The sequence below is a fragment of the Periophthalmus magnuspinnatus genome, chromosome 10, assembly GCF_009829125.3.
Source record: "Periophthalmus magnuspinnatus isolate fPerMag1 chromosome 10, fPerMag1.2.pri, whole genome shotgun sequence".
Taxonomy (NCBI): domain Eukaryota; kingdom Metazoa; phylum Chordata; class Actinopteri; order Gobiiformes; family Gobiidae; genus Periophthalmus; species Periophthalmus magnuspinnatus.
The window spans coordinates 27,731,585-27,803,673 of NC_047135.1; the positions used below are offsets into that span (position 1 = coordinate 27,731,585).

Below are 72,089 nucleotides of genomic sequence, written 5' to 3' on the forward strand. Positions count from 1 at the left end.
AAATAAATAAATCTGTAATTGAATACATGCAATATACATGGCATTAATGTCATACTGTGGAACATGCCCTTCAGGGAAGAGCAACAACTCCATAGTGGTGGACCCCAACAGAGAAGTAGTGCATTTTTAAATGTCTTGAATATTGATAAGGCTAGAATTGTTATCATAAGCTACTAATGACCAGTGTCCAAGAATTATGAAGCACACATGCACAGGCCAAAAACATGGAGGGGAGCATGTGCAAAGTGTATGCCTTTTCTCTACTATAACCTTAATTACCATGACAACCAAGAGCGTCAGAGGACGCTACATCAGCTGACTTCCGGCTAAGATGCAGTCAAGAGGACAGTCAATCTGATAGCCTTTTCCAGACATTTCATTGTGTTAGCTCGTGTTTTATCATTGTTTTCTTAAACGTAAAACATCCGAAATCATCGCAACATAGCTCGCATGTGGTTGCGCGTGCGCCGTGCGTAAACTGTGCCAAGCCAAGGGGATGTGTTTCAAAATGGCGACTGTTGCTCCGCTCAGCACATATTTAATCCATTGATAATTAGCCAGATATGTGCCAGTCTGTCAAAAATCTTTAAGGTACGGGTTATTCTTATACTTTTCACAAGAAGCGCATCGTCATGTCAGACTCTGAGGAGGAAAGTCAAGACCGACAGCTAAAAATCGTGGTGATAGGAGACGGAGCCTGTGGAAAGGTACGTAAGCCCTTTTTTTTTTTTTTAGCTACCTTTAACTGTTTTATCCTAGAACACGTAAGAAAAGACCGAGGGCACGCTGCATTTAGTTTCTGTTGCTGTTGTTGTCGTACGTCCTGGTTTCTCGCACTCTCCACGCTGTTTAGCTACGCGTTCTTATCCAGCGTCACCATAGCGACCACGCTAATGTGCAGCCGCTTACAGCTTCACAAACGTGTTACCCGTGCACACTCCTGCACACTGTTGTCATTAGAAAAGAGCACATGGGATTTCAAATCGTCTAGAAAAAAAGAAACGTCTTAGCCTAATAATTTTATCTTTATGTTGTGTTTATAACGATTTCATCTCGCTCTTTTGTTCTGCTGCCTACTTCGTCCCTTATGAATAAAGGTGTTAGCAGCATGGGGAATAATGTCAACAGGGAGATGAAAGGACACAAACCTCAAGTTTCCTAATTAATTTCCTGGTGAGAAGGAAGTAGTGGCCTACTCAGTTACATTTAGATTATTGGTACTTTTCAGACACTACTACTTTTAGACCATACTCGTGTAATATAAAGTCTAACAGTAGATCTACTTCTATAAAAAGTTTTGGCTACTTCTGCTGTAAGTCTACAAGTGACAGCTCAGTGTTGTTGAGGTAAGATCACTCTTGCTTGTGTACAATTTTAGTTACCCTATGTACTCCAGCCCTAGTCTTCAAGTGAGAGTTAAACATCTGTAGGCTCCATACAGTTGAATAATACAAAGGGGGAAAAATAGTGACCTTATTCTAGGAAAATTAGATTTGTGGGTTAACAAGTGTGTTCTCATATTCTGCTGCATTAATAAGCCTTCCCCCACAGTGCTGCCAGGTGTGCGCTGTGTGAATGACTGCCCTAGCTGTTTATGTTTGGGGGGTCAGAACAGCAGCACGGCCCCCCTTTGGAACAGCCATTTGTGACTGACGGCTTGAATGCTGTTTCCCTCTTATTAATGTCAATTTGTTGGGCAAATTGACACAGGATCAGTTTTTCTTGGATTGCTATTTTCAGTGGTTTTTGTGCTTGTGCCCGTTCAGAAATGTAGGGAATAGTCCACCTGAACTAGATGTTTGAACAGGGAAGCCACAGTATAAGCCTGCACTGGAGTGGTAAAAGTTGGACCTTCATACAACCTCTGGTGCAGACAACAAAAAACATCCTTCTCAAATAGGAAGGGGTGATATATTAATATCAAAATGGGAATAGGTGATTTTGAACATCTAGCTGATATTTGGCACCAATATTTTATCTAAGTTGCCCTTATCTCTCTGTGTAATGTAATGTATTATTCCCTCAGTTTGACCTCAGTGCATCACATTTGTCTTTTTGACCAAACTAATAAGTAAAAATGGAAATTGGGAAGCAGTTTGGCAAAAATATGGCTATGAATGTTAATCATACAAATATTATTGTAAAATATCGGTTATCGGCCACAGTAGCAAGTCAAATGTCAGATATCGGCTAAAAAAAATCCATATCGAACTATCACCATTCTCTGTGTCCAACAGTTTGGACATATTGCGTAGAACAAAGAGAGGAGCCATACAATACTGTATCTTATTTGGGTTGCATCACTTGAGCGCTGATGGCTCAGCTGTGTTCCCCTCCCAGCCTCTTGTTTTAGAAGTTCCCCTATTTCCCGGCATGGCTATCATCGGTGACCCAGTCAGGAGGATTACGCCAGCTTTTACATTCGTCGGTTAGTTTCAATTGTATGGTGGAAAAAAAGGAGTACATTTAGGGAGGAAAGCCAAGGCACTGGAATGCCAAGACAAATGTCCGACTAGGCCAAAGTGAGCATGTGGAATAGATTTTTGCTGTCTGAACCTGTTATTTTTGTGTTGTCTATGATTGTTTAGCCTACTTAAATGCCTGATTTTCTTCAGTCACATTCAGTCAATGTTCAGTCTCTCATTTACTGGAGTATTCTTTAAAATGTGGTGTAAATATGCACTGGATTATTTGTAAATAATAATGTAAAATTCAAAACATCTAAAAGGCCAAAATGAACCAAACACTTTTACAACATTGCATATTTACTATATTATATAATTTATCCAGACCTACAGTTTATCATTGTCATGAAGTGAGCAAAGCATCCTTTAAAAAATGACCAAATTATAAATAATAAGTCATTTCCCACTAGTATAGAAACATATATTTTGACGTCATGCAGATACCTAGGCAAAACTGCTTAATTTTGTTTGTATTGTTTGTGTGGATAGGCCTCTAAAGATAGCTAATAGACATTCAGCACTTTTTCCAGTCCTCATCCATCACACAGAATTGTGCTTGGCACATTGGGTCCGTGCTCAGAATTCCCATGGATTTAAGAACCTTTAACATGAGGATCGCTCCCCCCTTCAGCACAACAGTGACAGTGATGGGAGCGTTATAATTTGTGGCAATTATTAGTCTGGAGTCTGGAGACATGACACATAGTGACACCTGTTTTTGTAATCCACATTTTCACATGTTACTTCCACAGCTGAGTGCTGGGGCTGACATCAGCCTACTGTCCAGTCAATCATGCAGACTTTACAGGGGCTTGACATGGATTGGTAATGATGAGATTAATAGCCTGTTACTCATTGGCGTGAATTATAGCTGTGTGCAGCTGGAGAAATGAAAGTGGAGTTAACAGAGAGCAAAATAGTCTAAAAAGCTTAGCTTGGCCTGGGGACAGGGTGAATATTTAGTTCTATGCACTGGTATGCATCTCGTAGTTCTGCAAACCATCAAAATAAAGGATTCAGGAAACGCTTTAATGTGCATATTTACTCTGGAAAAAGTTCTGCAACATCTTACATTTCCTCCATAGTGAGTGTACTGATCAGAGCTGCTGTGTGTTCACTATCATCATCTTATATCCCAGTGTTTCTAACACTTGCCTGTTTCTTCAGGTGAGACACTCTACGCTCAAACCCTCAGACCCAGCTTATGTCTTTGTCTTCTTTTGTCTCTGTTTTAGACATCACTCACCACCAGGTTTGCACAGGAGGCCTTTGGGAAACAGTACAAACAGACTATTGGTCTGGATTTCTTTCTGAAGAGAATAAGCCTTCCAGGTGAGACACCTTCACACTACTACAATACAAGCGCTGTTTGTTCAGCAATTTGTTATGTATCATAGTCCCACATACTATGCGTTTGTGCTACCATTTTGAATGGTTTTACTCTGGTTCATTAGGGAATAGCTGTTTACATTAGTCAGTATGCTTCTAATATTTCTAAAGTAATTTTATGTCCTCCATTTTTCACAAATATTAATGTTGTCCTTATTGTTGGGTGTCCCACTTCTCTGCCTTTTGAAATCTCCTCTCCAGAGAAAACACCACACTCTTTCTGCTCCTCAAGGCCAGTTTGACAACTTCAGGCCAATTGAGCTAGCCATGCTCGTAACTCTGTGGGCTCAGGCAGAGTAAATATATAAAGATTTTATATTCATATCACAGATCCCCCAGTTCAACTCATCTCTGTGGTGTAGCGCATAAAACAGTCATGTTAATATTTGTTTATAGAAGTCACAGAGAATTCTATGTTCCCTTCAGATTTGTAAAATACATGTTTATTGACTAGTGCCATAATTAGATCAAACCTCCCTGATTCACCATACAAAATGTGAATTTCCACCATTTCATTAACGTGACTTACAACTCTTTTATAAAACCACAATTATTTTATTTCAAATACATCAAGTGTAGACAAGGGCAAATAAAGTGTTAAATGTAGTGGGTGACTGTGAGTTGGCTGGAGAATTGTATTTAGATTCTGTGTCCTTTTCAGCTTAAAAACTTAGCAGAACTTAACCCCAAAAATGTTGCGGTGAAGCTGGAATGAAAAGCAAACCTGTGTGGATCCCGTTCCCAATAAGAGCCGCCTAATCATCCGACTGACGCCTCGCAGTTTATTTCCAGCGGTCACACTTATCTGACTGTAACCTTTATTTGACTATGTCCATCCTTCCCATTGGAGCACCAGCAACACTGGCCCGACACAGGGGTTGTTAAATGGGCCATTTTCTGGGGAATTGAGTGTTGATGAGCTGATGAAGAGGAGGGTGGCTGAGCGAGCAGGGTGGTCCCAAACGTGGTTAGGACCACCACCCTGCGTTGTATTGGCCCGGACGCGCGACTCTGTGGGTCTCGCTGGGGCAGTAAGGATCTCTTTGCAGTGGGAAGAGGTTGGGGGGAGTAAGAGTAGCCTATAGCGTCTTACTATGAAAGCTCAGCTTGTCAAACTTAATGAACATTTTAGTGATTCTAGTAATAGTTTGTAATTGTTAAGCAGTTCAAATTTCAGTCCTCTCAAACATTAATGCTCCTGTTTAATGTGCACAGACAGCAGACAGAATCCTAATTTCAAAATATAAATCACAAATGTAATTGTTATCTCAGTGTACAAAAAATAAAATAAAAAGATGAACAAACTATTCACTAACCAGCAGCGGTGGTGGATTGAGGAAGAGTAGCCTATAGCGTCTTACCATGAAGGCCCCGCTTGTCAAACTTAATGTACATTTTCCAGTGCGGTGAGAGGTGAGGTGAGGCGAGCGGGTGGACAAACAAACTGCTCTGTGTGCGTAGCTCTAAAACAATACTTCTCCCAGATGTCCCAGCCAAACCAGAGAGGTACAAGTGCTAAAGGAGGCCCACAAGAGCGCCAAATGAGTGGACAGATTTCTGAAGTAGCGCTGTCTCTGCCAGGTGTCGTTCTGTGAAGTTATGCAACGTCCTGTCAAGTAAGGCTGCAGTTTCAATGGTCGCAATTAGCAAAAATGGCAAAGACAGAAATTCTTTCAAGTAACATTAAAGGCCCTGTACCCAATTTTTTCCATGTATTTGACTAAAAATTGTCTTTCCCCAGTACAGATATATTGTATTGCTCTTAATGTGTGAGCTGCATGCTTAATTGTCCAGTAATCAATAATTGTTAGCATTATCACTATTGCAAAACTTTGGCCTCTGAAAGTTGTGACAAGTGTTTATAAACTCATCAGCATGCTAGCATGCTAACAGCACTCTTTTTGATCATCAGACTATAAAACAATGTATAATTAGAAGTAGATAGTACACCGCTGACTTATTTTCACTTCAAGAGCTGCTTAAACAAGATATATACACTGGGGAAAGACAAATTTTGCTTAAATACCTGCAAAAAAATCAGGCACAGGACCTATTTAAGACTTTTTTTGTATTGGACACTGGACTAGTGATGTTCAACAGGGAGGAGAGACAAACTGTTTAGACTGCCCTGCATTACATTAAATAACTATTGACTGCCACTCTGTCAATGCAATGAACACACCTCTGAGCTCTGCAGAATGGTTTTATTGATGTAATATATTTATTTGGCTCTAATAAACAAATATAGGAATTGGGATTTTGAAAAGTTTATCCATCGGGCTGCTCGTTCTCCTAAACTCCTGAATCAGCGTAGACCCGTTAAACATAAATAAAGAGGTGTGGATCCATGGGCTGGGATAGCTTTTTATATAACACCAAGGGAGCGTTGTCCATGGTGCCCCTCTCTGTAGCTTTACATTGACACTGTATAGTCTGGATGTAGTGACTGTGAACCTCGGTGCTTCCTCCCATGCTTTAAAAAAGGGGACTTATGGAGGGTTGGATCATCCAGCCGTGTCGACACTGTTTTCATTTTCATTCATTTTCCAAAAGTTTGAAAATATTTGTTTGGATTTGGGTTTTTGTGCCATCTCTCTTTCCGCCACTCTTGCGTTAACTCCCCTTTTCCGTAGAAATGACAACTTGTGATTGTTTTTTTTCCAGTTTTGTGTTTAATTGTTGCTATTTTTTGTAACTGTGAAGTTCTTTCTTTCCGTCCCGGATAGGGCATGGCACAATGCAAACAGATATTCCCAGGCTTGTAACTTATTTTCACCCCAGTGTTGGAAATAGGAATGGGCGACAGATCGGCTCCATTATTGGTATTGGGGATATCTGAGGTTTTTTCCCAGATGTTGGTATTGGTCTGATATAGAAATTTTAGCAGATTTTTTTTCTAAGCTGCCCCAGTCTCTGTGTGCCCATGTGTCATTCCCATTTGGTCCTCTGTGCATCAGATTTGTCTTTTCGAACACACTAATTAGTTAAATGGAAATGGTAAGGGAAAAAAACTAAAAATATCGCTGTATATTAACGCAAATATGCAACAAATGATTTTATATCTTAGATAAATATACTGTGAAAAATTAATTTGTGAACTTTACTGTTTATAAAATTTGCTATATACATTAAAAAAAAAATCTTAATACCGGTATTGCCCATAGCAGCACCGCAAATATCAAATGTCAGAATCTGCTCAAAAAATCCATATCAACCCATCTGACACTATGGACTATCCATAGTTGAGAAAGTGTTAAATATTGTTGAGCATACTATATTCAACTGGCCCTCTCTGGATGGATATTCTTGGATTTGAAGTGCGGGTGAACTGCCAGATAAAGCGTGAGGCTTGAAAGATTTATCGCTGATTTATAGATTTCATTATGTAGATCAACAAGCACCACTTTTATTATAGAAGTCGCTCAAGGCTTAAGTTACAGCTGACTTTTTATTTACCTCAACTTCTGTGCTTTGTCAAAACAATCGAGGTATTAATTTAAGAAAAGAAAAATATATAGATGATGTTATAGATTTGTTTTTTGTTTTTTTTGTCTTTTGCTGTAGGTAATCTGAACGTGACTCTACAGGTGTGGGATATCGGAGGGCAAACGTTGGGAGGAAAAATGCTGGATAAATATGTCTACGGGGCTCATGTAAGGTGACACACAGTTAAACTTGCACTCACTGCACTTTGAGGCATGCCTTAAAATGATTTGCTGGTGACGCAGGCCCAATAACACAAGAAATCACTATATGTCCTTTTATCCGTGTGGTTTATATTGTTACAATCATTGTGACTTCATCCAGGCCTTGCTTTGCAATAAATGCTTTTAAATTTCTTATTGCGCAGCTTAGCCACTTTGAACTTACTTTGAACTAAAAATGTTATTTATAATTGTATAATTGAACTGAATATGAGGCAGTGCATTGTCCAATATAACTTGACATGACCCATGTAAATGAGATGCTACAAAGTTTCCATGTTTTAATCACTATGTCACATTTTACTTGTGATGTGGCACTGTGGAAATTTGAACAATATGCTAAAACAGTCAAGAGGAACAAGATCTTGCGTGGCAAAATTGTTACAAGATTTTGCACAGATGAGAAAACGTATTTTGTGAGATTTTTTTCCCATGTGTTTACATTTGTCTTAGACAAAAAGGGTTATGTGGTGGTGAGTTATACCACTTTAGAAGCTGCAGTTCCAAAAATCTGTACCACAAAGACAATACAAATATTGGCTATTACACCCAAATAAGCTTTAATAAAATATTAACAAAGACTTAATTCATAATGAGCAAATAGTGGATTAAGAATGATTCAGGTTTAGTAACTACTTCATACCCGAACTAACTTCTAACCCTAACTCCTTAATTAAGCAGTGTCTATGCTTTGCTTGGGCTAATCAAGATATAGTTATCATAACATTTAATCAAAATATTAAAGAAAATAAAGCTAAAATTGCTATTCCAAAATTGTGAACTTGATCACAGTTTCAGTTGTGTTAAAATCTCTTCTGGTCCCAACCTCGTTTCTTGATTTGTGGGAACTGTGTCTCCTCCCAACCCTATCGAGCAGTCCTACATGCGGTTGCCATAGTATCATCTGTCACCTCCAGAATGTCTAGAGTGCCCCTCTTCAGAGTACTTGCGATCCTGATCACATAAAACTAGAAGAGTTATTTTCACCATAAAATTAACCACAAAAGTGCATAAATATCAGTTTATACACTAGATACTGGTAGATTACACCAGACTTTTCTGTTTCTTTTTAAGTTAATTTTTAATAGTTTTTATTACACACAATATACTGGGTAGGCCTATTCTAATTTTGTATACCTCTAAAATATCTATTGCAATATTATACAGTTTTCAATATATGTCCTACCTCTAGTCCAATTTAGTCTTATTTTCACCGATGGAAAGCTCTCATACATTGCTGGTCAGTTACAACACTTGGCTGAGGGAGTTTCTATGTTTTCACTGTATGGTACCTCGGCACCTATTGTTGGGCCTGCGCCTCTGGTAATCAATCATACTTGTTTGGAGAAACCTGCAGTAATTGTGCGAGGTGTAAGCTGTCGTCGCTGAGCTCTGTGTTGTGACAGTGGAACAAAAAGGGACAGACAAGCAGCCCCGACGTGTTGCATCACCAGCACAAGGAGAGCAGACAATGCGCATTTCCAATCCCTCTCCAAAGGCATTAGCTCAAGAGGTGAACACCAAGCCGCAATATAATTGCTTTTCCGACACTAAGGCCTATATAATTAATGTGTGTTTTTCCCCTTTAATCTTCAGCTTTAATCATTTTTAGTATCAATTTAGGGAACAAAAGTGAGTCTAGGTAAAAAATTTAAATTAAATGAATCCAATATTTTTAAGCACATTATTTAAAAATATATTCTTAAAATCAAGGAATTTAAAAGTTGGCAGTTTCATGGCCACAACACTGTTTTTTTCCCCTTTCTATATTTTTTACACAAGTAAAGATGATAATTTCCCTGCTTAGAGTGCTGAAAGCTATGTGTGTTAAAGTTTGGTAAAGTGTATGTAGTTGTCCTTATCAAATAACCATAACAAAACATGACATATCTTTTTTTCTTGGACTACAATTTTTGAATCATATTTTAGTTGAAATTTGATTGGTTTCAAATGTTCAAACAGCATTTGAGCAAAGACGAAGATAATCTGCCCTAGTTCCAGCATGAACCTCTGCATCACATTTGTCGCTAACATCATGCAGCTTGCACAGTCCCATAAAATATAGATGTCCCATATTATGTCCCTTGCCCTAAAAAGAGAAGCAGTGCCACCTACTGTTCCCATTTCTTACTGACTCACACCTGGCAATGTTTTCATCAATCTATGATCTGAATATTCAAGTCATGGTTAGGTCTGTCACAATAACACATTCTTAAGCATGTTATACTGTTTTTGAGAAATATTGCAATCAATCTTAATATTGAAACTACATATGCCAGTGATAGAATAACGTGAAAGCCAGAGAATCACAGCAAATGTTTTTACAATAATGTTACAAGGCATGAGCTGCAACAATTAAATAGCAAAATAATGCAATAATTAGCCATAAAAATTTCCTTTTTGACCCTATATAGGTCAAGTCATATCAAAATACTAAATAATGAATAAATAAATAAATCCTTCCCACTTGTGCAATGAAAATGTACACACAATAAATATTGAGCCCCAAAATATATTGTTCCAGGTATCATTTATAATTATTGTGACAGCCAATTTCTTCACTGTGTGTTGTAGTATGTTTGTCCTCTTAAGTGAATCAAAAATGTTCAGTTTTTCTAACATTACATTATTATTAATATTATTTTCGATAGGGGGTCCTCCTCGTCTACGATATCACCAACTACCAAAGCTTTGAGAACCTGGAGGACTGGTACACAATGGTGAAGAAGGCCAATGAAGAATCCGAAGTTCAGCCGGTCATCTCGCTTGTAGGAAACAAAAGTGAGTATCGCATTGGACAACCTAAGCTCTTATCTTTTCATTTAAACAACATCAGTTACAGAGTTAGGTTATCTTCTATTTACACCACTGCTGAGTATTTCCCTATACATTTGGGACATTATTCATTCCGCGTGTCTGCTTGTGTGCGTGTAGGAGTGAGCGGTCATTGATCAGCGTGATAAGGCAGTGGATAAGCGCGTGAGGTTCTGCAGCGAAGGGAATGTCAATGTTTGTGAAGTTTGGGGAGGGGGAGACAGTGATTAAATGTAGAGCGTCAGACATTCAGGGGTGCTCCTTATCGCGACCCCTCCCATACTCACCGTTGTCCTGCGTCCCTCGTGAGAACAGGAGATGCTAACCAGACCGTGACAATTTATGAAAAAACAAGAGACTTTGCAAAAGTGGGTAGAGTAGCTAAAAATGTACTCAAGGAAAGATGCCATGCAGTAGTACTAGTGGTCAAAAACATTACTCAGGTCAGAGTAAAATTTATTTGGGGAAACCACTACTCAGGTAAGAGTAATTTTGTAAAAAAAAAAAGAAAAAGAAAAGTAGGTCAAGAGAGTAATTTACAGGTGCTCTGCTAGGATGTGGCCAAAAGGTATTTAAAAACAGATTATGGCTGACTTGACAAGGTTACCAAAAAGATTTGATTACAGCAGTTCCCTGTACTGTGCTGTTGTACTCGCATCTGTTTGGTAGCACTGGCAAGTCAGTCGTAATCTGTTTTTAAGAGTAATTGTGTGTTAGGATGTATGTGGTGTATGCTTTGAGGTGAATGTAATTGGAAGAATGAAACTTGTGCAAAAACAAGGGCCACAAGTTATTTTCAAAATATCAAAAAAATTGTAAAATGAGACAAAATTATACCTTTAGAGGAAAGAAACTCAATAGTTCAAATACTTTAATATTGTCAGTAAGCTTTTGTAGCCTCATTCATGACTTGCTTTTCCAGACAAATCTGTACACAAGGCCTTCTTTTGGTATTCACAAAATGCGTTCTTAACTGAAAAAGTTCTAACTAGAAGAACAAATACAAAACAGACATTCTGCAGTTTTAGTATATTATTGTGCAACCAAAAACTTAAATTCCTGCATGATTATAAGTTAGATATTTTTACAAATAATTGTATATAAAGATAATATTTCATACAAAAAGGCTGATCAGCCCCCTCCTCCCCAGCATTGGGATTAGGTTTGCAATTTGTACCATAATATTAGAATAATTTTAGTACATTTTAAACTCATCCAGGAGCATTAACAATTTAGAGAAAACTGAAATATGAATTGCTAAATAAATGGAAGAATCACAGGCATATTGGAAAATATTTGTTGAGAAATGAATTAAGTTTCAAATTTAAAATGTTGCCATAGCGAAACACAACTTTTTTTTCTTTTTCTTTTAATAACTGGAACCCCTGAATAGGATTACCAGATTTTCAATTTTCTAGTTGCAGCTATTTAAATTGTTAATCCTTTTTAATCCTGGCGCTCTGGTGTGTACATCCAGCTTTACTCATGATAGACATTCAGCATAGCGATGTACACAGGAAGCTCTTGGGAAAGTTACTCAACGGGGTTCATAGGTCACACTTAAATGTGTCTGTCTCGACCGCATTCTCCTGTCTATGGCCAAGCATCTCTTAATGCCTGAGGGCGCCTCTGTATTTAGGCTACGTTTAGGTTCTGTGTACATTCTAATATCTAAGTAGTGTATATAGCACTGTCAGGGCCTATATGCAGCTCTCACACACTCACTCTCCTCCTCTAATAGCTCTATCGCTCACAAAGCTCCACGTGTCGTCTTCATTTCTTTTTCTTTTTTTGTTATTGCAAACTGAAATCCGTCGCGATTGGCCAGCAAGTAGCAATCACTTACATTTTGAGAATTTAAGAATCCATTAACCATCTCATACGCCACTATACTTTCAAAATTGTCTACATGTATGACTTGTGAATGTAAGGGTAGTACTGTTATTATTTAAATTTGAACACATTAAAGTATCTGGTAACACTTTATATTAACTACAGGTTTTATCCTCCAAAAATGAGGAAGTGTGCTGTTAGTGTGCTAGTTGCTGTTAGCATTATTGCCACAACAAAGGACCGCCCTGACCTCTGAATGTTGTGAAAGGCACTTACAAACTCACTACAAACTGGGATACTAACAAGGAATGTGTTAGGAGATAAGTTTGGACCACTGCAACCTGTTTAAAATGATCTAGGTCTGTTTTTCACATTTTAAAGAGAGTTGAAACAAGTACAGTGCCTTAATTAATACCCTTATTCCTTATTTAAGTAGTTACTAGGCCTGAATCCTTCTTAACAAACTATTTGTTCATTATGAATACAATCTTTCTTCATATTGCTATGAAGTTGTACTAAATTTCTAATATTCTTCCAAGTTTATAATTGTTTTCAAATAGTTCCCATGACATTTGGTTGTGTGTTTGTCACAACTAAAATAGAAGTACAGACATAACAAGAGCCTTAAGAAAACAGCATGGATTTATGTCTCTGAGAGGTTTGTATTGCCTGTTCTAAGATAAACTTAAGGTTAACAGTGGTCATAGATGTCATGCTCTGTAGCCCATAAAACAGCAGCACCTATTCTGGCCCTTGGTTACAAAGTGGTATTTAAGCTTTTGTCACTTCGCACCAAAATGTTCTTCAGTTGCAATATATGTTCAGAAGCAACTGTAAAACAACAACGTCTTCAAAACTACTTTTTTGGACAGGAAGGCCATGGCTGGGAAAGTATACTTAAGAATAGTAGTGGACTCCTTGCCCCTTCTTAAATCATGCTCACATTCTAACATTTTAACACAATGGTATCATATGGAGTCGCCTTAAATTAAGCGAACATTGCAATGCTGTGTAATGCAACTATTTTAATACAGTATTTTGTAGACTGATAAACATTAGGGAGATATTGATACTCAGGACATTGGCTATCGGCTCAAAGCCGCAGCATTGGCCAATATTTTGTTTTGGCCAATCACCTGACTAAAAGAAATATACGTTTCTTACGTATAGCAGTTCACTGTATAGACTCCAACCATCTTTTATAGTAATTTCACATTGAAACCCTTGGGAAATTGACCAAAATTAGCTTCAAACTATTGGTAGAGCTCATTGCTCATTGGTTGCTCTGACTTCCAAAATATTAGTCTCAGTAATAAGCCATAAAAAAACAAATCAGCCAATTCTTGACTTTGAATATCCCATTGCAATTGTATTTTAAAATAAGACTACCCCTTAGTGTCTAAATACTGTAGCTTTTGCCATTCATGCTTCAAAATATACCATATTATTCATTATATACTTTGAAACAGCAATAATATGAATGCTATTGCCTTTGTAAATATTCCAGTCTAACATGACAATACATCAGCCTGTCTTGTTTATGATATGGGGATTTGGGCCTTTGCTTGCTCCCGTCACTGCTGTTCTCATTGCTAGTGCTCTTGGGAGCTCAGAGCATCCATCATGGTCTTGTACAGCCCTTATTTGGGTGACTTAAATGGGTTCATTTCTCTTAACCCCTCCTCATCACTCATGGCTTTTGCTCTGAGCTCTAACACTGTTCACTGGCCACTCACTTGGGCCTGCTTGAGAAACCTTTCCGGCACTGTGCAGATCAGCTAGCCACATGTCCACTGTTTGTGCAGTTGTGTCCTACCTGGTTTTCTATTTGTCGTCTTTGACACACTTTGTGTCTCTATCGTGCTCCATCTTCAGACACACTCACATCTAGTTTCAGCACTGGGCAAACAGAGGTGCTTTCAGTCACATACTTAGGCAGGCTCTGAATGCTTATCTCTCACACGTGTAGACTAACACTTGAGCTGGAGCTGCCTTACATACAGTAATGTCTTTTCATTGGCGGAGCCTCTGTTGTCTTAAACAACATGCTTGTGTTTGCCTGTACTGCATGTCATAGCACATCAAACCACATATCGCTGCACACCATACGTTTTTATACACATTTGAGATGTGAAGCACAACATGGATCACCTCTTACTCTGATTTTCTAACGTACGTCCTTGCCACCAACATTGTTGGTCTTGAGTTGTTTGCCCTCTTGGCACGCTCCAGGTGGGGCTGCCTCCCTCACCCCGGTCACCTCCATGCCCCTGTAAAGCTGCCACAGTTCCTGTCTGTTCAGTGTAGGCTTGCACATTTCTTAATAGAGAGATGTTCAGAAGTCCAGGAGTGCAGAGGAGCTCAATGCGCTTCTGTTTTTGGTTTAGCTCAAAAATGTTTTTCCTGGCTCAACCCACTCGTACTTAGGTCCTCTTACAACAAACTAAAAGGTCCTAATTGCCCCCAGGGGAAAGCTTTAGCCACAATAGACATGTGGTGGGACAAAAGCCCAGTACTCTTACGGTGCACCTCAGCCCTCCCCACATTGGAGGGATGAACACGTCAGCACTGTCTGTGTAGCACCGTGAGCAGCCCAACCACAAGTTAGACATTGTAAAACATTATATATACAGTATTGAGCTGCAGTAAGACTCTGCGTACGCCTCGCAAAAGACCCGGAATGTTTACAGTTTACAGCAAATCCAGTGTTTCCTGTTTCCCCACATGGTTTGTTATAGGTAGGAGGTCAGAATAGATACATGTATCAAATTGTCTCTGTGACCGCAATGACTGTGCTCGCTGGAAAATGATAGGAAGTGGAGAATTAGGTTGCATTAAGCCAATAGAGGGATGAGTGAAGACTTACAGTTGTAACTGCTTGAAATTACACAGTTCTCTAGTGGAAGTGCTAAATATATCTGTAGTTTTTACATTGAAAACACAAATTCCTTGAGATGATTTGTTTGTTAATACATTATTACATGTTAAGTACACCTTAGTATAATTAACCCATTGTCTTCTATCTTTAGCGTATCTCCCATAAAAGACATGACTCAACAATTCACTGCACCCATTATAGACAAGAAAAAGAAACAATAGCTCTAAAACTTTACAATATTAATAAAAAGTCCCACTATGCTGAAAGATATGCAGTTATATTTTTATTCAGATAAACTGGAACCTGCCAAAATTTCATACACCACTGCATTGAATTAACAAACAAAATGATTTATTTACATGAGATTAACTATCAGTTTCATCGCATCTCATCCCCTTTGACTCTCCAGCCTGCTGAAACATGGAAAGTCCTCATTCATTCTAGCCATCCATAAAGCAAATATTGTTGCACATGCAGTAGATGATCAGTCTGGAATACCTTCTTGTGTGGTAAGTCACGGGCCATTTGAATTGCACAACACAGCTTAGCCACCTGACCTGAGCGTAGCCTGGAACCCTCATCAGCTCGGCAACCCTCACTTTATTTCTGCGCTGCTCCACAACATTGATCTGGAGGAATTCCTGGAAGGGGCTGTGCTGACACAGGACTGGGTAAATAATCGATTGATCCGCAGCCACAACCATATATTTTCAATGTTAGCGAACTATCAGCATGACTTTTTCCGTCATTTCTTTGGTCAAATCTCTTTTTTCGCGGTGAGGAATATTACATCATTGGCCCGCGCTACTGATTTAAGAGTTGGACGCTGTTTACCCAAGCAGTCTTGCACAGAACTCACTTTCCACGTTCCAGTTCATTGCTGTGGCTGCGACTTTGAATATATACCCAAGAAACCAACGAGTCATTGCTTCTAGAGACATTGTAATTATGAAAAGATTTAAATTCATGTGACGCTTACAATTAAGAGAGCTCCCCTATGGTCCTATCGTTATTATAGCTCATAGAAAACCACTGGTGATTCACAGAGGCATGTATTACAGCTCGTCCATAAAAGTCCACTTAGTTTAACGGCGATGGGAGAGCTGGGAGGACACGGGCAGTGGTAGGCAGGCAGCGTCTTGTGCGGTCGACTCAGAGCAGGGCCAATTGTTCACTTTTCATGAGTCCTCGCGGCCCCATAACGCAGCCTGCCCGGCCCTCGCCCTGTGTTTTACCATTTCACTGACTGTAACCCTCTACCTCTTTAGCTACTGCCGTGTCACCTTTTTAAGCCCAGGCCAAACAACAGTGTTTTCTCTTTCTTACATGTGTGGTTTAACATCAGATGCTCTTCCTGCCTGACGCGCCACTTTCCAATTTCTAGCTGTGGGCTGGCACAGAGTAGGTTTTTATTTCCTTCTCAAAAACGACTATTAATTATATATTTTTAATATAATATCACTTTATTAATCCCTAAGGACATTTTTGTGCTAGAGAAGTCATTAAAAGACATAAATAACAGTCAAGAAATCCCATAAATGTTTTTAAATAAAGTGCTACTGCATATAAATAAGTACTATGTCAATATCAGATAACATCAGCTTAACTGAGTTAAACAACTAAAAACACCCCCACCTCCCAAAAATAAAATAATAAAATGGAACTTAAAGACCTAAATGGCGACTCAGATAAGGGATAAAAAACCTTTGACATGGTTCCTATGTTGATATCTTGAAATCACTTTCGTGGCATATTAACTGGCCCTAATGACTTTCCATTGGATTCAGTACATAGTACACGAATCTGTGCACACTGCTCTGCACGTGTGTATGTGTCTGCAGAGCTTTCACGGACAACGATCAAATGACAAGATGAGCTGTGATCAATGAACTGTCGACAGAACACTTCTGACCTAGTGGAAAGGCAGTCCCCTGACGGAGCCGGCCCGTTTCAGGCCACCAGGGCAGGGGCGCCTCCGCACAAAGAGTGCTCTGTCTCTGTCAGGATTCCCTAGAGGAGCGCTGCACGGCTCTCCTAGCTTCTGCAGTACAGCGCTAACACGCTAACAGCACTGCATCTGTGTCCGCACACTTTCCATAAGCGTGATCATCTTGTTAGCGCGCAGGCAGGCCTTAGCACTGTGTTTATCAAGACACATCCATAATGTCTATATAGCAGCAGTACTTAAGTAACACTATTATTGTGTATTGGTTAAATAATGGCCTACATCAATTTCATATAGGGCAATATGTATGGACTTAAATTGGCTGTGTTCCCAATTTTTTATGTAAGAAAGCAAAGTGTTTCTATTATAAAAGTAGTTCTTAGAATCAGACTGAGACTGATAGCGGAAAAACAGGACGTAATGCTGGGGACTTCTTAGCATGCTAGTTGCTTTTAGCAGTGGCTAAGAACATTTCAAAAATGCATTCTGGTCTCTGAAAGTTGTTAAAAATTCTTATAAACTCATTGCGGTGAATAATTAGGATGCTAGTAATGAGTTTGGAAAGTGGAGAAGACGTAAAGTAACTAAAAGCAGCAGCAGCACCTTTCAGAATAAAATGATGATGATAGACTAAAACTATGCACTAAAAGTAACAGATTCAGTCATTTAAATGGCTGCTTGAGTTTTATTAAATATAGATCGGTGTTGACCACAATTAAATATCAAATAGAGCACTATACTGTAGGTTATTTTTAAAGATTGTAAAGGTTTTCTGTTCCTAGCTTGGGAAAAGCTTGCTGTCACTGTCAAATGGATGATTGGCCTTAGGAATAATTTATTCAAGGTGAATTATTAAATAACTGTTACCAAATGTACCCACTATTCCAAGGCTTAGCTGAGTATAGCCTCAACAGTTCCTAAAAAGTACCTTGCATATTGTCATATGCCTAAATTAAACCCCAAGCGACATTTGAATGGAACAGTAATTTCACGTGACCTTCATTTGTGGTTATACCTATCATCACACATTCAAATTATGTTTTTAATAAATGCTAGAATTGCATAACGCGTCAGTGTAATTGAGATGTAGTGCTGTGTAGGGAGCTGCTTAGTAGGAAACATATTAATAAGAGCTGCAATGATAATCCTCTTATTACAGTTTGTATTGGTTTGTGGTTGTCATCTGGGAGAAGTCAAACTCTCTTAAAGCTATGGTGTGATGTAATGTTGGAAGTGATAGGTTGTCCCCAGGGGTTGATTAAGTTCAATCCTGTAACTTTCACTTAATGGGATATGACCCCTCCGAGCCCTGAGTCACTGCCCCACACGCAACCATGTTAGCACCACACACACCACTCCTTTTTAAATTGATGTTGCTGGCAATTAAGTATGCCATGTCAACCGTATTCTCCGGGCATAGAGCACAACTGTTGCAATAGGACTGAATAGGTGTCTCTGTGGTTTTAAATAGGCCACTGAGGAGTGTAAGGTTTCAGGCTGGTGAGCAAAAGTATAGGGTAATGGCCATTGTTTCGGTAGTGGCAAGACTTTTTTTAATAAACATTTTTGCAGTTTTAAATATATAGCAAACTTTCCAAACTATTATTATTACTAAGTCGAAGAAAAATGTCTCATCCCTGCACTACACACAGTCCTCAATATTTTTCATTGATTAATAGTCCAGTAATGTATAACACTTTGGACAAAATACTTTTGAATTTATGTTGTAATTCGAGATGTCACAATATACAGTTTGAGTGTTATGATTGAAAATAAACATCATGATTTATTTTTACAATTCTCAGCACCATGACCAAACAGTGAAACCTTTCACCCTTCTGAATGATGAAGTTACTATGACATAAACAGCCAGATAAAACAGCACTTTGATATTCAGGCCGACATTTTTTTGTAGTGTAGATTATTAAACGACTGTGACCTATTTTTTTTTTGTTTCTATTGTATTGTATTGTGACCTGAATAGTCATTACTGATTAATCTTGACAGCCCTAGTTGTAATGCAAGACAGAGGTGCAGTACATCTTAAAAGTTTATCCTTTTCACTTTACTAAATATGCAATACTTATCGATAAAACAGTATATCTTTATTGTTAAGACATAATGCAAAACACAATTTTATTGTCATTTGAAAATGTACTACTGTTGGAAGATTCTACTGTGGCTGTTACTCTACACACCATATATGGTTACTGTTACTATTTCTATCTTTACTGCCTAAGTCAATATTACAATTACAGCTTTACCCCCCTCAGTAAAATTCTGCTTTTCCAAAATCCTAAATTTGGCATAAGTAATGAAGACTTAATTTAAATTATGAGAAAACATCTACACCGATCTGATTTCAGTTTTTGTGCATTTGTGTGCAAGTTTTGATCATCAAGTAGCCTATTTTGTCTTCATTCGGTCATGTTCCTATTTATGCAGCATGTCACAACAATTCAATATTTTCTGCTAAAAGCCTGATTTGTCCAGGCGATCCTCCTCGGAGTGTTGTGTTGTGATTGCAGTGACAGGCCGTGCTCTTAAATAAACACTGGTGTGACAGGAGAGAGGGGGGCCGTGACACTGAGGATCTCACCACTATCTCTACACCAGCTCAGGCCTAAACAGTTTATTTCGTGTTTGCAGTCACTTCCTCACGGTTGTTAAGCTGATGTACAGTTTGACAGAAATGGAAGGAAACCAGATCATCGGAGCGAGATTGTTTTAACCTGATAAGTAGAGACGGGTACATTAGTGAGAAAAATGGACAAAACACTAATAGAGTGGGATTAGTCTGGGCTTGGTCGGCACAGATAGCTGCCACATGCTGCAGTCTTCTGTGAGAACATGGGTCCTACTAGTATGCTCATATCTAATAGTAGAAAAGACCTATGTCATTTGGACTGCTGTGGGCAATGGTATGCACTTAGATCTAATTTGCAATACCTTTTAATATTTGTATAAGCATATTTTAATACAAATGTATTACTGCATAACTTGCAATAATAGCATCAACTGGGGAATTATAGAAATACAATAGTCTAAACATGTATATCCTTTCAAAGATCTTTTCCTATATATGATAAGGCAAATGCGATGCTCCAAATTTCAGGTATTTCTTTATCTATTTTGATTCAAGGAAAAAAAAGTATTATGTATTGAATTTACTACTGTATGTGTTCATTGTTTTGCTATCAAGACGTTTTTCCCTTGAAACAAACTAAACACTTTAATATGTGAATGTGAGCATGGTTAAAACAGTTTATTCCCCCATAAGTCCTGAGGCTTCTCATACCATTCTAATAGTAAATGTTGGCTAATCTGATGATGACACATGATTGACGACCTTTCCCAAGTGTGCAGGATCCAACGGCTTAGCTGTGTTTACATCTAGTAGCATTCATGGTACCTCTGCTGTTAATGACTGGAATTAATAATGCACTGACGCCTATGAGACAGCTCTGTTTATGCACAGGCACAGGACAGTCTGCAAGGCCACGGGGCCCATGTAAAAGTGTCAGCCCCTACCCCACGATGCTTTATGTTGAAATGGCGCATGTGAGGATGGTCATAGTAAGTTTTAGTCTGACATCATTTTTTCCAACTGTGTGTTTTTTCATTATGGTTTGCCCTTTGCTTAGTCGGGTCATGTGGCTTACTGAGATATGAATTATTATGAATTAGCTCAATGTTTGCATTTCGTCCTTTTTCTTTGTCTTCTCATGATTTGGGCCTATCCTCCCTCAGACACACACACATACAAGGAGCATGAGAACAGACTAAATCCCTGACAACCTCAATGAAAGCTCACACAAAGAGTAAAACTCGGTGGGACTAGAGAAACGCTACACCGTACAGTAGCCTGACCTCCTCCAGCTAACACAGACTCATGCACCAGATACAGGGCGTTGCCACATTTGCACACAAAGACAGAAATAAAGGCTGCGGCTATTGCTTTCAGCCGTCAGACCCCCGGGTGACCTTGCTGACTGACCCCTGCATGACCCTGCAGTGAGGAAGGTGAGAAGCAGCATGCTGGGTATCTGTGACAACAGGGACACTTTGACAATAGTGAAAAAGGAACTTTAGCTCTAAATCAGCAGAGGTGACAAGCCTGGTCCTTAGGTATGAATGAAAGCCTTAAAATTCAAAACTCATAAGTCAGAATCTTTTTTTCATCTTCGCTCTGAACTAGGACTCTAGCCCCAAGACTTTCACATTCACATATTATCCCATACCTTGCTCTTTAGGTTTGTTAATCAAGGTAGGCCTACATGGCTTCAGGGTGCAATTGTATAGCCTATAAGCTTACATTGTGGAATGTGTGGTGTGTATCATTTGAGCTGACGGGGACATCTTTGGGTCATCTAAAGGATAAATTAATTTGGCAGATGTAGAATATATAACTGCAAATAACTTTGAGTTATGGTTTGTTTTAAGATTTACCATCTTTTTTACATTAGACAGACCATCTGACAGAGCTGCCATCTTAGCTCAAGAGTAAACGGTTACCTCCTTTGTTTACTTTGAGATGTGTGGTAGTTAACCCTGCTAGAGTTTTAGAATAACAGTTGTATAAATCTACCTAATTATCTTTGTCACGTGATGCTGTTTCTTCCACAGTCGACCTGGAGCACATGCGGACAGTGAAGGCTGACAAACACCAGCGCTTCTGCCAAGAGAACGGTCTCCTCAGCCAGTTTGTCTCAGCCAAGACAGGCGACTCTGTGAGTTCACCAGTGGAGGAACTATTAAACCTAGGAATACTTCAGTCATTGTAAAGTATGTTTTTGTCTTTGGCAGGTGCATCTTGTTTTCCAAAAACTGGCTGCTGAGATCATTGGTATAAAACTCAACAAAGCTGAGATTGAGCAGTCTCAGGTCAGACATGTTCTTGTGATCCAATGTCTATTCAATATGTGTAATCACTGGTTTAAGACATATTATATTGGTAAAATTAAAGGCTACCCATGATGAACATGTAAATCCCAAAATCCAAATCACCAACATTCAAGATTTCATAATATCTTGAATTAAATGACCTAATAAGGTATTAAGCAGTCTTCTGTACAAATGGTGATAAATAATGTGCTAAATTAAAACACTGATCATGTTTCCTTGTATGTAGAAAATATTACTTTAGTTGGAGTTTACAAAAAGTTAATCTGACCTATGGTCTTATGAAGCCGTCCCACGACCACACTCTGTAAATAACATTTTCTTGTGTAAACAGGAGTTTGTTGCATTTCCTCCTGTTGTGAGGCTGACCATCTGTAAATAGGCTCACATTGAGCACATTAACGCGTGAAGAGAGGTCAAAGGTAACGGGCTGGTTTAGGGGTGACGAGGTTACCGCTTCCTCCTGCCAGCAGACCACAGTGCCCAGTATTGGCAGCTGTAGGATTTACATGCTCACCTCCCCCAGAGCATCAATCCTGGCTCCGATATGGGCGCTTGGAGCCATGCTGGCTGGGCAGGGGAAGAGGAGCGTGGAGGCTCAGCAGAGGTCAGGACTCTCGAGGAAGGGAAAAGCATGTATGGAAAAGACCAGGCGAATTCTCAAGGCCCTCTCCCATCAGCGACACGACTCCTGACTGACCGAGAATGCCCACGGCTAATGGAGCTGTCCGTCTCACAGCCTCTTCCGCTCCTCCCTAAACCCAGTGTCAGTGAGGTAAAGCATTATAATCCAGAGAAGACCAATCAAGACAGATGAATCCAGGCAACTACTGTGGTCTACGCGCATAAGGAGAGAACTCTGATGTGCTTAACATGTGTCATTCTATACAATTTGACTCAAGTTACCAAAATTTAAGATATAGACTAGGAGAATCTAGAAGAGGAGGAGCTTGGGCTGCTCACAAGGACTGCAATGATTCATTGGAATAATTCTGACTATTCAACTATGAAAATAGCTGCAATTGTATTATAACAGTGCTAATCGTTAACTGAGCTTTACAGAACATGTGTCAAAAGACCTTTTTAACATAAACCAGCAGCCAAAACAATTAAACAATTTCTGATTTTCAGCAATATTACACTTTATTCATTAATTTATTACTTTTTATTCATTAATATTCTACACAGGGAAGCTTTTAGTCACCACATTTTACAAACTTAATTTAGTTGAAATGCAATTTAAAAATACATTTAAAAAAAAATTGCTGATGGGATCTCAAGTATGTATCATGCATGCACCATGTTCTCTTAAAAAATGAGAAAGGGGAAAAAAAGAAGTGGGACTTGAAGAATAATACAATAAAATGGACATAATAACCCTATTATAGTTCATTCTTGCACATGTTGAAATGTCCCACTGACTAGAACTGATGTATGAGTCGTAGATCAGAGCAGGCCATGGCTTTAGGTTTAGCCTTTGGCCAGTGAAGCCTCATTATCAGTTGTCAGCATTGAGAGGGGAACACAGAGGTCATGACCCCTGACAGTATTCTATCTGCCTGGCAGTCTGCTCCGTCATGGTTGTGTGTCGCCCAGATCAGATAGCGAGGCGCGCATCACTCACTGGCTTCATAAGCAACTTCCACACCTCGTCTGTCACATAGCCAACCAGGGCCTACATTAGGGTCATGAGGTCCAAAAACTAGACAATAACTTAAGAGTATGTAAAAAAATCAAATTGCTCTGTCTGCATCTAATTATCAAACCTGCTATCAAATGTGAATGGTTTATGACACTTCCATCTGAAAAAAGTACTTCAAAATCTGTACAAATGCAGGAAAAAGTCACATATGAGAATTCTAGCTACGTGCTAAAGGACTAGGAGAAATATTTACTTACTAACTATAAAGTCAATGTAATCATTTAAATGTTTATTCATTGATATGTTTTCTTAGCAGTTATTGGTGGTTATCACTTGGTATTACTATGCCATGGTTTCTTTTTCAATTAGAATCTTCAGGCAGTGACTGTAGCCTCGCATGATGTCATAACACTAGTCTGGCGGTGGGCCTCCTTACACCATTACATCATTCTTCACTGTGTATGTCTGCTCCTTGCACCTTGTCTTTAACCTGTTGTTCTTTTGTTCTCTTTCCAGTTATTACATGTAATTGTTTATGTCTTCCTTATCCATATCTTCTTTCTTGTCTTTATATCTTGCTTGCACTCTTCAGAGGATTGTGAAGGCTAGCTTGGTGGACTATCCACAAGATGAAGGCCTAACTAGAGAAGAAATGATTCCTCAGAAAAGCAAAATATGTTCTGTCCAATAGTCCAAAGAAGTATGTCGCAACAAGTAGTTTTTCCCCCAAACCCAAATCCAGAAGTTGAAATTTTGTGTAAAATGTAAAGCAAACATGAATGTATTATGCACAATAGACTGTGGCCAACAAACAGTAATTATATATACTAATTCAACTGTGGACTGCAAAATGTAGTAGTGTATTTGTTACATTTTATTTACCTTATTGTTATTATGTTGGTTGCTGACATAATTTATTTGATATACAGATCAACTGTAACATTTGTCATACAAATGTATTGATTTCACAGAACATAAATTGTCATGGCATGGTCTTTTGCATGCATAACAATGATGATTTACCAACCATATTATTCAGTTTTCTTCACATTTTACACACTGTAAGAACTTTTTGTGTTTGTAGATTTCCAGCACTAGTCTAATCCGTTATTCTCGGCTAATGTTGAATCCAGATTGTGCGTTTTGCTGACTAAGTGGAGTGACACAGTTAGAAAAACCTCCAAGCTGTTAATGCATTTCGGCTCCGTTCTCCTGACCTCCCCCGGCCTCTTGTCTGGTGTAGGGCAGGAGTCCACAAACACTATGACCGCTAGCTCCTAAATCACTGCATGGTTCTCCACTTAAATGCCAAAACCTCCTTGTAGATCACATTTCAGTAAGATTTACAGTCTGTAAAGTAGTCCAAATGTAGTTGTCACCTATGTTGACATCCCTGCACTGCAAAAAAGATTTAGATTAGGTAAATTTGTTGAGTTGAGAAAAATAATCTTATTTGAGTAGTTTGATAGAACGCTTCAGTGCATTGCTTTATATGTTATGCTAACTTATTTGCCAATTGGCTAAGAAAAATATGTATTTATTTTTCAAATAATGGTAATTACTTAAAATTAACAAAAGAAAACTATTGTGATAGTCTTTAACATAAACCCTTGAAGACTATCTAAAAGAGCTTGGTATCAAATGTCTAATAGTGATCGTTACTGACAAAATCTGCCATTTTTGTAGCAGCGGGTCAAAACGTCTATAAATGCATAGTCAAAATGATACATAGTAAACAAAAGAACTGTGCAACAATCATTTGCACTATAGTGTCAGCATACTATTGAATGCCAAGTTTAGAAAGTAGCATCTTAAAATCTCCTTTGGTTTAACATTAGTCCTTACATTAATCCCAAACTATTTTTTTTCTTATTCCAAGATAAAATAATCACACATAAAAACTAACCTAGTGGACAAAATGACTCAAATCAGTCAAATCAAAGTTCACTTTCACTCATGCTAGATATTCACATTTCTTGTTTGTTGCACTGTTTGGTTTGTGTGTTGCATCCATGCTAACAATGTTTATTTTATATTTTTTCATATCTCCTAGCGTGTGGTGAAAGCTGACATTGTGAACTACAGCCAGGATTCGGTGACCCGGACAGTCAACCCCCCGCGCAGCTCCATGTGTGTGCTGCAGTGACTTCCCAAAACATCAAACACCAATTGTGACCCAAAGGTGTAACATGGTGCATCAGTATTGCTACTCTCATAGTGACTGGTAGATGAGCGCTGCCAGTTGATGAGATGAAAAACAGACTGTGTGGTTTTCAAGGGCCTGGTCTGTAGTTCGGATATTTACCAGGAATGATTTCTTGGGTGGTTCAGCGAAAAGTAAACGGAACCTCACTTTTAAAAGTTTACACGCAGCTATGAATTTCTTCGACTATTAATATCTAGGCGAGTGGTAAATACTTGATTTGTGTGTTGGTATTACGCTGGCTTTTCAGGAAATACTGCTGCTGATTATTATTTTAGAATGACTGAAAAATGCCAATATACATTCCTAATAGACATCCACAGGACTGCAGAGTGAGCAGATAGAAACATGTAAATGTGATATTTATTATTGCCAATTAGAAGCTTACATAAATATCTGTAGTTTTATAAATCACTGCTCATAAAAGTGTATATTTTAATTGGTCTTGGTCCCATTATTATATTCCTTTAATTAAGGAATTATTCAGACAATTATTCAGTGTTGACAGTTATCATAAACTTACTTCCCAAAATGGTTGGAAACTATGGAAAAAGGGGAAAAAAAGTGGAAAGCACTTAACCGTACTTCAAATATATTTTGTGCTACACTTTATTCAACCTATGCTATCCAATTTTGTATTTATTATTTTATTTTATTTTTTACAAATAAAACAAAAAAATTGTATTATCTTTTATAAGATTTCAAAATCATCCACACATTTCATCCACTATTCACATTTGACAGTCTTTCAACTTTCTGTTCACTGTTTACTTCTTCATTAGTGGATTATAGGATTATAGCAAATGGCATGATTAATCTGTGTATTCCTTACCATCTTACAAAAAGACATCTGACCTAATGAAGTACTGTATATTTGCCATATATGTGTACAATATGTATTTGTATAGTAAAATAAGCTAAGCCCAGTAGAAGACATTCAGTTGTATGGTTTTATTTGATTTAATGACTTTGCATGTGTTCATTGTTTCTGATTGTGTAGAAAAGAGATGTATAAACTTGGATATATTTGTATAGTTACAGAATCACAAACACATGCTTCAAAATAAAGCGCTCTATAGTCAACATTCTGGCACACTTTTTTTCTGATTTTCTGACTTGGAAAACCTGGAGCACTTGCATCTAAATCAAAGCTTTGTAAAGGCTCCCATTACGTAAGCATTGTTCGCTGAAAAGAAGTACATTGCCTTCTGGCCTCAGTTTCATTGCAATTTTTCATCCTGTGACAATAACAAGAAGCTTAAAAGAAACAGGCCCTGGAGCGGCTCATCTTGTGGGAACTGCACTATGGCTGATGAGGGCACTACAGATTAAGCATCCACGTGTTGAAATTCTACCAATAGGCTGAAACTTGACCACCTCTGAGATCCCCCTCTATACAGGCTCATCTAAGTCTAAGCTAACTAATGAGCCACCTGGTCTTTGTTCACTAAATCTGCACTAAAACAGCCCCTAAATCCACTCAGGACAAATGATACATATGCCTTCATAAATGCTTGTAAGCGGTATTAATTAATCACTTAGCTAGTCCAGTCTTTTGTTGCCTCCGCATGACTGTAAGAGGCTAATGCTTTTGGGGTTATTTTTTAGCCAAGTCACTGACACCGCTCCAGTGTTTGGAAGGATTAAGAAGTGCATCTGAAACCGCACGGACTGACAAACAAAGACTCTTCGTCTGTGACACTTTTATAATAATTAAACTTTTAATAGCCTTAATAAAGCATGAACAAAGACCTTAATTCATTATGAACAAATCGTTTATTAAAAATGATTCCTTCTTAGTAACTACTTAATTAATACCCCAACTCCAAACCGCTAAGCCCTTAATCCAAGGGTGTTGTAATCAATCAACAGAACTACTTTTTATAAAAACTGTTTGCAGTGAAGTTATTCTTCTTTTTGTTAACAGACCTAGCATCCTAATTGTTCACCGTGATGAGTAAGCACTTTTCACCACCTTCAGAGGCCAGGGTGAAATTTGCCGTCATAGTAATGACAATAACTAGCATACTCATTACGCATTTCCTGGTTTGTGCAAATAAACTACACTATAAGTAGATTCAGAGAGCACACAGTGGTCTCATTTTGACCCTCTCTTTTTACAATATATCTGTACTGGCGAAAACAAATTTGCTTCATTACATGAAAAAATGGGTACAGCTTCTTTAATACTCTAACTCCTTAATTAAGCAGTTAATAAGCCTGACTATATCTTAATAAACCATTTGTTCATAATGAATTATGAATCTTTGTATTTTATTAAGGCCTTGAATCTTCATCCAGGTGTGCTCCATGCCATTGGTCTATTCCATCACAAACAAGCTGGCGTTTTGAGTGTGGAGGCCAGGCAGGTGGGGTCATTCCTGCACACGTGCATTGTCTCGCTTGGCTGGACGTCTTAGGAATTGTCTCGGCAGAATTTTTTGTCAAGAGCTGTCACTGTCGATGACAGGTGAGACGTGCCCTTGGCTTTGCTGCTGTTTAGACAGGTGTTTTTGCAAAGAAAACAATGGCAGGTCGATTCCAGCTTACAACACAGACGGAAGGAAAGAATATCACGCTGTGTGTTATGCATTATGAGGGTGAGGCTTGTGACAGATTGGCAGAAGACAGGGATGGTAAATGTGTCTACCTGTCTTGAAAAATGAATTGTGTTTCATTTACTTTCACCAACCTACATAATGATCAGGAAGTAGGTTTAATTTTTTTTTCTAAAATGTGTATATATCTAGTGTACACATATAAAATGCTTCACTCGTGCAATATTTACTTTTGGTTTATAGGTCAGTTTCTATGGTAGAATTTGTATTTTAATAGTAAAAAAGTAACCGTTTTGACCTGGTTTATAATTAGACAAAACATGCTAAAACGGCTTAATAATAGGGTCCATTGACTAATAGTGAAATTTCACAAGCAAGCAGTGGATTTTCATTTAAATGCTTTTATTGATGAAAAATATTTGTGACGATTTTGACCCAGGGTGGGATTTTTTTTTTTAAATAACTACAGTACAAAAGATTGCAGGACAATGGCACTGCTATAACATTGTTAAAAAAAGCAAAAAAATATAGTTTTTTAAACATACCTCATTTAATATCTAGTAAGTGGTACACCTATCCCCAAGGAACCAAAACTGGCATAAATACATCTCCTCTGTCATGCATGATTGTAATCAGTCAATAGAACTTATGAACTCAAAATTTTTTTAATGTATATGTTTTTTCTGTTTGGTTTTATGAACTAATTTATCTCAAAATGTCAAGGCAAATGCTCTTTTTCTACTCCTCTTCCCAGCGCCTGTGTTTCTCATCACTGAAAATGTGCGATGACAGTTGTAAAAAGCACACAGGATGAGCCGGTAAGAGGGCAGAGCTGTGGGCAGAAGCAGGACAGAGCAGAGCCAACACCCTCATGATTAGCCTCTCACTGTGTTCCGTTTTCCACCTGCCTGGTGCCAGATCCGCAGTGTCCCTGGAGGAGCAGGCCGGGTCTAACCATGTCGTGTGATGGGCTGCAGTGCACTGGCTCCCACTGTTCACTAAGCAGACACTCAAGACTGGAAGGAAAACCAAATTCTCTCAGTTAGACAGACAGTGAATTTAAAACTGAAATACTTACTTACATGCAGTGGCTACTATAATTAGTTTTGCAACATCAGTTTTTTTTGTTCCAAAAATGTTTTTCATCATTTACAGTTTTTATATAAAAAATAAAACATTTTATATATAAAAATGCCAAAAATCGCACACATTTACTCATTACATTAAAAGTTCAGTTCACTTTGTTGACATACTAGATGTTGGTGTCTATAGTGGAGTCACTATGTGTCAAAGTATGACAATATTTAATTTTGAAAAAAAAAGTTTATTCTGTGAAATAATAATTAATTAAAATATATAAATCTCTTTGTTTCCAGGAGGAGGCTTATCTTGATATAGCAAACCCAAAAGCACACAACTGAAATGCATTTTTTTTTTTTTTTACTTTCTGATTTTAACTGTCCACTAAAATTAGGAGAAAACTTATTGCCTCAACAGCAGCAGAATCACTTCCTAGGCGGCATAACTCAAGGCATCACCACCTGCTGTCTCTTCGGAGTGCGACTACTAGATTGTGATTTAGGAAGTCTCTTGTTTGGCTCTTATGTAGGATTAACATTAACTCACCGTTCTCGTAGTGCGCGTCTGCTTCGGCTCAAAGGCCCCGAGATTTATTTTGGGTGGAAGGATGTGGCTGTCCAGAGGGTCGTATTTATAGCGCATCGGTCGGGTTGAGGAGCGGTGCCAGTAAAAGCAGGGATTCTGAAAAGAGAGGGACACAAAGCTCGAAGTCTCTTTAGAGTGCATGGATGAGTGCTATTTTCACTGGGCTGTACTCAATAGCACTTAAAGCCAAACAGCTCTTGTATCAGATTTTACATGCAGCCGCCAATGAAATATGACTGAAGGCTTGAGCCATATCCCTTTACTGCTACCTTATTAGGTGGTATAATAGAGTGCTGATAAAGGAATAACATAGTACTCGTGATTATGGGGCAATTGGAGAAGGTCTTTAAAATAGATGAGCTGTATTTTTTTCTATTGATTGAAGGGAAAATTTTAAAAAGTTCAGTGAAATCAGATGAGCAATTTTACAACTCAATGATAAAATATTCTAAAAGTACTCTAATAAAATATAGTTGACTACATGTTAAAATTGTACCACTTCTAATTTTCTGAATTTGCAGAAATAAAAAAATATTGGTTGAAAAAATACTATAAATTATATTAGGGATTAATAAGGATATTTTACACTGCAATTCAAATGCTGTGAACAACATTAGTTGCATACACACGGAGGGTGCAATATTTGGGAATATACCAAATATGAATTCTAGTAAATTATCATTTAATTATCATTAAATTCAAACAATTAAAATGGCTGCAAAGACTAGACAAGGGTATAAGGTAATATGACGTTTGTGATTAATTTTGCAGTTTATTCACTCGAACCTCAACCACAACATTTAGTGGCATGTTTTCATACTCTTCTGATGGATTGGGCTGCTCACTGGCTTCTCCAAATGCGCAGTACATATAAAATGCTGCCACTTGGGTCCTGACTAGAACCAGGAAGTACGAGCACATAAGTCCTGTGCTCAGGCCTCTGCACTGGCTCCTGTGGCTCAGAGAACAGACTTCAAAGCGGCTCTGCTTGTGTACTAGTCTCCCCATGGACCAGCACCGTAGTTAATCTCTGACATATTAGTGCCATCTCACACTCTGAGGACTTCAGGGACTGACCTCCTGCTGGTGCCCAGAGGACTAAACAGGGCTTCAGCATTTCAGTTTTATGGAGCTAAAACCTGGAACAGTCTTCCTGAAGATGTGAGACGGGCCTCAACTTTGACAATGTTTAAATCCAGGCAGTTCTGGTAGCTGTGCATATGACTGAAAGGGTTGTATTCACTCTTTTAATGTAAATTTTACGATGATTATTTATGTTTTGATTTGTTTGTATTGGGATTTTAATGCCTTTCTTTTTCTGTAAAGCACTTTGAATTACTTTGTAAATTTGCCTTGCCTTGCGAATTAAGTCATCTGAACATTGTTATTGGGATAATCTAGACAAATACTGAGATATTCATTTTTGTCAATGTAACTCACCTCCTACATGTATTTAAGCAATAATTATATACATAGATATCAAATAAGCAAAAGACCAGAATACAGTCAGTCACACCCAAACTCCACACTAGACTAACAACTGCTTGATGCTTTCCCCTGGCATGTGTCTGTTGGAAACTGAAACCTTTATAACCGGGAGCGCTGTTTGGATCATGGGCCGGATAAAAGATGACAGTGATTTCACCCTGTAAAAATGGCAATAATGACCCACCACCGGAGTACCTGGCTCTTCCCTAACAGCTCACTCCGGTCTGCACCTTCCACGAACAAAAGAGAAGCTCCTGGGTGGGACCAGCGCAGGGTGTCACGTTTTGACCGCATCCACAGAAGATAAATATCCATAAAATTGATGCTGGGGGAGCGATTACAAGTCATTACTCAGCCCTACCTCTCTCTGTCGCTTTCTGCTTTTGTGATTCCAGCCTCATTGTCCCTCAAAATACCGGGGATACAACACCTGATACGGGAGCCATTCAGTTGTTTAAGTGCTATTCATTACAGTTGGCTGGAAATAGCATTTATCCAAAGGTGACACTTCGTATTATTTAAAAGGCTACTTAGGAGTTGCTGCTATGAGACTGGAAAAACAAGATTTGGTTGTTGATGTTCCACTATAGAGCTGTGTTAAGTGTCTGGCTCTGGGATTAGCTAAGTGCAGTGAAATTTCTCAAAGTCGTCATGAAGTGATCACTAAATGCTAATTATAGAGTTCACATCCCGTTTGGGTTTGAGAAGTATGTTAATTCCACACTGACCTGCACCTCAAAACATTGTCCAATTTCAGTAGCGACAGAGTGGAACATTAGACTGGAAAATTCATTGGGCACGGAGCCTCAAATATGTCCGCCGTCCGTGCCGCTAACGAGAAACAATGGGGAGTGAAAATGGCATGATCCACAGCGGTGCACATGCTGTTTATTGACATCCATGAGTGAGTGCCTCAGGTGTGCACGTCTCTGCGGGGACAAATGTGCTGAAAATATGCAGTCTGTCTGCCCTGTCAGAGCCAACAAAAGAGGCAGCAAAATGAATTCATCCACAGGTGTCTTTACATGCACAGTGCCTCATGATGTGTATAAAGAGAGCATGTGATCACTGAACCTCCACGTCAAGAAAAATGACGAAGTTTGGGCTTGACAGCGCGGCATTATGTTATCCTGAGGGATTTACCAGAGCCAAGACAGCCATACGATTCCCAGCCCAAAGACAATAAATATAATGGTACATTTAAACTGACCATACGTTAAAAATGACTGAAGCCAGAGGTGATGAGACTTCCACACAGCTTTTGATAGAATGTACTGGCTATAATAAAAACAAAAAATTGGAATTAGTTTTGGTATAGATGCTTGCCACAGTGACTTCCATCCACCATGAAAAAATGACCTTTATACATAATTACATAACAATATATACAAGCTCTAATGTGTTGGTCGGGCTAAATATATTTTAGTCTCCATTGCTTGTATTTTATAGGATTAGGCAACAATTTGACCATCAACACTGATTTGACCATTTATATTAATTCCTATCTCATATATAATAATCTAATGTCAAGATACGTGCTAGAGTTTCACTCACCTCAGATTTTCAATCTGCTACTGTACGGCAGCATTTCTGTTCTGTCTTTTTACATTTGTGACTTGATTGGAATCCATACCTGGCCAAAGAGCTCCCCAGCAGGATGAAGTCTATGTGTCAGTGTTCACTTTTGCTGAAGGCCTCTGACAGTAATCACAACACCACCCTGCCACTCCGGCCAACCACAATATCAGCTCCACCTCTGCACTGGCACGGCAGCGGCTACAACCCCATGGACTCTGCTTGTTTGAACCAAATGCCCACAGACAGCACGTGGGTCATTTCTTGGTAGTAACAGACAATGTTCTCTTACGGGATTCCGATTGTTGACTGGAAACTGTAGCGGCGCCTTATGGAGAGGCACGAGAGCTTTGATATAATGCGAGGTGACATTCAAATTCCTCCCTCTGTCCAACATAATATGGGCAGTGTGGAAAAGCTGAGTATCCATCGTTGTGAGTTGGGAGCACTACAGGCCTCACTTCAGGATCGTTGCAGCGTAATCGAAAGCAGGCAGATTATGTAGGGTCTCTGGAGTCATCAGCCTGCGAGAGGAAATTATTGATGGAAACGAAGGCGCTGGACCACTATAGTTCACCAAACGCTTTATGAACAAGGCCGATTTGTTCAACTCTGATTTAGGAGCTGCTTTTGTCATGTCCCAGGCCAGTGAAGTGCTCATGCTTTCACTGGCTGTTCAGTCTGTTTCCATTGCTTGACCTGTATTAAAAATCCACTAAAATTTAATAACTCTTTAATGTTTTGGTACTTTGAAAATCGCTTATGGACGGAGTGAAGCCCGTGATTTACCGACGCCAGCCACCCGAGACGCACAACAAGAAAGAAACATTTGGCGCTATTATAACATATGAAATCACTTATATGAGTAGGTACTAATTCACAACACTCTGTCAGACTGATTTAATTGAGGCTATTACGGCGCCTGTTGACATGCTGGGAGCACGCGCAGAGGCAGAGTGCGGTAATTTGGAAAGAGGAGTTTGTGATGCCGGGTTCAGGGCTGTTGTGTGAAGTGTCTGTTGTTTTGCGGGATGCGTTGGACAGCGAGGTGAGAGGCAGGTTAATTACCAGACAGAGAGGGAAGAGGGATGCTTTACACTGCCCTTTGTTGGTGCGCCGGCTCGGGTTCCCGTGGCGATGAGGTGAGAGCAGAGGACACAGGCAAGGGTGGCCAAGTGCACGCTGGAGTCACCAAACACAACAAGAGCCGTGAAAAAGAAGACACACAGGTTCACGTGCTCTTCAGTTCTACTGGCAAAATGCAGATTTTTGTATTAACAAGGAGAACATGTATGCTATCCATGGGTATCAGAATGATGAAAAAATGAGCCATTGCGATTAACAATTCAAAACAAAATATTATAGATCTATTTTATATTATGGTTTTGCCTCTCCAGATCTATGGAGAGGCAAATCCATTCACAGTATGAATGCATGTTTTTGCATTGCGACGCAAGGTTTTGCACTAAAAAGTTAATAAATGCAAAACAAAATATATACGTTTAAGATCGATAAGTAAAATTGTGCACCTGTGTAGTATTTGAAAAGGAAATATTGAAACATGACAGTATAGCGAATGGACATGGCCACAGAAATTTTGCCACAGTTGAATAAAAAAAGATCCCTTAGAATTTGGGGGATTTATAATTTTTTTTTATTTGTTTTTTTTTTTTTTTTTTTTTTTTTTTACAAACCAACAAATATGATGGTACTGATGGGGAAAAAAAGCAGTAACTGTCAAAATAAATAAACCAATATACCAAAACTTTATGAATAACATGCAGTATTTAAAAAAGCTCCACAGCTCCATTTGTATTCCCAGCCATGGATTGCCTCTGCCTAACAAGCACTGGCACAGCTTTAGACACTAAACCTATTTGCAAAACTATAATGTCTGCCTGAGCACTGGGCAGAAGTTCAGATGTCTGGAAACAGCAGTGAACACAAGTAGCCTTTGCGGCGACTAAGAATGAACTATATTCCATTGGTCTGTACCGGGTGAACTGGTAGACCTGTCCCTAAAGACCAGTGGAACATATGAGATTTCAATCAGTGTAATATATTCAGACATAATTATCTGTACGTATTAGGTTAACCATCAATGCTCATGTGATCTTAACTATGTTAAGACAGAATTGTATTTTGATTGATTCATGCATGTTTGAATAATTCTGTATTATTCTGCAATCGAGGCTTGAGAGGTCAAAAAATGTCCATTTTTACCTACCACATATCCTCACCCACTTTGCTTTATTTTCTAGCGATTTCAGTCAATTCAGACACCGGGTCATAAATAAAGGGTTCAGACAACTGTTCAACAATAAAAACAAGTCAATGAATATCCACTGCTTGTTACAGTGAAATGAAGGGGCAGGACTTATTTCTGCAGTTCTAAACAGGAAGTCAAACGACTTGTTTCTATTATTAAGTAATTTAAGATCATACTGCCTCATTCATGAAGCATTTTATGAACAAATTTGTACTTAAGGCCTCCTTATAAACATTTTTGGCATTCACAAAATGCTTTCTTAACTAAAAATGTTCTTTTATTAGGACAGTTAGCACTTGTAAGAAAAATTCAGTTTTAGAATATTATTACTCTAATAATACAACACAAAATTGTAATTCCTCTATGACTGTAAGTTGTATATTTTCTTAAACAATTTCTTATAAAAATATTAATATGTGATCCATTACAATTAAGAGGAGTTTTATAGAGCATGTGGTTTATTTGGTCTAACAGACTTTATACAGGCTGCAGGGACAGCCTCAGCCACAGCCCCAATGCTCTGCATATGAGCCACAGTTACAGCACTGTGCCTGCTCACTGTACTGGACTCAACACCCCCCCCAGCATCCCTCCTTCACTATTTATCACGGGTCCACTACTCGCAGAAAGCGCGATAAATATGATGAAAGTTCTTACTTATTTCATTAATAAGTTGGTGATTTAAATATTCACTCACTGAGTGTGGACATTTTAAATCGCCACTCAAGCAGTAAAACAGCAGTAGTCGATAGACATGCTTCACCTGACTTACTTGTTCACTCTCTCCCTTTCTTTCACGTCATAATGCCAAGCCCATATTGGCCATACACAGCCTATATGGGCATAATTACTAAATACATATATATTTTTATATAAATGAAATGTAAATAAGTGTCATAGTGTTCATAGCTGGATGTTAGTAAATTAGGTATTTAAGAAGTAATATGGTTGCTTAAGAACATGTTGTGAATCTGGCACAGAGTGGAAGTTATGAACATTTTTAAAGAAAATATTCATGAATGGGGCGCAATATTGAGAACATTGTGATTTCAGAGGGTTCTCTGTGTATCCTCAATGCTATTTTGAAAAATACAGGTATTGAAATTCAGTTTAAGTTTACTTGCTAGCAATGTGAACTAAGGAAATTAGAAAGTTCTATTCATTGCTACACATACAGTTGTGTCCATGAGTACCCAATTCCTATGATGGACTGAATGATTCTTGTATTGTGGTTTCATTGCCTTGAAAAGTGAACCTATTTATCAATATTATAACATGATTAGATTTTATATGAAACACTTGATTGAATGTCTGACTGCCATCTGAAAACACCTGCCCTGCTCCCACTGATCCTGGCACTCTTCACAGCCCACACATCACCAGCTCCACCTCACCCCAACCTTCATTAATACAATCCAAATGGTTCCAGGTGAATGTTTGCTTTATTATTTAATCAAAACTTGCCCTGAGCTGCGGCTACATGAATCCCTCCTTTATATCCCTGTGCGAGGCTAAAAGGAAGGAAACGCTTGATTTACAGTCTCACAAAGCCGCTACAGGCAGATTAACCGAAAACATCGATGCACATATTTACCTTATAGTATTAAGAAACTACTGAGAGTCTTCGGGTCCAGAGGGCGCCATGTTGGCTCAGGGTTTATTTTCATGGGGGTGAAGGCGGCGCGGTGCTTTTGGACTTGATTAAGTAAATGAACAGGTGTTTCCCCCTTAAGTCCTCAGACGCAGCTAATGAGCTCACTTAAGTGTGCTTAAATTATTAGGCAATTAGAGAGGGGAAATGTAGAAAACACTTGATACTGGGTGGCATGAAGTGTCTATGTGTCTGTATATATGCTACAAACTCGGTTATAGAGTGGAAATGATCAGGTTCTTTTAGTGTGTTTTTAGTAGTGACTGTGTTTATCATTAGCGTTTGAAAAATGGAAACATTAGCTATCGTGTTAAATTGACCAAACTCTTGGTTAATGTTAATGAATCCTAATACCAAATGAATAGAATACATTTAGCATCCTTTTAAAGCAACACCCATCACTAATAAAATACATGGGTGAAAAGGTGGATGAAAAAGCAGCATGCATATGTAAGAAATAAATTAAAAGTTTACAATGGAACTTTTCTCAAGGAGAGTTTGCCACATTCTTGTCTCCATGGATATGTTACTATTTTGTCTGAAATTATCACCAGTAAAGCATATCATCTTATCTCTCTCTCTATAGAGAACAGCAGGTGATCAGGTATTTATGAATTTAATCTATGGAGAGGAGACGCCAATCTCACAGTAAGAATGCATATTTCTCAAGTCATGTTTTAGCAATAAAAGCGCCTACAATTTAATAAATGCCAGATAAAGAGGTATAATACTGTGGAACCATGGACAAAGCGGTCACTCTCCAGGAGAAATGTTATAATGCCACTTTAATATGGCAATCTAGCCTTGAACTGATTCACGTAAGTGGTCAACTCTGTGGGCCCTCTTGACCACCAATGATTCACACAACACATTCCCAGGTAAACTGTTTAAAGTATCTTGTCCAAGGTCACAAGGACACAATAAAAGCATATACAATGGTCCGATATCTTGTATTTACCTCAAAGAAAAAAATGCTACACATTAGCAGCACAATACCAAATGCAACCAGACAAGTATGACCTTTTGGGCATCATGGCATGAGAAGCTAATTAAAGCTTGTCTAACCTTTAGCACTGATACAAAAACGTGTCCTTGAGGGCAGTAACACAAGCCTTTTTCAGTCAAGTACTTGATTAAGCTGATTTAGCTCAAAGGAAACCAAACAAAACAAGTGACGCCCAGGCTGACAGAGGACCAGTGGTTTGCACTTGATCAACTCAATAATTCACCACAGTCACAGTTGGCTGATGAAAAAGAGAAAGAGTGTAGCGCTCCGGGAGCAAAAACCTGATCTGTCTCCGAACAAGGGGAAGTGTGAATATGACAAAGGCCTCCATCTGACACCCAGGCAACAAACAGCCATCTGTCATCATTATAAGTGGTGCCTGATGTGCTGCACTTAAGAGCCACCTTGAATCTTTTATGCTCCACCGGCAATTAAGCTGAGCCAATTATCTTTTGAATTATTGAGTCAAATTTTGAAACGTAATAGCTTATTCAAGATGGACCTATAGCCATCTCCCCATCCGAGATGTGTTACTAATTCATACATTGGGATGAGATAATCGTGGCTTTGTGTTAGCCCCTGTAGCGTCGCCAGCTCTTTGCTTATTCATATTCCTGCTCCGCACAATAGCCACCTCTTTAAACGCCATAACAGCTAATCCCCTGGCCGCCAAAAGTCACAGGTCTCAGGTGTATCACGGGAGAATGTCAGCTGAAACTCTATCAGCCAACTCAAACTTAGCAAAAAGAAAATCTTCCTATTTGTTCATTGACAGAACGTAGTGCCTGCACTTACAAGCTTCTCACGGCTCTGGCAATCCTATTTTCCTACTCTATTTGGTGAGTGTGGAAATGAAGTCATACCTCGGGCTATATGATGAGAAGTCATTAGTATCCCTTGTATCTGGTGACTAATCCTCAAAATCTTGACAAAGGAGCCAGAGAGGAAGGGAGGTGTGTGCGATGTGTCTCCACATCTACAGTGTCAGCCGGACAAATTCACATGAGAGGTCTTTCAAAGACTTAATCCATGTTCAGGGCAATGTCAACTCATTCCAGTACAACCTGTTCCATGTGATCTGTGGCCACTTGTATCATGTCCACTCTAGTTATATATTAAACATAATAACGCTAATGTAAAAATGTGTTTTCTAAGGTTCGATGCAGTTATAGAAAATGCTGTATCATTTGCTGTCTTAAAAACCAGCAAATCAGAACTATTTCCTTTATCAGTTTGCAGCAGTCCAAATGTATTCCGCACTGTCCTAACACCTTCTGAGCATAACTGATTTCATAAGCGTGTTTCACAACTTACAGAGGTCAGAGTGGAGTTTTGCCATCATGCCACTGCTAAAATCAACTAACTGGCAAGCTAACAGCAGACCAGCCTTACTTCCTGGTTTCCTGACGATAAAAATGCTTCATCATTAGATGCAGACAGCATACACCAGTATCATTTTGACCATAAAATTAGTTTTTACAATATATCTGTGCTGGGGTCAATGAAAAAAATGCTTATGTAAAAAGTGTGTGTAGTCCACAATTAATCGTTTGTGGTAATAATCGTGATCATCGCACACGATTATAATTGCCTTTGTGGCACCACACTCTCTCATGTTTCTGGTTTCCAAACAATGTTTAGATGTTAGTTCTGGTGTTTGCCCACACAAGGGCCCTTTATCATAGCAATGACAGCTTCTGTGCTTATTCTGAAATGAGGATGGTTCTTCATCACCGTCAGTCACCGTCATGGCTAGGCAGGCAATGGATCTCGATCCCGATGACATGTCCTCCACTCAAGAAGGTGAAGTCTGATGTGTGGAATTGAAAAACAAGACCAACAAGGCAATGAGCCACCAATTTGCAGGGCCTATCGGAAAAAAGTCGCGGCTCCAAGGGCAAACACGAGCAACTTACATGCACATTTGCAAAGCAATCATCCTGCACTGTTGAAACTGCCAAACTTGAGCTGAAAATATCCATCGAAAGTAACATACCATGTGAAATAAACTATTGAATGTGTTTGCATCGACTTTGCTATTGGTTAGCACTAGCTAAATAGCATTTTGCACAGTTGATTGCTCAGCTTGCTTGCAGCGGTGCATTGTTTTACAACAACCATGAATTAATCTGAATACCTTTAATTTACTGTCATTCTGTGTAAATATCTCATGTTACAACATGAAAACCTGTGGCTTATATTCAAATGTGGCTTATATATGTGTATATATATATATGTGTGTGTGTGTATATATATATATATATATATATATATATATATATATATATATATATATATATATATATATATATATATATATTCAGGTTCGCTCAATAGTCCGAAATTACAGTAATTGATGTCTTAGTGACTTTTTAAAAAACTGTAAACTTTGGTTTAATAATTATCTTGATAATATCGTTAATCACGATTATTTTGACCAAAATAATCGTAATTAAAGATACCAAAACATTTTCCACGTGTATTTACAATTGGCATCGTATGACACAGCAGACTGTACTGTGTTCACTTCCTGCAGATCCAATAGCTGTGAAAAGCCCTGTCTGTACCCCCTCCTGACTGACAGGGCCTTAATATTTGATAAAGGACTTGGGATGAACCAAAGGTGTCTGTGCGAGTGTGTGATGCTGGGGAACACCCTAGACCTCCGCTATTGTTAAACCTCATGCTGCCTGGCTATTCATAGCGCGGCGGATAGGGTTCTGCACTCTGAGTTTCACCGCTGAGAGGAGCACAATGAGGGAACGCTAACAAAGGTCCATCTCCATCATATGAGCTCCTCTATAAGAACAGTGATGGACAGTTTAAATTAAGGACACGCCAGGTCTTGTTTTCCATAGAACATCACTGTCCTATATACTGTGGAGGCAAATTACATTACAGTGCATACGGTTGAAATACCGGTAATTAAATTTATTACGAAGTATTCAAAAAATTTAACTTGCTGTGAATATCAAGTTAATAAATATCAAGTTATGTCATTGCATTTTTAAGGCTAATTTTATACTTCAACTTCAAACAAGACATTTAGAAGCATGTTGAGGCCCATTTCTGGTGGATCGCTATAATCTAAAAAGAGATATTTTTGGCAATGTTGTTAACAACCCCAATGTTAAAAGTTAAAATTGCTTAGAGGGACTAAAATATATCAGCATTTTTAAATGAGTGTATGAAGAATTTCAATAAATTAAATCATTTCATCTAAGAGAAACTAGTTGAAATTGGATAGTTAAACAAACTATTCAACATCTTTTCATATCATTGATTTAAGTAATAACTTCAGTGGCTGAGAAGAATCGCAATGAACATGAACCATTAATGCTTTCTGATTGTGAGAATGGACATATTATAATGTGGCTCAAAGACAAGTATGAAGCCCTCTCTCACGTCTTGCAGTTTTAGGGGCTCACAGGGAATCCACAGGATCTAAACTTGGATTAGAGCTGCAGTCATTCAAACCACTGCTGGCAGCGTGTATGACAAATCCACAGTGCAGTGTACAGTGCTATTTTTCTTTTTCAATTGACTGTCAGTAAATCTATGAGAGTTTTGGCAGTTTGGGCAGATATATTGAAAGTGATACTCCACCTTTGCTCCTTAGTCCTTAATCCATAAACCATCCCAGAGATATAGTCTCTGTCATAGGTAGGCCAAGGTCATCCATTCTGCGTCAAGCTAAAACTTTTGTGATTTCACAAAACAGTACAATCTTCATATTCTTCATTTTGGTCATGTATTTTGACCTCTGCCATATTGTCATTCAGACTGACACAAATTCACTTTCCCAAACAATTTCAAGTGTCTCACATGACTGGACACAATATAATCCTCCAAATAAAGTTATATACATTCGTTTATGTTTAAAGGAATGACAAACACCACAACACTTAACAGTACCAAAAGGTGTGATGCCGCTACATTGATGGTCCCACATAGCTCTTATGACATCATCAGGTGTCATTTATTCTCTTTTTCACTTTCCTTCTCCCAGTTAGCTGTTATGGGCCTCTGCTTTCTCCACAGTGACCTTCAAAGCCACAACACAAACAGCAAGCGCCGTATCTGGCCCAGCTGCCGACACCACTGCTCAGCAGCATATTTATTTAAACCTGCCGCTTGCCCTGGCGCTCCCGTGAAGGCCTCGCCGGGGGCCTCCCCAGCTTGTTTGAGAATCCATTCACACCTGCGCATTAAATTACTGACACTAATGTTACTAGTAATGCTTGGACCAGCTCCCACTCTTGAACCCATAAACCTGCAGGAGCTGGAAGTACTGGGCATGGTGTCCAGAAAAAAAAAAAACAGGCACAATGTGCACAAGTCATTGCTCTGTGTTTTATATGAGGGAGATACATATGTTTGTCTTTCCACATGTTCTTCTCATTTCAAATTTAAAATGATATTGAACATCATTTGGGTATTATAATTACTTTTTAATTAAACATTTGCATATGATATGAGCTGGGGTTAGTTCTAAAGGTGAACACTATATTGCCAAAGGGAGTTTTACACAAAGCCTGACTTCTGCCTGTTGCTGCAGACACAGTGGCTTTTGAACTTGAGAGGAGTGGAGACCACCTGCACAACCCCCCTCCTTAAATACCTGGATGCCTTTTCAGCTGCCTCAGTCTAAAGCACTCATCAAGAGAAAAGAAGAAAAGACCTGAGCGTCACACAGAGGAAAGTAACCCAGACATCTCCCAGGTTGTGAATTTGGGGTCAGGGGTCAAAGGTCAGCATAGGGGAGCATGTCAGGTGTTAAGTGGAGCAGGCAAGCCAATGGAGGGCTTGTTAAATGCTTACTTAGAGATCTGCTAACCTGAAGCCAGGTGGGAGCACAAAGCACCAAGGCTCACTACATGATAAGCTACAGCATAGAGATCACAGGAAACACACCTGATATGGACGCAGTATGAGATAACTCACAAATGTGTCTGTCCACTAAGGCAGCAGACTACATCATCAAAAAAGAAACCCACACACAGACAAAGCTTATGCTGGCATGATTATGGTTTGTGCAAGCAATATTTTATTACAGAAAGTAATGCTCTGTATAAAAGTGCAGTTGTTTTAATAATTCTGTATTTAAAGCACACTGCTAACACTGAGCTTCTTTAGTCCAGATCAGACTGATGAAAAGTCTTATTTGCTCAGTGTGGTGTGAGTCTGAGCCTGTGTACATGACTAGAACACTGATGTTTTGGGAATGGGAGGGGTGTCTGGGTGGAGCCCCCTTCAGGTAAGTATTGTGTGTACTTGGCATTCAGGACTTGGTCCAAAAGGCTATTATTTATTGATGGCTATTGTCCCGTGCACGGGACAATAGCCATGAAGACACCAGATTGTCACAGGAACAGGCAAAGCTCCGCTATATAAAGGTACTGCTTGCAGTAAAACAAGTGAAACTGACATGAAAATATAATGAATCTATTGATCTAGTTTGTTTGATTCACAGAGCCATTGGAAATACACACACACACACTTCAGGTCCCAATAATGCATTTTTTATTTTAAAGTATTTTATAGTGATGATATAAAATATGTCAGTGTACTAGTAAACTTACAATACTATATATTATACTACACAATACTTGTAGTGATCAATAGTATTTAATGATTATAAAGTGTATATTTAAACATTGGAGCTACAATGAAATACAATATGAACAAAACTTAGCTTTTTCCAACCACCACAAAGGAGATTTATTTATTTTATATTAATGGTTAAATAAATAATTTACACATTTGTTTTGATCAAATTAGCAGAGTCGGACTCAGTGACTGGGCCCTTTTTGTTGTGAAGTTTTAGTGAAGTATGCTCTGGACTTTAAATGTGCAGCTATTGTCCTTATAATTGTAGCCAGTCTCTCCAGGTTCTTCAAACCCGGAAATGTTTAAGCAGGTGTAATTAGCTGGAGTTTGCTGCTGGTGCGGCTGCCTGCTCCTTAGAGAGGCTGATCTGACAGGAGTCGTGCCCTCTGGGGGCCAAGCTAATCATGACGGGACCTTTCACTGTGAGACATACTGGAACATTAGACATGCTCCATCCCAACATTTGTATTTTCAAGGCCGAATTTCATCTTTGAAAGGTCATTAAAATGATTCTTCACAAATTAACATAAACTTAACTTTTGCTTAATTATGGCAAAATCTAATGCAGGTAATCATTTTTAATTCTTTGTCAGTTTTGTGTCAGTTTATGTAAGGCACATTTTCTGGTGACAGACCCAGACTCCCTCTGCTGCTGTCCCTCTGAAAACACATCCAACTCTATGAAGCACTGCAACAGCCATTGTCAGAATGATGGCCGAAAACCAGGCTAGTTCAAACATTTCTGTTACATTGAAATGTACGAATGTTGCTAATCTAAGTGCCACCTGCATCAGTTTAAAGTGTTTAAAATTTGTGCATTTACTACATTAAAAAAAAAAAAAAAAAGCTTTTGGTGGCAATGTGCTTGAAATAGGTTTTAATTAATCTTTTGCATCACTGCTAGTTTTAGCAGATTTTTTACTTTCGATTCTTTTGGGGTTTTTTTTTTTGTGTTTTTTAATAAGTATTATTTTCCAGTTTCTTTTTAGGATTTGTCATTTTTTTACTTATTTATAACCGAGTTCAAAATCTTCCTATTTTAATTTGTGAAAACGTGTGCTTCAAATGATCCAAAACTGCAAGATAAACAGGAGTCCGACATGTGTCACCTTTTGCCAATTACCATCAATGAGAGGCGTATTTGGAGAGAGGCCGCTGCTCCGCGCTCCTCAAATTAAGTTGTCATTGGAGCGTCTGCCTCAATCCCATGCGCTTACGGGAAAAAAGACCATTCTGAGTCCAGAGTGCCATGTAACATTCAATTACAGTTTAATAGTCTCTGCTCTATTAGCTGGTGTCCATTTCAGGGTCGAAGGCAAAAGGTCGCGACCCGCTCTTCTGCGAGGCTCAAACAGGTGCTTCATGAGGCCTAATTTCAAATATGTGCAGAAACAAAGACTACTCGATACAAAACACACCTGCAAATTTCAGCCGCCGTCCTGCAAAATGTTCCACAAAAAGTACACACTTGAGTGGAAATCTAAACTGACAAGTCAACATCTCAAATAAATACATTTCTTCATTGTTTTGTTTTAAGATATTAAAGTAATTTCTGTAATTATTTGAAACAAGTCTACTTTTGGTAATTCACATCTGTGTCCTTGACAACAGGGTCACAGCGCCAGATGGTGAAGCGACACGGATGAAGTGAAAAGGGGGAGAAGAGATGAGAGAAGACTTCAATGCCAAATGGAGAATTAGAGTCATTTCCCAGTCTTTTAAGTTGGCTTTACCTGTCCACCGCCCCGCTTCACAAACTGATAGCCTCGGGCAGCACTAGTCAACAGCAAGTGGAAAAAAAAGAGCCAGAAAAATCCCTATCTCTTTAAAGACGGGTTTGAACTAATTGTCCAGAGCCTTTGGCAAATCAGAGGGTGCTATGGGAGCAGATCCTGTCCAAACAGACAAGATAAGTCAACTCTCCTCAGCGGATTAGCAAGAGCAGCAGACAAGTCAATCTCTTTATGCTTTTGTCAAGCATAAAGACATTGACAAAAGATGGATGACCGATGTGTCTGCTGCTTCTGCACATGTTTAAGTGAAAGAAATATTTTGATTTTCAGAAATTTCTTAACAATGGCAATTTCAAGCAACAATTCTATTCTATTCTTTTTTTTTTTTAAATCTACATTTATATCGATTTGAACTGAATTTATAACTGGTAAAAGTAATTTAATTATTTAAAGCTATGCCAAGAATGAGTCAGAATCAGTTGCTTAAGATTTTTTATTTTTATTTTTTCTGGTAGGCTATCATATTAAGATATGTATTGATATGTTTCATTTTGTGTTATAGCATAAAACACTCTAACCTAATTTCATAATCTATAGGATGTAAATAAAAAATGGCAATAAAAATGGCAATAAAACAGCGGCACAGGCTAGTGGTGTCAGTAAGCTAAATTTTAACTATATTTGAATGAAAACATGTTGTAAACCATTGTCAAAATCAAATAAATAAAGAGTGTGTAACATTTACCACCCTCTTGTTGTAGATGTAGGCGTTAAAATAACTAAGATTGCTATAGCTTTTTTCTCTGTAGCCGAGGGAAGCCAGTCACACCTCTCCTGCGACTAAACACTTGAACGAAATATAATCGGGGGCAAGAGAGTCGAAATTGAGCAGGCTACACTTTGGAAACCGTACAACGTTATTCAGCCCCTTGGCCTGTCAACGTCCTCTCAACCAGCACTATAAGAGTTAACTCTGGTTCTTATCCGAAACGAAGTCAAATGTAACCAAACAAGTGCCAGAGAAAGTGGGCACTGGTCTACGCGTGTTCAGTCCCAGCAGAGGATGGTAAAATAAGCAGGCGACATGCTGACGACATGCCGGGCCCCATTGGGTATTCCTGAAAGGCTCCGAACACTCCGGCTGGGGCCGAAGTGTCAAACTTAAGAAGAGCAGCCACAACAAATGGTATAGCTCTTGTTTAGTGAATCTCAGTTCAACATACACTCCACTTTCTGCATTTAAATACATTTGGTCTGCAAAAATGTCATGGAAAAAAAACAAAAAAAAACGGCCACTGCAGTGTTATTTGTTCACGCATTTGTTCAATATATATGTAATATGTAATGCAACTTTGAGATAGATGTGAGATACACATATTGTTTTAAAGATATGCAAAATTTGAAAAGCTTTGTATATGATTTATAACACTACAAAAATGGCAACAAAAAAGGTGATTAAAAATGAAAAAAATTTAATTGTATACAATGATAGTTCTACACTTTTGTGGTTCATTTTTCTGTTTGTTTTCATGTGATACTTGAACCTCACATTTTAGCATGTTGCAATTATATTATTAGAATATCATCATTGGGATAGTAAAAAAACCCAGAGATTATTATTTTTGACAATATATTGACAATATATTTTTACAATATTGCCCAACCTTACAAAGCTAGTGTATTATTATTATTAATGAACGCAATTACAGAATGGATTGGACAAATTTCAGTTTTCCTAGTGGCTTCTTTTCTCACAAAAAGGCAGGCTGAGACTTGTTATAGTCAAAGCACACCATGTTCTCCACAGCTGGCAAAAAGCCTCTCCATTCATCAGATCGCATTGACTCACAGACCTTTGAGTATTATTAGTGTTAATACAAGGCCATAGGGCACGAGCAGAGGCTGGCCTTAAACAGTCCTCATGTCTCCTCGTGACATGCTGCCAGCTGCCGGCCGCTCGCCGTGATACGCCTGAGCTGGAACACGCTTATTTGATCGTTTCATTAGAAAATTTGGTCTAGGTGTCAAAGAGGTTCCCTATGTCTGTGCGGCGGCTATTAGGCTCAATTATAGCTGCCAGAAAGAGGGTGAACTGAGTACTGCATTCAGCCGGGCCTTAAAGAGCCACTGAGAGAGTCACAGAAATTGCTATTCATAACACTTAATGACTTATGAATTAAGTTTTCCTCCTAATTATTCATAATCACACAGGTAACAAAAAGTAATTACATATTTGCCTTAAAATCAGCCCAATTACCTGGAATATTTATTCAACTTTAAGTACTAACAAATCAGTAAATACACAAATGACTATAATTTTCTGTTGTGAAAAATAAATTTCAAAACACGAGTGCACTTTTTGCATCAAGTTATACAATAACTGAAAGTTAGCTAAGCTTTACAATGTCGAACACAAGCCCACAATATTGCTGTCTTTTGCTGTCTTAAATAGTAGAAACAACAGTCACTACAGCACTACCATTTCAAATGTCAGTTTCCAAATTGCCTTATGACGTATGTGCGCATTCAAGCCCTGCTTCTTATTTTTTGGATCCACTTACAGATTAGATGTAATAGATTTGCCGGGAAATGTGCAGCAGAAGGAATGTCAACCACATGTTCGAAAATAAATAGACCTGGGAGAATTGAAACAAGCACTCATAAGGTTAATCAAATCTAATTACTTCATGGTTTCTCAGCTTTGGTCAGCCAGTGTTTTGCCTGTCATTTTATTATTGAAGATTTCTCGTGAGCAACTGTAATCCAACCATAACTAGGTCCTGCCACACTAAATTAGCTGCAAACAGATGTAGAGCAGAGCGAGAGTGTACGTTTCTCACCTTTTGCATAACATTCTCAGAGGCAGCATAACATCACCACGTGGGGGAAATTAACTCATTAGAAAATTGAGGGTCGGCAGATTTAGTCTGGTCTCCAGTTACAGAGGAGACTTTGGGTCCTGTGTGTTTTTGTGTCTAGTAGTGAAATCCTCCATTTGCAGCACTGCACAAGGTGTTCATCAGGTTAATTTGAATAAAATAAGTAAAACATTTAAGTGCTGGGATCTGCTATGCTTCCCTCTCACAATCTGTGCTGCCTTGTGCAGTGGGAGTTGTCTCTGGCATAGCACATACCAAACCTAAGAGAGTGAAAACAAGCTGAGGGTAGTGCCATGACAAGACTAAAACTCCTCCTGTTCTTTAATGGACTCCTGCGTTTGCATAGCAGGGAAGGAAAATCACAACTTCATATTTCCTGGAGAGGCTTTGCACCCTCCCCATCAGATAATGTTACCTTTCAAATGTCTAAATGACTCCATCTCTATGCCCCAAGAATAAAAGTCCTATCAGTGAAATCAAAAGCGATTACACAGTTCACCAGTCATTTCAGATCTCTGTGGCTATGGGAAGTATGCAATGCCGGCCGCAGCCCCAAAGTCTCTGTTTATTCAGTGAAAGTGCTCTGTAATTTATTTAAAATAATCTATTTTAACAAATAAAGAGCTCATTGAGTGAGCACATTGCTGCAGGCACACATTTAAATGCCTCTTTAAGAGTGGGACTGGCTGACAGGCGGCTGAGCTGGCTGGACCCAGAGGGCCCTCCTGCTCTGAACAAAGTGATTCACCAACATCTCCACCAGCATCACATGGTCTGAGCCAAAGCTCGCCCAATGTTGATTTTAAACGGGACACTGAGCTCCGATCAGCACGGCCAGCCCTCTGCCCCTCATCTCATTCAGATGCCACTTTGATTTCTGTCCAGAGGGCATGTTTGAAGAGGGGGTGGGCTCAAGCCCTTGTGGATGTTTGGAGCACTGAAGTAAATATGAAGGATGGGATTACAAGGAAAGCCTCTCAGCAATTTGGAAGAGATTGAAATAGAGCTGGTTTTCCTGCATACCAGTGTCTCTGCCACTTGCTCGGTGTGGTGTTGGGCTCTCAGGTGCACTGTGTCCATTATGTTTTGTGTCTGATGATGGGTCCTCACAACATTATGAAGCAGGTCGCCTATAAGAGGGACGAGGTCATTCCAACTGTAATAGACTCAGTAACAGAAACCAAGCCAAGTGCTTTGCTTTATTTGGACTTGTGGCCTTATTTGTTTGTACACCACACAGCTTTGCACTTGGCAAGATGCGGGGCAAAGTTTCCCCTACTTAAAAAGTCAACAGTAAGGGGCTTGTTGATGCAGGCTTGTAAAACAACTTTTTTCCATCAATAAATCATAATTATTATAGTTTTCTCGAGTTATAGCCAACAATGGTCTCATGACCCTCATCAAAGAAGTTCTCATTACATTCTCATTAATGTTTTCATCCATGCCACATTTTGGAGTTGTCCTGGCAAGTTAGGAGCACCTAGGTTCACTCACCAATGAATCACACACATTCAGTAGACGTGTGCGGCTCAGAGCTAACAAAGTGGCTAATTTTTGAGTCAACATGAGGAGGACGAGAAAAACTGACATGTCACCAAACTTCACTACAAAAACAGTGGCGGTTCATGAGTGGCATCTGGTGCAAGTAGATTCGTAGCAGGTCTCCTCTGTTTTGGCCAAAGAAAATCTGACTTTGTGAAACCACTGCTTCCCAATGGAGGAGAGGAGCTAAAGATGACGATTTGTGTCACTTCAGGACTATGATTTTGACAGTGGAAATATGAAATTTAATTCTTTCCTCTTTATGATTTAAGTCTTTGCTTCAGTCTTTGCTTCGGTCTTTGCTTCAGCTTTTTAATAGTGAAACGTCTCATGTGAACAGCTCACATTGTGGTCTGGGTTAGTGAGGAAGACTTGAGCTGATGGATTACTTTGCTAATGATTTTGGCTCAGTGAAGGAGCTTGTTTTAAATGGCAGTCATTTAGCGAGTCAGTTTAGATTTCATACAATGTTATGAACCAGGCCCGGTTCTACAGGGGTGCAAAAGAGTGCATTGCAACCTCAGTTAAAAATGTTTGCACCCTCTTTTCAGGCGCCTAAAAGAATGGCACTTAATGGACGCATATTTGCACCCCTTTGAAACTCAAATGCACCCTCAGTCAGTTTGGCCTGGGCCTGTTATGAACAGCCAGAGCTGTGTGTGCAGAGCTCCTCTTCAACAGCCAAGCTCAACGCTTATTTCATTTTCTCGTTTTACAAACCGGTCTTAATCTGCCGAGCAAAGAAACAAGAAATTCTATCAGCACAACTAATTTTGAAATCTTCACGCCAGTTCATTTTTTTTATGCACAAAAAATATTTCATGCTGGCGATGACTGCTTTTTCCAGACTTCTGCGTAACTGAGTGAAACTTAATACAGTGATTCATATTGGAGATGTTTGCATGTACTGTACCCCTGGCGGAAGATGTGCTCAGTGATAGAGCCCACCCACACTGCAGTGTTGTGAGGAAGTGTGGCCCTTACCTCCCTTTGGGGGCAACAAGGTCCTGTGTCCACATTTCTAACGGGCCTGTCACTCACAGTAGGGGAGAGAGGGTTCTGTCTTGGGGTCAACACTTATGTTCTCCAGCTAAAAAAGCAAGTCCCGCTCTCAGCGGACAGACAGCAGTTCAACACAGCATGCTTTGTGCTGCATCTCCACAGGCGCCATGGGAGGGGCTCCGAGATGAGCAGTGAACATGTCAAACCTGATGGACAAAAGAAGACAGAGTAGTCGCTTTAAGTGTTTATTGTATTTCAATTGTTTGAAAAAAAATATTTAAAAAACATTTTAATTTAATTTAAATGTGCTACACTTTTATTTTATTTGTACAATTAATGTTTTTTTTTACAATGATCTCTTAGCAGCCCTATTGGAGAGTTTATGAAATGATTCTCAACCAGCCTGGTTTGAGTACAGGACAAAGTTGTCAATTATCTTTTGCAGGGGCAGTGTGTGTGCTGCTGCAATGCCTTTCGATGAGATTAGCCTCCACAACACTCTTTATGCCAGATAAAAGAAGCATGTTCAGTCAACTTTTCAAGTAATTTGGCTCATGGTGCAATGTGCTTCTTGTGGTGTAAGGTTTCTTTAAAGTGGCTAATGCCTGTGGTGGGTGAGCACCCGTGGGGGACAAGAGGGGTCAGTGTTTTGAGTGGGAGCGTGTGGAAAAGGTGTGGGTGACCTTCCTGTCATTCAGCGCTCCTTCATCTGAGCTGCGTGACATTTGACCTCATGCCGACAACCTCCACCTCAGCTTTAGCAGGACCATGGGTTCTATAAAAACATGTTTATAGTCCAAAATTGTTTGCATATATTTCTCCGATGGCATCCATTTGTAAGGTCAATCTTATGATAATTTATAATGTAACAAGTAACAGCTCTGAGTCACTGTACACTGCTTTGCACTTGCCCAGATGGCAGACATCACTTGATAATGAAGATTGTCTGCATTATTGAAGAGAACCTGACATTTAACATGTCCTCATTTATGGCACTCCTTCAACAAATAAGCTGAAAGAACTACAAAATCCTAACTAAATGATACTTAGTCAAATGAAACATTCCATAGTCTGCTTAGTAGTAACTAGTAAGTGTTGGAAATAAAGGAATCAACTTAAAAACACACCACTTAACCGCAAAAACTCAACAGGGGATGGGCACTATAAATCCTTCCTTAAAAAACACATGTATGTGCCAATACTGTCATTCACACACTTGTACCTGATGGACAGCGGAGGTGTTGCAGAACTGCAGAGCATCAAGACACATTCACAAAACCCTCATTAAGCTCTTTTACAAAGCACCCTTTGTGACCTGCCAGACCCAGGGCTGCTCGGCCTTACCCCCTCTGCTGCTCACTCAGTCTTCAGACACAACCACACTAATGAGAGCACCATAGGATTACAATGTAACATAGGCTCTTTTGGCTTATTATGAGCATTAAATAAATATAATAATGCCATGTATTATTTGTTCTTTGTCTTGTTTTGACAAATAAATTTAAAAAAAGCATTTTAATTCATCCACAAGTCAACTGCTAATCCAGTTTGACTCTGAACATTGAGTTTCAAAAGTAGAATTAGCACAATTAGTGTGTACACGTTGCAGAGCGATAAAGCAGCTTGGACTCAGTAATGAATTTAGCACAAGGCCTTACTTCCTGCTCACCCTCTGATCAAAGTGAGAAACCTTCTCAGGTTTCATGGAGCAGCAGCAGAGGACGCCGCGTGGCTTGTTTCTTTTCCTGCAGATGAGTGCAGAGACGTGGGGAAGAGGTCAGCAGCACACCGGGGGATTCCCTGACAGCCGCCCCGCCAAAGACCACCAAGGTGAGTGCTCCATGAAGAAGTGCATTCTTCTCCTGCCCCCTGGGCCAACAGAGACACACAGAAGGTTCAGACAACTCAGCCTTTGGACATACACTTACAGTAATGAGCAGTGATGCACATCTTTATCACAGCCTCAATGGCTACTGTGCCCAAATCGAAAAATAGACTCCTGCCAAAAATGGCCATTTATAAAGACATACTTTAAGATTTAGGTCCAGAGTGCAAAGATGGAGGTAAACAACTCCCATGATGGATGATAGAGAAATAAGTAACTGGGCTGGAGGAAATTCTTAATTACAAGATGGGAGGCCAATGCTCAGTCATCCCAAGGGGGTTCTTAGAGACTGGGCCTCATGAAGTGAACAGTGTGGTGAAGCAGCACCTTCTCCCACCACAGAGCACGAGCCGCTTGACCCCCTTTACCACAGACCTGCTCCGTCTATGAGCAATCACATAATCAAGTGCTTCTCTCACTCACACTCAAGACATCCATATGAATACATGCCTACTTATTTATTGCCATATAAAAACAATTTTGGTCAGTTTTTGCCACTCAAAAAGAGGGCTGGTTTCCCCTACATAGTGCCTCATTCATCATTGGCTGGTGTAGGGGACCTACTAATCTTATATTTCCTGTAATTGGAGTGGCAGAGAATCAAAGGTTGGCATTAATATTAAAAACTATTAAAAGTTAGCTTTTTAAAAATAGTACTAACTTTGCAAAGTTAGTTTGCAATCACTTGTGTTACAGTGTGTGTGCCAATTTGTCACCCTTTTATTTCCAGCTTCCTCTCAGGTCAAGGGGCCCCTGTGGCGCCCTAAAAGCTCTCCACAAGCTCATGGGCGTTAGTGGTGAGTCCGAGCCTGTGAAGCATAATTCTGCCTGTCAAAATACAGAGAAACCTCTGATGCTACGCCACAGTCCCACGCTGCTCAGCTCTAATAAGCCAAAAGTTATGAGGTCATTTTCAGTGCTCACTAGTTCACTTTTATTGAAATCGACATTACTGTTGGTGCAAAGCAACAAAAAGAATCAGGTTACTGTCAGCATGACATTGTATATTTTGCAAAATAGGATGCATGAAAAACCTGCTTGTCCTTGTTTTCTAAATCCATAATATTTTGAAAATAGTTGCTCTGCACTTGACCATCATATAAAGTGGACTGCTTTCTCATTTGATTTCACTTACTACTTAGTGTTTTTTGTGTAAAGAAAATGACTATTTACAGGAAAGATTGCTCTGGATGTGGAGACACAAAAATGAACTTTAGGAAAACGGGGAAAAGGGGAGCTATTGATAGAAAGAACGGCACCCCGCTGTGAACTGGACCTGACACACGGGAAGTATAAATAAGGTTGCTTATTATGCCAAGATTTCAACAACCCACTCCTAAATGGGGGATTTTATTTCAAATTAGTAGATCCTGAGATATGAGATGTAATGCTAACCAGAGGTGATGGATGTTAAATTAGTTTGGGTTTAGTTTGATTTAGATGTTACACAGATAAAGCACAAACAGGAGTGTGCTTCATTTAGAGCCTGCACCTGTTGAACATCGACTCATTTCATGCAAAAGAATGTCAAATTGCATTTTGAAATGAATGTAATAGTAATTTTAAATGAAATATTTATAATTGTCATTTTGCATCAGAACAAACAGCCTGCCAGAGGAGACAGGATTAGAGCCGCACATGAGTATGAATAGCTTTGCTCTTGACCATCACTTACATTAAGGTGTTTTCTTTTTCAGTGCAGTCAATCATTTGATTTGACATACAAAAATACACTGAGACACTTAGCAAAGAAAACCTAATTTATAACGCCCTTTGGTGCATATATTACCCACATATAAAATGCAGGAGTCATTTTAACTCCTGTTTGCTTTAAAAAATTATCTGAACACTTCACTTATGCTTAAAATCAGATGTGGCCTTGTGGCTTAAGGTCAGTGGCTTAACATGGGGCTGTGTCTGCAGCTACAATGAGTAGAGCCCAGTGAGGACAAAGCTTTAACACAGAGCAGTGCTAAGCGCTTTACCTTCATGGTGGTGTGTCAGGAGACTTTCCTTGTTGACTTTTAGCAGACTGCTTTTTAAGAGTGATAGAACGCAGGTTTCCTCTTGTATTTATGCACTGTGAGTCTTGGATGCTACGTATAACATGAAATATTTGTATGGGAACATCATCATGGTTCGAATAAATTGGCAATGGCAACAGGGCATAAGGTCTTCCCTATGTGTGCCACAAGATGAGTGTATTTTGTGCCGGCGCCAGAGGCCCTATGGACCATGGCTTGATTAAACGGGTGATCCCACGTCGGTGCTGACAGTGGGTATGTTTCTGTGGGTGCTTCCTCAGTATGAGGTTGTCACAGGACTATGGCCATGTATTTATGTTCAAAGTGTTACGTCCCTGTGTCATGGACACAATGTGGACATCAGGCAGGCTCCCTGAACAGAACCAAATGAAATCTTGTCTTTACAGATTTCAGATGTTTTGCACATCACACATGTGCACAGCTCTTCATGATTTTAACTAAGCTTTTACTGTGAAGCAAATTAAGTCCCAAATTAAGCTCAAGTACAATAAATCCACACATCAAAAGATGCTTGTGACCAAACATCTACGAAGGAGTGCAATAATCATTGGATTTGAAAAGTATTTTATGTAGTATCTTTCCCATGTGTGTATTCCACACATCTATAAAACAAAGAATGGGCATTCAAATCAAATTTGTGTTATATTTGTTCTCAGTAACATGTTTAGATTCTGTCTGACAACAATGATTGTCTCACTGGTGGAGAAAAAAGAGATGTAGCTGTATAAAATATAATTGGGATGTAGCCTTCCCCAGTTCATTCAACCATTATTTATCAGCCCTGGCGCTGAGTGCAGGCCCACAGGAAGTGAAGCGAAGTGCAACAGGAAGAGGGGAATGTGGATGGTCTGATCCTCAGCAGTAAATCAGGCTTTTTTATGAGGCTGGCCACCCTGAACGATGAAGTGCTCTTGTTGTGAGAGAAAACAGTGGAGCAGCGCACATGTCATAACACTGACACCTAGAAGGTGGTCGACTGAGAGCCCTCCTCAGGCCACAGCTCCTGTGTCCCTTTGGCCTGCGACACAACCACTTTCCCCTTACACGCATCCTTGTCTGCTGCCCTGTAGTGATTGATTGATTGATAGACAAACAGACAGGCAGACAGGCAGACCGATAGATAGACAGATAGATTGATAGATCATCAGATTTCATTATTTGATCACAGAGGGGCAATTCTGGTGCCAGCAGCTTAAAAACATTCATATAAGAGCGTCACACAAGCAAGAATCAGAAGTACATAAAACACAACAACAGTATATAGTTAAGCAGGTGAAGTGCAGGAAAAGGCAAGGTGCAGCAGTTGTTAAGGAGGGCAATAACTGTAGGAATAAAACAGTTTGAATCTGTTGGCTCTACATCTGTGTACAACAAAGCGTCTGCTGGAGGGCCTCTGCTAGGAGGCTTCTGGTCTTTTAAGGTAAGCTAAGCCGATATATTCATTATACATTTTAAGAACACAATTTAGTTAATCATTTTATCATGACTCAAGCTCTAGGCTGTTCTTCATCACCATTATGCAGGTCTGCAAATGTGAATGCTGAAGCTGGTCTGCAAATGTGAATGTTGAAGCTGTTCTTTGATTAAGAATAAGTGAAAGATAGTTTTAAGTAGTATTTATTCCAATGCGGGTGAGAGTTCACAAAAGGGTGAGAACACAGTTTGTTTGGCTCATTTGACAAGTTAATAGCATAAATCCAATGAAATAGTATAAAACAAAATACATCAAGTGCTTATGGTGACAAAAAAAAGGCAAACTTTTAAAATGGACGGCTTCTGAAAAAAATTAATAAATAAAAATACACAGAATTATGAGTAATATTATAATGCAAATATTTCTAACACACCTGCACCTTATTTACGTAACATACATACATCCTTGTTTAATGCACAAAGACGTGATTGCTAATTGGATTGACGGCACATATCAAGACAACAAAAACTTTTCCTGTTTTAATACTTAAGCTAAGTGCCAGATGAGGGACTTCAGAAGTGGATTTTTTTTTTACATGTTTGCGTGTAAAAGTCTGCTTCTTTAACTCTGAATGCCACTGGCCCTGTCAACAGCACGTGTGGGTGTGTGTGTGTGTGTGTGTGTGTGTGTGTGTGTGTGTGCTGGGGAACACATGATGTTTGTGTGGAAACAGTTTGTCACATTGCATTAGTTCATGTGGACCACTTAACACACCTTTAACCCAGGTTACGTCAGCTCTGAGCACTTAAATCAACACACAATGCTCATAACAGGAGCTCTTTAGTTTCTCCCCTTTGACCAACAGTTATTTTTGACACTTGATTGGGGACAAAAAGTGCAAATGACACGTTTTCATGTTTTCCAACTATTACTTGGCTTGGCGGAATAGTAGTTGTATTAAATATCCTAGTTTTACATTGGACAAGTTGGGAACAAAAAATACAGGAATCCTTCTATCTATGTCACTAATAGACAACATTTCTTTCAAAGTTTTTACAACTGTATTAACATTCATTTAAAATGTTTTTGTTCAATCTATGTGGCATTTTTACAGTACTTTTTAGTAATAATAACAGCTATAGCTATTTAAATTGGACAAGCTTGTTGACCCTTATTTACATTTTGTTGCAATGTATTCAGTTATGAAAGTACCTCTACATCTCATGTCTAGCAAGGAAGTAAAATTATACAACACCCAAAATAGTAAAACTAGGAAAAACAATATTTGGGTTAAAAATAATTTTAACTACGTTTTAGGAAAATGAGTAACCTGCTATATGCACTTTAAGTTGTTTATCTGCAACAAAAGCAGACTAATCAAACTGTAAGCAAAAAGGGGAGTCAGATTAGTGTAAAGAATTTGACTTGTACTCACTTGTGCTGTGCTTGGTCTGGCACTAGGGCACAGGTCCTCGAAGATATACATCCTGATGCTGCTGTGCATTGATTCTGATCCAAGCTGTGAGTTCACACACAAAAGTTGTTCGATCAAAACTACGAGTGCTGGTAGAAGGACAGTCAATTAACAAAATGTATAAACTATATGATTGTTATTTAACAATAAACATTAATAAAACCACATACAAAAATACCATGGATGTAAAACTATATATTTCTTGCATGTAGGTAGGGCTGGGCAATATGTCAAATCAAGTTTTTACATTTTTTTTACTGGATTTGTCTTATTAAAAACAAATAAAATTGGCTTTCAATATTCATTTGCTGAATATAAACAAAACAGACTCGAAGATTGCTATAAAAAAAGAAAAACTTTTTTTTTCCCCCTACAAGGTCTGAACTAAGTTCCAAACCAGAAACCACATGCTTTCATTGACAAATGATTGGCTAAAATCAGATTAATTACACAGCCCTAACATGTATTTATTACAGTTTAATTAAAAACAAATAATGTGCCATCTAAGGAACAAGACAATATTAAATAGCAGAGCCATTTGAGGAGAGCGCATATGGAGCCACAGTATATTTATGCTAGAGTGTTTATCTTGGCATCTTTGCTGCTAATTTATGACACTTCTGGTGTCAATCTGCCATCACTTCCCTCATAAAAGATTCCAAGTCATGAATATATGCTGTGGGGGGCGTGTTGTGCTCTTTATACATTGGAAATTTCTATTACTAGTGTTGATTATAGTTCCCTTGTATTCTAATAGTATATACTGTGCCTTAGATGGGTAATATCTAACAACAAACCAAAAGTTACAGCTCTAATCAGCACAATCAACAATATAACTTTTTTTTAAATATATATATATCACTGTTTTTTAATTGTCACTGCACTTAAGAACTGAAAAAAGTATTAAATTTAATGTAGGCAAGTCTTGTCAGAGACTTCTGTGCCAAAACTCTGCTTAGAATTAAAGATGTTGTGCTGAAAAGTTTCAGTTAGAATATTCCCTATCACAGCAAATGAGAGGAGGCTGGAGGGAGCAGGTCAGTGAATGTTTCATTATATCTAATGTTGCCTTCTATGTAGCGCTCTCCAAAGTAAGCGCGCAGCAAAGGCTGGAGCTCAGAACGGTCAACCCCCTTGTGACCACTTGGAGCAGAGCAACTCCCCACTTTCTTATTTTCGCCCCCAAATGAGAGCCTCTGCATGGATTATGTGTGCGCACACAGAGGGGCTTTTGATTTCACTTGATTTTCACTTGCACATTTAAAAGAGTAGGGTTTCACTCCAGAAAGTCAGCTTGACATGATGAAAACTGGGCTAATATTATGAAATTGATAAAAAGGGAAGTAACAAATATTTTTGCAACATAAACCACTACTAACAGATGTAAAAAGCAAATACTTTGGTAATCTGATGAGATTTGCATTTTAGGAGCACATCGGTTTCAATACATGGTTTGGGTAATTTTGCAAAAGTGTCAATAAATGTTTGATAAAACATACTTTGAGTCTTAAGCATAACGTCAGTATAATGTGTCTGAAACATAGTTTTTAGAGGATAATTGAGGTTGTGCCTTGGTGTCACTGGGGGCGATGTTAATTGAGTCCATTATTGTCTTAAATGGTTAATGATTGTGATTGTCTGCGTGCTCTGACTGCAGCCGGCTGCTGCCTTCTACTTTGATTTCTAGCTGCGGTATGTGCTAGGACTTAGCAGCCGAGCTCTGAACATCTGTTGAATATTAGCCTGGGCAATAACAGCTGGGCGGACCTCAGACATGGTCACCCACTTCACCTCTCTGTGTCTCTGAGGATAACCCCAGCTGCCTCTCTCCAGATGACAAGTGCCCGTCGAGCGGCCCGCTGAGCTCAGGCCTGTTCTGATGAGCCTCGCGCCCTCACACACAAACAAACTATCAGAACTGCACCTCTCCTCCACTTTCTCCTCCTGCTCCTCCCGCTGCGCCTGGGAACAAAGTGGGTGGTATAGTGATTTCACCACCGCTGTATCCCACTATGTTTTATTTCCCATAAAGTGTCAGCTTGTTGTTGAAATAAATTTGAGCTCCATAGAGGTTGTCAGTCAACCACTCCTATTAGAGTAAAGGAAATGTTGACTATAATATTTATTCAAATGCTATTACCTTAAATCTTGCATTAATATTAAACAGGCAACTAAGCTGATTATCTTTATTATTATTATTGAGACATAATTTGTGCATTAAAAACATGATACAAATGCAACAAGGGCAACCAAAACCCTGCTTATCTAAAGCTCTGAAAAAGTTTGCCATCACTGCCACCTTGAAGAGATGCCTAGCTAGAAGGCATTTAAAGTGCTATTTAATGCTGATATCAATAACCACATTCATGGTCAGCTCCACTCACCCGTGGGTGCACAGCTTTCAGAGCGTCTAATATTTTAGGACGCACCCTTGCAGCATTCTGGGTGTCGTTATGGAGTCCCATTTTATGACCTTGTGATTAGTGTTTTTATGGTGGTGGGGAGGTCTGCAGATGTTCTATGTAAACTTGTCACACTGAGGGGCTCTTGTCGCTAGTGAACGAGAGAAGGAGAGCTCTGTTATAAAGCAAGCATAAACAGAGGCAGAGCGCCCTCTTCTGGAAGATTTGGTAATCTACAGCAGAGCGAGCATGCAGAGAGAAATGTTTAGGCAGAGATTTTAAACACACAAGGGATGGCTACATAGTTTTCATGTGTATTCTATTAATATTCTATTATATTAGAATTTTATTATCGTAATTTGATCTGTGTTTTAGGAATGTGAGGAAATTCTCCCGATGACCCAGGTTACTTTCTGCTCAGTGCAATAACATGCCATGTGTTAACAGTTTTACACATCAACCCTCAAGCTCTAGTTTCAGCGCCACCATCCATTTGCCACATGGGAATAGTCCACACATGAATTATCCTTTTCTGTAATAATCCAGCAAAGGCAAAATAGATCAGAAATATTTTTAAAATATAAAACAGGCTATGTTGAAATAAATTGTTAATATGATCATTAGTATTTTTGTAATTAGTATTTTTGTAATGTTTAAATTACCTTTTTAATTTATTTTTGTGCTTAAAGAATTCTTTTATTTTCTTTTTCTTTTTTTTTTTAGATCAGTAGCTATGCCTATAATTTTTGAATGACCAAAGTTTGATTTCTTAACTTTATATTGGTTGAATCAGTCATTTGAAGACCTGGGAGTCTGTGATTTGCTACTGTGATTTTAGGCTCTAAAAAATATAGATCAATTTGAAAACAACTGTGAGATAAATACTCTACAAATTCACAATCATTCCATCAAACGTGCTCTATTCCATTTAAGAGAAAGGCATTATTTGTGCATAGAGTAAATCTAGCCCACAACATGGTCTACTAGAAAATGGCATCTTAAACCATGCGCAGAGACAGTACAGATACTTATAAAACTATCATTATTCTCAACAACTTACCGTTTTGGGGGGGACTGACTACACCCTAGAGCCAGCTAAAGGTCTTGGCCTTCTTTCTTCTTTATCTGCGGTTTGTTAGTTTATTAAATATCGAAAAGGTTATTACAGCGATTGACATTCGTACTTACCAAAACCCTCTGAACAAAATGTCTTTAGCATGCTAGCTGTTTGCAAAATAACTTTTTTGCTTTTATAACAACCTTTAATACTATTGTCGAACAGTAACAGTTATTATATGTTTTGTATTCTTCAGAAATCCGCACATACAAAGTCAATGTTTTAAACCTGTAGAAGTCTTACCACTAATTGGGAAACCACGTGGGAGGTTAATTAGCGGTTGCGGAATGCGTGCGTGTTGCGTCATGATGATGTCACAGAGACTGCGACCTTTTAAAATGAGGCTAAATCATGGAGGAATAAACCCAGTAGTCTCCCCCGCATTTGTCAAGTGTTTAACATGTCCTCTGTCTGATATGTCAGGATTTATTGATTTTAGACATACACACTACGAAATAGTCGGGTTTGCTGCATGGAAGTATACTAATATTCTTCTTATAGATCTATGGTTTACTGCCCCTCTGATTGGAACTAGCCGGCCACCGTTGTGCACAGAGCAAATTAGAATTAGTTTGGCTATAATTACAGAATAGCAATAACTACTGTTTAATTCGTGGAATTATTAAGTATAGATGCACTACTAGACCTTTACCTTGCATTTACCATGACAATGTGTATTTTTATTTATTTATTTATTTAATGTACAAACGTAGTAGTGTTTTACTTTTGAATCTTAAGAACAGTTTGTTTTGAAATTTATAAAAAACAAAAAAAAACAAAACAAAACTTTTACAGTGGAATTATTACTTTTACTGCAGCAGGGAGCCATTTGTACTTTCTACTCGGTGACGTTTTCAGCCTGACTCAGACTCTTGACAGTTTCTGAAATGGTCAAGAGGTTTATTTTTAAGTATGTTTATGGAGACATCTTGCCTGGAGATATTGAGTTAAAGCTGTGACTTTGTGCAAACAAAAATGTATAAATACATAATGAAATAAGTAAATACAATAAAAAATATCTTACATTTTACTCCTATATATTGAGTAAGCCTATTTATTCCACCAGTGCTTTGACTTTAGAGATTGTGAGAGTAGAGAGAAGTGTAGCCCATATCCAGACAATATTTTACAGCATTCAAAAAAGCCTACAGAGATTTAGACTTAAAAGTCTTGAGGTTAATTCATAACATAACATGCATACATAGTACCTTTTTCAAATTACAATTATGCCATTTCATAGGAACGACGTATCCAATTTGTGGGAGGGATACTTCTCCTATATTTAACTCAGCGGTGCCTGCACTTGGACAAGTCGGCCAAGGCAGCTTATTTTTTCAGGTGCTTGTACTTTGGACAACGGTGAGCCACAAACTTGAGATTTCCACTCGGCAAACCCACTCACACTGCTACATAGACTTCTGGGAAAGAGTCTGTGACAGCAAGGATATGACAGATACAGTAATGATGCTGCGATTCATCATGGTGCGGCCCATTAATACGCAAGACTATAGGATTGTGAATGCAGACTATTACATAAATAAAGACATATTTGATCCAGTGTCTTGTTAGCACCTCTGAGGTAATCTATACACAGTCTTCATGGACTCTTCCTGCTCATTATTGGCACAGTTACTAGCTTATATGCATCATATCTACATGACTGATTTATTATCCTATTGATAGCTCATACAATGCAATAACAGCCTACAAAAAGACTGAATAGGGAGAAGGTCAACAGTTCAAGATATATTTCTGCTGACAAACACAGTCACTTTTAATTATTGCTATGAAAATACAAGATTTCTCTTTTTTTTAATTATTTATTTATGTTAGGTGAACAATGATTTGATATGTATTTTGTGTAGGTCTGTATATACTCATAGGTCTGCTTCTGAAAATACATGTGATATATATTATAGCTTATATTTTTATTATTCATGGATTCAGCTTCCCATATATGACATTTTAATGACCATTTCCCATAAAAAAAATAAAAATAATATTTTGTTTTTATCACTCATGGATATTCCTTTGAATAAGCTGCTGTATCTAAAATGTATATAGTGCAAGTTTTAATCCAGTTATTGTGCAGAAAACAGTTCCTTTCTTTAAATCTCTCTAAGTATAAAACCTCATGTTACTTCACCCCAAGACCAAAAATAAGGTCAGAAAAAGTGGACCAAAATGACTTGAGACGTAGAGAGCTGAGTGAATGAACAGAGTAATCAGAGACAGTGGTAGGAGAGTCCCCGTGTGGCAGCCATGTTTGTACAGCTGAGCACAAGCTGAAGAAGGCCAGGCCGCGCTCTCACACTCCATTAGGCTCTGAGCTCCACGCTGCGTTGCCCTGCACACACAAACAGCCATGGATGTATAAGGGGAGGATGAGGAGGATGAGGAGGATGGGGATGCACGGCGCCACTGTAACTGCCCCCTCTCACCAGTGCCACACAGAGACACTTGGATATGACAGGACGAGGACTCACAATTTTTTCCCCCCATATTGATCAATCACAATTTTAGATTTGATTTTGGCTTATTAAAAACACTATTAATTTCCTCAACATGCTGAAGGCAGACGGAATCATTGCTATTTAATACAAAAAGTCCAATACCTTTCACCAGAGCCTGAACTCTGCTCCAAACCACATGCTTTACTGACAGAGGATTGGCTGCAGACTTCCCCATTTAAAAGAGCCAAGCATTGACAATTAGAAATTACTGATATTCTCAACAAAAACTGGATTAATTGCACAGCCCTACATACTACTAAGTGTACATTAATGTATGAGCAACTGCTAGTGTGGAGAAGGTAGTAGCAGCACAATATTTGTTAGTAATTCTTATTTTATTTATTTATTTATTTTTTCAGGACGGGGTCATGCAGGCAGCAGTCTGAGCAAAGACTCCTAGACTTTCTTCATCCCAGACATTTCCTCCAGCTCCTCTGAGGGTTTTCCAAGGGAGTGCTACACAATATATCCCAATTAAATAAAAACTGCAGTAACTGTTGGCGCATCAAATCACAAAGGGTGCAAATATTAAATTGCTGAAACTAAAATCCCTGTTTTTCAGCATCACTAAAGACATTGCTAACAAAGATAAGAAAACAAATTTTGGAGTATCTGTTTTGGCAGGTTTGTTTTAATGAACTGATGAGTCAGCATGCGTCTCTACATCACTGGATGACCATAAGAATTAAATTTGCCCACATATGACTTGTATTTGATGTGTCTCTTGATGCCAAACAGTATTTTCTTCATTCACTTTGCTGTAAGTGCCATCTCCGCTTTCACATCAAGGCGCCACTGCGGGGATAAACAGAGTGATAAGGTGACAATGGTCAGTCTTTAAAAACCACAAACAGTCCAAGTGCTTCTTGCTCCATGAGGAGGATCAGATTTTATTTCCATTAGGAACCTGGCAGCTGCTCAATTCTACCCACTCGTCAAGCTGGCTACAAAACACATATCCATCACAGACTGGAGGCGTTTGAATACGGGACCCGTATTCACCCAGTCTGCTGTAGTGGGAAGTTGGGCTGGTGTGAAAGTAAGCTGTTTTTATAATTAACATGAGGACTTTCTAATTTAAATCTAGTATTTCACACTGTATATGAGCTAAATATGTACTCTTTTATCATAACTCTTGTTTAACTAACATAAGTGGGACTGACCACTACACAGGCTATGTTTACATGCACACTGATCATTATCTAATTCCTGTAGTTGCCAGAATTATATGTAAACAGCACAATCTATTGTGAGTAATCAGATTCCTTTCTGTCTGTGTGATAATACAACAAAACACAAGATAATATAGCAAATACAAGATTGATCACAGAATGTAAATAATTGAAAGCATTATTTAAAAAGTAATTTTACTATTACTTGCATACTACAGGTAAACTAAAAATCTATAAATATAAAGACTCCCAAAGTGCATTTTTGATTCACTGCATACTCAGGGTGGTAAGCTCCTCTCATAGCCACAGCTGCCCTGGGGTAGACTGGCCAAAGCGAGGATACCAATCTACGCCATCGACCCGGGCACAGTTTGCACTAGAGCCACTGCTGCCCCACTGTGGCACCTAGTATTCCCAGTGGTCTCCCATCCAAGTAACCAAGCTTTGCCTTTGGGCCGCATGTGAACAGATATTTCAGTTTCCTGCCACTGTCCAAAGCATGCATGTGTTGGGTGAATATGGAGATTGTGAGGTTTAGCTTTCCTATGTGAAATGTATACACTTTAATCAAAATACTACAAAATACACTCATGAAGCAAAACCTTATTACAAAATCAACATATGTAACTCTAACTATGCCTTTCCATATGGGATACTTCCACAACCAAGTGTCTGGGGCCATCCTTGTGATCCCCCTGCAGTAGTGATGAGGAGAGCGGAGGTGGACTATGACGGCCAAATCCATAACAGTTTTCCAGCGAAGGAGATGGGCTGAGGTTCAGACTGCACCAGGACCACACAGAAGAAGGCTCCTCTCTCCACTGGCGGCTGACCCATGATTAAGCCAGGCCCGGTATATTTTTCTACAGCTCCATAAACGCTCCAACGGGAAGGTTGTAAAAGACATTGCAGAAAGACAATGGCAAGATATAAATAAAGCCAAGTGGGTAATACTTTGCTTCTGACCAATTTTACCGGCAAACTGACCACAGGCTGGGTTTGTGTCCCTGCCCTCAAAAGCTTTTTCCGTGTCACTGTAAGATGTGGCTGATGGGTCATATGTATTTGTTTAAATTTGCAGTGAGCGGTGTGTGACTAAAAGCACGTAGTCGACCTCCATCATTGTACAGTCAAGACAAGACAAGTACATGTCAAAGATAACGGCAAATTCGGAAAGTTCAATAGGTTGTTATAAAGCCATGTAATTTGCTGTGATAGAGCTGTTTTAGGACCACCACAGTTGACAAAATGTTTTACTGAAAAGTCTATCCCATGACAAAAGCTTAAGATTGTGTCTATGTTTCCAGTAAAAAAAAAAAAACAAACCACTAAGACAAAAGTGGGCTTCTGTAAAGAATGTGTGATCAAGATTAAATTAGATATTACTGATCTCTGAGGCTTTTTAACGTATGAAATTGGACATAGCAGGAAAGCAACGCAGGGATGTTCCTAACCTGAAATTAAATTAAACACAATGTCAGAACCTTGTGTTTTCTTCTAATAACACAAATAAGTAAAAAAAAAAAATGAATTGTGTCCTTACCTGATATTCAGTGGTAGGACTTCCGCCTTCGCCAGAGGTGTCGGCTGACCGTCTCTTATCAGCTGTTGTTCTCAGGGGTGGTCAGTTTGACAGATCTAGCAGATCTGTCAGACTGACCATGCCTGCTGTTGCGTATTGGTTTCTGGAGAAGTGAGTTCCATGTGTGAGCCAAGGTAAATGTACCCTCATCTTGATAGTCTGTGCGCCCCAGTTCCTGATTTGAATAGCCTCCCATATCCATTTATCAACCTAAACTTGAATCAATATATGACACTTTGGGATTAGATCTGGCTGTGTTAGTGTGATCCACCCTGTTTTACTTTTCTGTCTGAACAAGCTGTAAATATGTGTTAGTAGCCAGAAAATACATGCATGTGAATACAAGCAATGTGCTAAAAGGTTTGTGAGCGCTATGAGGTTGTTAGACAGATTTAGATCTACTTTTTTTTTTTTTTTTTTTTTACATGTTTTGAAAATCAGATACCCCAGCTTTAATTTTTCCATGACAAGTGACTAAGCCTATTGCGCGATTAACAAAGATAATTATCACTTTATCTTACTTCAAATTTCAAAATGGTTTCTGAATGATTACATGTGTTACCCTTTTACAGTATTATATTTCTCACCATCCTGTTGGTCTAATAGTGTAATAATCTCACAAAACAGTGGTTGAAACAGAAGTTGAAATAGATCACTTTTGGGAGCATTACACACTTTTTCTTGCATATTCCGGGGATGATAAAGTGTTGTCAGATATAATGCGCCCCTATGAGCCTGCTCCTTCCAGTTCTGCAAAGATTAATGGTCCGTGTTGAGAAAAGTGTGCAGCCAGCCATGGAGCATAAATAAGGCCTTTAAGTGGGGAGCCATGGCCCTGTCTGCTAACACACAAAGACGAGACTGTGATCTACTGCTTCAACATTACACCTCATTCCAAAAGATAAAAGAGAGAATTCCTACTTCCATTTGTGCATAAACTCCGGTTGTGTCCATAGAGTTTTCCGTCAAAACACTTGGAGAAGTTTTTATATTCTTTTAAACTGGTTGGCAGGGTTCGTCTTCTGAAAAGTGGGACAAAAAAGTGCAATGAATCTTGTAAAGTGGAGGAAGGCTTTGTTGGAATGATGGACACTGTCAGGGCACTATTTGGTAACCTAATCTAACCCGTATTTTGACTTTTGATTTCAGTGCAGCTGCAGTTAAGCTAGCTCTTTCAACAGGATACTCTGGCCATGTGCCCCGACTCATTCATATTAGCCTGACTGTAAAACTGAAGGCCACTAAACGTAACAGTAGTCCTATTAAACATGTAATTTTATTTCAAGAATAAGGGTGCATTCAAACGCGCACTTGTCCTGGTCTGATGTAGACTTTGTTTGGTTCTGTTCTAGTCCAGGTTTAGTTTTGGGCAGTGGTGGTAAGTAACAAAGAACAGTTTTATGTATCTGTAGGACTACTATTGTCTTGCGTAACATCCTGCCTTAAGAGGTTGATTTCAAGTCCTGGCTAAATAAAGAAAGATTACTACACATTAACACATACACTTTAATAGTGTTTGAAGCAATTTTACTTTTTTATTCAGTACTTTTGATAGAGGAGTTCTTCAATACTAAACTAACATATTTAACAATATCATGAACTGAGAGCTTCTTCTATCGCTGGTCTATTTCCAGTTTTGTTCCAAATTTGGCGTGTTGTGTACAAATAAGAACACAGCCAAAAAATAAGGTTGCAAGAGTAATCTAAATCAAATTATAACCAAATATAACGTATAAACATTGAGTTTAAAATGTAAAATTTGGATTTCATTGGCAATTACATCAAGACAGGCATCGAAAAGCATTAAAATGGTTTAGGTAACACTCTATAATAACTACGTCTCAATGAGCCATAATGAAGCTAACCCTTACTCCTAACCCCTCTACAGTACCTCTAAGTACGTAAGTCTCAATCATTCCAACAAACTATTTCTTCATGCTTTTTGAAGACTGTAGTGTAGATATTATGAAGTGTTACCAAAGTTTAAATTGAAACTGACTGTAACGGTTTTGGGAGTGTGTGGGAGATGTTTTAGATTCCTGAGAGAATTCCTGCAGGAGGAGAGGTGCACAGAGCCAGTTAATTTACCATCACCAGGGTCTCATTTGAAACCACCCCGAACAGTGCGAGCAGATGTGGGCAGACTCCGCAGCTGCACGTTAACACTCGGGGTGACTATATCGTAACACGCAGCGGTGGACAGCAGTCATCGCACTTGATCCATGAATTTAAACCCATACCACCCACTGAATCCCACACACAGCTGGGGAAGCCTTGCACAGACCAGGAGTGAGTGAGTGAGCTAATCCACAGCAGTAAGTAAGTAAGGCATTGTGTGATGGTGCTGAACTGCTGCAACCTGCAAACTGGAGGCACAGAAAGAAATATGTCACTTTGACGAGATACTCAGGCTTCGAAATACTCCATATTTACTGTGGATATGCAGTAGAATGGCTAGTTAAAGGTGCACTATGTAGGTGGAGGGTCTGCCATTTGCTTGTTTCCATGGAGATGTGATTGTTTTGCCTGGAATGTTCCACAGTATGGCAGTATTAACTTACTTATCGCTACAGAGACAAGCAAGTGACACCACTAGGCCAAGTTACAGGTCAGATCTGTGGACAAGCGACCGACCCTGTGCACAGTAGAAATGGATGGTTTTCAAGGCACTTTTTAACAATAAAACACCTCAAATTAATAAATGCAAGCTGGATCAGATTAATGCCGTACTAATGGACATTTCAGTACAACTTTATGGAGGCAGCAGGTGGCATAAAAGTGACATAGAACTCCTTTAAAGGAGTCGATATCATAACATCTCTGACCCCCAAAAGCCATCAAAGTTATAGTAAAGTTTCCAAATTAAACTGTTTGTAAACTGATAATTGTAAATGGTCTCATTTTTTTTCCCTTTGGGCATTCAACCAGTCACACAAACATTTATACATTTAAGTGCCTTGCCCAATGACACAACAACAGTATAGGGAGATGGGGTTGAATGACCTACATGTTACACGGTTGTGAATAACCGTTTCAACTTTACACTAATACAGCGCACTCAAATAAGCCATTTCCCGGATATCTTGTGACAACTGTGCTGACTACACAAATGCCCTGATGTACATTTAAGTTATATTTTTGAGTGGGCTCTCTGGTCATCATTCACCAGCTTCACCAGAGACCTTATACCTGCCAAGTGAAGCAGGTCCTGATGTACTAGTAATCAACTGAAACAACAATAGCGCCCCCAAATACATCCTTGTGTTGACGGATGTCTGTAGCCAGGGCCATGACGAATGCCCGGTGTGGTGAATACAGATTGACTTTGCTGTTACAAATGACCTCACTATGTCAGGGAGCAAATATTATCTTTTCAAAGTGGAATGCTTACAGTGCACTGCGTAGAGCACAGGTTTTTATGTCATTGTGGGGACTGAAATCTGCATACGTGCTCCTTTCGAAATGTATTTATTTAAGATATAAGATGGGCAAACATAGTGACCGGTCATGTACAGTGGTGACAAGTGGTAATAGGACATAAGAAAACATATTTTGACATAACGTGGTTTGCAGACATAACAGCTATTTATAATTGTATGTGACAAGTTTGTCCTGTGTGTGTGTCTGACGTGTGTGTGTGATATTTGCATGGGTTTGGAGGACTTAAGGTGGGGTCAGCAGAGAACAATGACCTCAACTAAACTAGTAACTATGGTTAAGGTTAGAATCAGTCTCCAGGAAATGAATGTATATCAATGTAATGTCCCCAAAAAGTATGGGAACCCAACATGTGTGGTCAAGTGCTTGTGGTCCATTTTATTTTTCTACACTAACTAATCTGAGTTGAATTGGCTCCTTGTGACTCATACTTCACTATATGTTGTATAATTATTGCACTTTTTGAAATGAGCCATTTATTTTCTGGCTTTGCTTTTGCTTGACTGGCACAAATTCATCATAAAAACTGAATATAAATTATATCCAGACCATTATAATAACTGCATATGCGTTTTATATAGCCTTACTTTATGTCATGTAATTATGCACTATAGGTTGGAACTTTATGTTTTCTTGGCTTCTCTTGCATAACAGCCTTGTATTTCGCAGTATTTTTAAAGTGTATTATTCCCCATAGACACAGCTAAGAGTACCATTAACTGGACATATACTTAAAGAAGTCTGGGAGCTTGTATTGCATTGGCAGGAAATTGAAGGAATTCTGCAAACTGGTAATTCTTTAATGGATTTGGCTATAACATAGTAGTATAAATGTAAGTGTGAGCTACCCTGCTGTTCTCATTGAAATGGCATAGACCCACTGGTGTTTTTAAATACGCAATTCCCTATAATCCTTTCTCATTTGGTTTGAATTCAATACTGTGTGATAGTTTGAGGCACAGACAATGCTGGTTTAATTGGCCTGGCCACTAGAGGGTGGTAACATACTGCTATTCATAAGTTGTCTTTTGACCCAAACAAAAATTAGAAACACAATTATCATAGACTGATTTATGACTGTTGCAAGAGTATAAAATAAAACTTGATGTCACTTTAAATTTGAGTAACTAAAGCTGTAACAAATATGGAATTTTGTTAAATGCCTAAAGGAACTAATATGTTCTTGAAATAGTGCTCTTTTTTGCATACACTAAGCCAAGTAGCTATTTCATTTTCAAACACTAGAGGGAGACAGTGTATTTTTTGCAGTTAAAATGTCTAGTAACAGAATTTACACTTTAATACATTTACCCCTTTGGTAGGTCTGTAACTGTATTAATATGAACTATAATGATTTTACAATACATTACAAAGAACACATGGAACCTGCAGGAGACATTATTACCATTAACAACAAAGGTAAGTCATTTTCAAGTATTTTAGTGACAGGATACAGCGTGGATGATCTTTGTGGATTTGTGAAGTTGCAGTGCTAACCTATGACCCACACATGAGCCTAAGGAGTGATAACAAAAGCAGCATGAAACCCTCCTTATACAAAAGAGCTTGATTTGCATATAGAAATTATATCTTGGCAAAAGTGATCAGATAAAGGACAGATCTGAGGATTAGGACTTTGAGCCGGGGAGCCGTCACAAATCTTCACACTGCCTCAGGTACAAAGAAGGGCACACAGCAAATAGCCTATTCACGTTACACCTAATCTTCAATAGAACAGTATGAGGTGAGTCTAGCTCTGCTTTTGAACGCTATTCTAACAATAGAGAACTAATACACAGCATAATAAGGCAATTCAAAGTTACCCAAAAGAATGACTGAATAAATAAACCAATAAATATATAAGTTTCTATATACAAAACCACAAAATACGGTCTCATATCTGACCAATGTGACTTATAATGGCAATGGCAATGGCAATAAATCCGCTGTGTACTGTGCATTTAATTATTAGTGTTTTATTGTTAGGGAATCAAGAAGTGCGTGGTTAGCATCCTAGCTGCTGTTAGAATTCTAGTGATGAGAAAACTCCGCTCTGGTCTTGTTATTGTGAAAAATGCTAATAAACTCATCGTGGTGAATGATTAGGATGCTCTGAATTCCTAAGGTAAGTGAAGAATAACTTTGGATCACTGCAAACCATTTAAAAAGAAATTGTTCTGTTTTTCAGTTTTTAAGAAAGTAAAAATCCAGAACAGCACTTTTAAAGAAATTCTGATGTATACGCCTCATCTCAAAACCCCAGGCCTGGCTCTGATTGGTCCGATTATAATGCC

The 72,089-nt window shown here is 38.8% G+C and overlaps 1 protein-coding gene across 2 annotated transcripts; it reads left to right on the forward strand.

Annotated features, from left to right (window-relative positions):
• Nucleotides 1-469: 469 nt before the first annotated feature.
• Nucleotides 470-26,856, forward strand: rab28 (RAB28, member RAS oncogene family). 2 transcript variants are annotated; one of them, XM_033974494.2, is made up of 7 exons: nucleotides 470-707; nucleotides 3,701-3,797; nucleotides 7,419-7,507; nucleotides 10,210-10,339; nucleotides 21,655-21,758; nucleotides 21,835-21,912; nucleotides 25,626-26,856. In XM_033974494.2, exons 1-7 carry the CDS (start codon nucleotides 633-635, stop codon nucleotides 25,716-25,718), a joined length of 666 nt encoding a protein of 221 aa, XP_033830385.1. In that variant the 5' UTR covers nucleotides 470-632; the 3' UTR covers nucleotides 25,719-26,856. The 2 variants fall into 2 exon arrangements, with proteins under 2 accessions (XP_033830385.1, XP_033830384.1); XM_033974493.2 differs by lacking the exon at nucleotides 25,626-26,856 and adding an exon at nucleotides 24,165-24,263 and having other exon boundaries at nucleotides 496-707.
• Nucleotides 26,857-72,089: the final 45,233 nt, after the last annotated feature.

What these genes read in the sequence shown, in the direction of transcription:
- rab28 (XM_033974493.2), top strand. Translation starts at nt 633, where the DNA reads ATGTCAGACTCTGAGGAGGAAAGTCAAGACCGACAGCTAAAAATCGTG. An exon ending in GAGACGGAGCCTGTGGAAAG is followed by an intron (nt 708 to 3,700) that starts GTACGTAAGCCC and finishes TCTCTGTTTTAG; the next exon opens with ACATCACTCACCACCAGGTT. An exon ending in CTGAGATTGAGCAGTCTCAG is followed by an intron (nt 21,913 to 24,164) that starts GTCAGACATGTT and finishes TGCACTCTTCAG; the next exon opens with AGGATTGTGAAGGCTAGCTT.